This window comes from Cololabis saira, chromosome 2 (assembly GCF_033807715.1).
Source record: "Cololabis saira isolate AMF1-May2022 chromosome 2, fColSai1.1, whole genome shotgun sequence".
NCBI lineage: Eukaryota > Metazoa > Chordata > Actinopteri > Beloniformes > Belonidae > Cololabis > Cololabis saira.
In genome coordinates, this window is record NC_084588.1 from 43841800 (window position 1) to 43897027 (window position 55228).

The following is a 55228-nucleotide window of genomic DNA, read 5'->3' on the forward strand; positions in this document are numbered from 1 at the left end:
GACACTATTTTCCGACAGGGCTGGTTTGACGGCAGTCGCATGTTGCAAATACAATTAATACAAGTCAGTGTAGTTCGGGTTGAACAAAGAGAACACTGTTCCTGCATCACAAAATAAAAAACAAAAAAATAACCTAATTTATGCAAGCCTTTCAAAGACTGTGCAGTTAGAAACTGGGCTGGTACCTGAGAGGTTCAGACTGGAGGCACAAACTGCGTGCAGGGCTGGAGCTGATCACACCGAACAGGTAAGTCACTGCAGCTGCAGCACTTCGTTTTTATTTCTCTAAGATAAGCTCAAGTGCAAGCAAGACTTTGCATGAAAGTACTTTACCTGCTAGTTTTCTTATCCTGAGAGACTCATTCTTATTTTATTATCTTCTAGTTCAAAGATGGGCGGAAGGAAATATGCATTTTTTCTTTTATTATCTGTAGTATTTTTTTCGTGGGAAGTTGGTCACGGAGGCCGGATTTTAGTCGTCCCTTTTGAGGGAAGCCACTGGGTGAACATGGAGATCATCGTCAGAGCTCTGCACTCCCAGGGACACGCGATCGACGTGGTGCGAACCAACATCAGCTGGTACATCAAGGACGACTCTCCTCACTACAAGGCAATCACAGTTCCAGTCCTCAGAACCTTCAATCACGATTTTATTAATCCCATCATCCAAAAGGTAATTGCCACAAAGAGGGACTTTTCCTCTTCCATTAGTAGCTCTTTTATGAACTTTGTGAGTTTGCAGCTTGAAATGTTTAAGTCAATGTCCAACATGCATGGGATTATGTGCGAACTGGTCACTACCATGTTAGAGGATGAAGAACTGATGATTACTTTAAAAACAAACAATTATGACCTGGTTCTCACTGATCCAGCACTGGGAGCAGGTATCATTTTGGCTCATGCTCTTAAACTACCACTTGTCTATAATGTGAGATGGGTTACCAGTGGGGAGGGGCACTTGGCCATAGCCCCTTCTCCCTTATCTTATATCCCAATTACCCGATCAGGACTCACAGATAAAATGACTTTCATGGGAAGAGTCAAAAATGTTATTTTCTATGCCATCTGGGAAACCCAGGACAGGTTTTTTATCCGCCCCCAGTATCAAGCTGTCTGTGAGCGATTTTTTGGATCAGAAGTTAGATACAGACACTTATTACAGGGGGCAGATCTTTGGCTCATGAGAGTGGACTTTGTGTTTGAGTTCCCTCGTCCCACAATGCCGAATGTCGTCTACATAGGAGGCTTTCACTGTAAACCCGCAAAGCCTCTTCCTGAACATCTGGAGGAGTTTGTGCAGAGTTCTGGAGAGCACGGAGTCATCATCATGTCTTTGGGAACATTCGTTAGCGAACTTCCTGATGACATGGCAGATGAGATTGCTGCAACTTTTGCTAAATTACCACAGAAAGTCATCTGGAGGTATAAAGGAAAGAGACCTGCCACCCTGGGCAACAACACTCTGGTGGTGGACTGGATGCCCCAGAATGACCTATTAGGACATCCAAAGATAAAGCTGTTTGTGGCTCACGGAGGAACAAACGGTGTCCAAGAAGCCATTTATCACGGAGTTCCAGTTGTGGGACTACCTGTGTTTTTTGACCAGTTTGACAACCTTCTCCGTCTGCAAGAGAGAGGATCTGCTAAAATTCTCACATTAGCTACAGTGGACAAAGATGACAACTTCCTGAAGGCCATACAGGAAGTGCTGAATGATCCCTCATACAGGATGAACATGCAGAGACTCTCCAGACTGCACAGAGATCAGCCAATGAAGCCGCTGGACACGGCTCTCTTCTGGATAGAGTTCGTCATGAGACACAAAGGTGCTGCTCACCTGAGAACCGAGTCCTACCGACTACCCTGGTACTCCTACTACTCCGTGGATGTAGTTCTGTTCCTGACTGGAGCGCCATTGTTTCTGCTTTTAAACACTGTGATCTTCATCAGGTGTTTATGTAAAGCAATGAGTAAACGGAAGGTGAAACATGAGTAAGGATACATGTGAAAAAGATGGTTAACGGCAATCTTTCTTCTGTCGGGTTTCAACTTTTGTATGTAAAATACTTTACATGTACAGAACATCAACTTTGTCAAACTGTACAAACTGTGTATCTTACCTGATTGTTTTTCATATCACTTCATAAACCTTCATCCCATAGTATAATTTTCCATCGTGTAAGTGTTGTAGGATTACTTTCTCGTTCTTAAATACTCAACCTTTTAATGCTTTATGCATATTTTCATGATAATACTCGGATACTTTCTATAAAATAATCCTTTCCAAGATCTACTTTTACTTATTATGATGTGTGATGCTTCTTACCCCATTGAATATAATAAATCAATTTCCAAATATGTTTATCAGATAGAAATATTTTTGAAAATTGTATTTAAATCCTGTCAATTTGTTACTTGGCATAGTTTGGATTAATTCCACTGTCATCTTCATCTGCATTTTAGAAATGATCAATATTACTTTTACAAGACATTACAAATGACATCTGTAACAGTAATAAGTAACTTGATATTGAACAATTATTATTATTATTATGCATATGTGAACAGAAGAAAAAGCTGAGAGACTTAGAAGTTTTGTTTGTTCTAAAAGGGATTCCAGGAAGTCAGAGATCAGATTTCATTTGTTGAATCTAACCGATTTCATGTGCAAAACTTCATCTTCTTAATCTATTTTTATTTTTCATTAACATCTTTCTTTAAGTGTGTCTTTTTGTTATCTCTGTGGTGAGAGAACAGTATTTCGATTCCTCTGTATGTTCTGACATAGAAAATTGACAATAAAAGCCTTTGAAAATTGGAATCTCATAGTTTTCTCAAGAGAAGTAACTTCATGTCAACAAAATGATATAACTCAACAGTATTATAATATTAAGGAACACTACAAACTTTTCTTTTAATCTACAGATTTTGACCTTAATTACAAAAGCACATTGGAAACTGATTTTGATTTTAATATTGGTTATATTAATTATTATGAACATTGGACCATCTCAACACCCCCCAAACAGAGCTGGTAAGCTTTTGTGTAAAACTGTGCCAATTCAAACCTCATTAATTAAGAAAGATTTTTACAAGAATGTGAAATGCTCTTTCACTGTTTAATGCTTGTCGACCCTCAGTTTCTCCTAATTTATCAAGACTTATGTTAATGCATTTGAATTATTGAAATATTATCAGTTTACCATTTGAAGTAGCTAATTATACAAGTGAAATACAGAATATTACTAAAGCAGTTAAAACCTTCTCAGTCATCAATCCTTTCAAAACAAATCACTTGCAATATCAAAAATATACCACATGATGTCACTATTTCAACACATTCGCCACCACTTGATGTATTTTTTTTATTACTCATCGTAATAAGGATAACTCCAATAATAATAGGCCCCTATAAATACAAAGTAAGAAGTGTCATGTTGATGTTTTAATGGTTATATTCTAATCTCAGGACAACAGTCCTGATGCTGGCAAAGATTATTGGTTGAAATTCAGAGGAGATTCACCTGTGGACTTGTTTTTTAAAGGGATTTTGTTGAAGTACAAATCAAAAGCAATGCCTGATTTTCAATAGTCGGTCTTTAGTAAATAATCATTTATTACTGTTGTTAGTCCCAAGATATTTCACATATTCGTTTGATCGAAGCTTAACAACAACAAATTAGTCCATACACAGTATATGCATATCCTGTATGTTTCAAATGTTTAATTTTCAGTCAACTTTGGACACAGCTACATTCTTTTCATTTATATCTTTGGCAAAATGTCTTTTATACTTTCTACACTTTGATTATTTATTAATAAAGATACGTGACTGTTCATTGATGGGATGTGTTTTTTTTCTTCTTCGGGACGGGGTGGTTGGTGGATGAACAGTTCGCCCAGGGCGCAAAAGTAGCCTCTGGGTTCAAGTGTATTTGCATTAAATTAGATTTTTTTTTCCCTCACCAATACCATGTTGAAAAATGTTTTTCACCTTCATTTAAGTTAACTGTTATAGGCCTAACTAGCAAACGTATTTCCATTAAATTCCATATATTTTGATGGAAAATTCCCAGAAATTTGAGACCCTACATCCATAAGCCCCCTGTTTTAATATAACATGTGAAAAATGACCAATAAATTCTACCACAAAAGCTTAAACACAAACAATAATCATCATATATTTGACAACTTTGCAAAAAACATGATGCTCTATCATGTATAAAAACAGTCATAACAGCACGGTAAGATGACCGTCAGTATTTAACTTCATACATGCGTAATGCACTGGTTAATAATCCACCTAATTATTAAAATGAATTTGAATGATCACTTTGACGACCTGGATCTTCTCCAGATAAAGACATGAAATTGTAAAGCCAGTTTTAGCTTCTTTTCATTACTTTTCAATACTATTTCGATTCAGCTGGTTTTGGATAATTTTAGTTGTTGTTTTGGATTATTTTTTCACTGTTTCAGTCTTATTCGTTGTTAACCATAATAACTCTGGTCCAGAGTGATGTACGTACAGTGGGGAGAACAAGTATTTGATACACTGCCGATTTTGCAGGTTTTCCCACTTGAAAAGCATGTAGAAGTCAGTAATTTTTATCATAGGTACTCTTCAACTGTGAGTGATGGAATCTAAAAAAAAATCCAGAAAATCACATTGTATGATTTTTAAGTAATTAATTTGCATTTTATTGCATGACATAAGTATTTGATCACCTGTCAACCAGTAAGACTTCCGGCTCTCACAGACCTGTTAGTTCTTCTTTAAGAAGCCCTCCTGTTCTCCACTCATTACCTGTATTAACTGCACCTGTTTGAACTCGTTACCTGTATAAAAGACACCTGTCCACACACTCAATCAAACAAACTCCAACCTCTCCACAATGGCCAAGACCAGAGAGCTGTGTAAGGACATCAGGGATAAAATTGTAGACCTGCACAAGGCTGGGATGGGCTACAGGACAATAGGCAAGCAGCTTGGTGAGAAGGCAACAACTGTTGGCACAATTATTAGAAAATGGAAGAAGTTCAAGATGACGGTCAATCTCCCTCGGTCTGGGGCTCCATGCAAAATCTCACCTCGTGGGGCATCAATGATCATGAGGAAGGTGAGGGATCAGCCCAGAACTACACGGCTACACAGGACGACTGCACCGTATTGAGGGGAGGATGGATGGGGCCATGTATCGCGAGATCTTGGCCAACAACCTCCTTCCCTCAGTAAGAGCATTGAAGATGGGTCGTGGCTGGGTCTTCCAGCATGACAACGACTCGAAACACACAGCCAGGGCAACTAAGGAGTGGCTCCGTAAGAAGCATTTCAAGGTCCTGGAGTGGCCTAGCCAGTCTCCAGACCTGAACCCAATAGAAAATCTTTGGAGGGAGCTGAAAGTCCGTATTGCCCAGCGACAGCCCCGAAACCTGAAGGATCTGGAGAAGATCTGTATGGAGGAGTGGGCCAAAATCCCTGCTACAGTGTGTGCAAACCTGGTCAAGAACTACAGGAAACGTCTGATCTCTGTAATTGCAAACAAAGGTTTCTGTACCAAATATTAAGTTCTGTTTTTCTGATGTATCAAATACTTATGTCATGCAATAAAATGCAAATTAATTACTTAAAAATCATACAATGTGATTTTCTGGATTTTTTTTTAGATTCCATCACTCACAGTAGAGTACCTATGATAAAAATTACAGACTTCTACATGCTTTTCAAGTGGGAAAACCTGCAAAATCGGCAGTGTATCAAATACTTGTTCTCCCCACTGTATGTTTTCTTTCAATTCCCGAAGCTGTTGCTCCAGGATCACATTGTTCATGCAAAGAGACTGGTTCTCTTGCCGTTTTCTCTTTGACCTTTCTTCCAGATGTTGTTGTTTTAAAAGTGATTGTTGGGATTTCAAAAGTTGACTTTGGATCTTATCATTAATCTGGGTCAGGGTTTTATGCTCCATTTTTATCCTGTTGTATTCTTCCTATAGTTCTGTCTCATCTCTTAAGCTCAAATTTATAGCCATAATTTGTTTTTCGAGAGCCTTGTTGTTTCTGACCAAGTTCTCCAGCTTCTCTTGCTTCTTCAAACATTTTTCCTCCAAGGTTGTTTGAGTCTGGCGCTTCATGTTCAGATGTTTGACTTGACCTTTCAAGTGTTTGCCCAAGTCTGTTGCAGCATGCTTTTCTGCTTTCAGAAAGTTGTATCTGATCTTTGGGTCATGTGACAGCTCATTGCTTGTTTCTTCCGTTTGGTGAGTGGAAACGCTGTTTGGCTGTTGTGTATCGTCTGTTTCCTCCTCATTTCTCTCCTGTTCCTTGTCCGTTTGTGCAGATCCTGAAATATGTCGACCGTTGAAAGTTGTACGCACAAACATTGTGTTTTTAAAACGATGTTATGTCTCTGAGAGGAGTGTGAGCAGAGGTTGTGCCAACAGTCTGCAGAAATGGAATGATCTGAAACATCAAAGACTCTCTGTGACATCACACCTGACATCACACCTGACATCACACCTGACATCACACCTGACATCACACCTGACATCACACCTGACATCACACCTGACATCATTCCTGACATCACACCTGACATCATACCTGACATCATACCTGACATCACACCACGCCCAGAGTTCTAAGCCTTTAGCTCCGCCCACATTCCGGCCACATTGCAGGCAGAGATCAAAAGAATCCCATCAGGGATAGAAAAATATATTAATAAAATATGTTAGAGTAGACTGTCAAAGAGGACCAGTAGGACGCACATTCACACTCGCGTACTTTGAGAAAATTCACATCTGCTGCAAGATTAAAATTCATATATACAGTATGTCATGGATAAAGGTTTTCACCAATTCATACTAACCACTAATATATATGCAGAATCCTATCACGGATTACAAGTAATGCCAGTGAGGCTGCCTACTTTTAGCTTTTATTATTAGTATCATTATAAAAGAGAAAGAGGCTAAAGAACCAGACACACAAAAGCAAACAAAAAGAAAATTAAATAATTTAGTCAATTCCTAATTAAATAAATACACATCTGTATATAAAAAAGGAAAATAATTTACTAAAACAATTTAAAATGTGGAAATACAAATACACCTATCAGAGGTAAATGAATAGATGGAAATATAGAAATAAAATTAAAAAATATATATAATGACTGAAAGATTTGGCCAGATAAAAAAATAATCAAAGCATCAGTAGCAGTTCATGATGCATATGCATAGTTCATTTGTATGCATTTGCTTATTTATGTCTGATGATATTCTAAAAATATTTACTATATAATACAGTGTAATACAGTATATAATACATTTTAAAGATATATTTTAAAATATAATTCTATGTAGTTTTTGCATCTTTAGTTGTGTGGTGTGTGTGTGTATATATATATATATATATATATATATATATATATATATATATATATATATATATATATATATATATATATATATATATATATATATATATATATATATATATATAGCATTTGTGGGTTTTTCAGTTTTTTCCAGGTGCTTTTGCTTTCTATTTATTGATTTGTTTCTACTTTTCTCACTCCCACTTGCTTTTTTCTAATCTTCTAAATTTGTCAAAGCATAATAAGTTCCTGGGCTGTAGTCAAACTGCAGTCAAAAATGTTCGTGTGAAAAAGTGAATGAATTAATCCTGCAGTTTCTTCTTGCAGCCTTCATGAAAAAAAGGCTGCAAAAGGATCCTCAGCCAGCACTAAAACCCCTGTAGCCAACACAAAAACACCAAAGTTACTGTAAAAGTGCTGCATAGATGACCATTGACAGGATTTAGCTTGACTAGACCAGACATACACTGTACACCATAGTTTAGTGTGGTAGTTATTGTGTGTGTGTGTGTGTGTGTGTGTGTGTGTGTGTGTGTGTGTGTGTGTGTGTGTGTGTGTGTGTGTGTGTGTGTGTGTGTGTGTGTGTGTGTGTGTGTGTGTGTGTGTGTGTGTGTGTGTGTGTCCTTGTTATAATAATAATAAATTAATACATTTTATTGTCCTGCTGATGGAGGCCCAAATCCTCCATTGCAAGATGTTGTTCTTTATAAATAATGTTGTATCACGTGTATCCTTGCACAATGTTGGAACAAGTTGTCAAATTCAGTGATTTTAATCATTATAGCCATTATTTATCCATCCAAATGAATATTACAGATCTGTGATACTTTGGAGCCTTGGTTTTATACACGTATTAATCCAAAGATAAACTGTACACTAAAGACAATTACCACCTTTCATTTGAGTCAGAGGTCAGAAACTGAAAATCACACGACACACAGGACCAACTTTAAACATTACTGTGATTGATCGTGTATTTTCATGGCAGTGTATTCATTTTTACAGCTTTACCGAATAAATCAAACAAACAGAAAACATCAGTTTAATTTTACTATTGCACACAATGGCCTCCAGAGTAACACGTATGCTACGTGTTTAATATATGTTATGTCGTTGGTTTTAACTATGTATTCAATACGTATTAAATATGCTTTTTATTTATGTTTTTTTTAATCTTTTATTGTGTTTGTAAAGCACTTTAAATCACCTTGATGTTGAATTGTGCTATAGAATAAAATATGTCCTGGTGATAAGATGCTTCCAAGCCGAAGACCAGATGATCTGGTTGCAGGTTGAAACTCCAAGAGTTTTTCATGGTTATCCTCACACCTTTAAAGAGTCCTGAAATTATTGTCATCAAACTAACCGTGAAATAAACAAATAAAGAGGAAAAATGCTTGAATCGCAGCAATTTTTCCTCCTCGGCCTGAACACTGTATGTCACAGGTAGTCCGGAGCATTAGTTTTATCATATTAAATCAAATATCATCCCCAAGTAAAAGCGGCTGGAGGAACAGGCCAGCTGTTCCAAGGATGCACACAAGAACAAAAACCCACAGGAAGATCCTATCGATGACCATGGCAACGTACTTCCAGTCATCCTGAACCTGCAGGAGGATCACAGTGAAAACATTTTTACCATCATTGTTTAAATGAAAGCAAGTTCCCTAATAAATTCAGAGGTGGGTAGAGTAGCCAAAAACTGTACTCAAGTAAAAGTACTGTTACTTCAGAATAATATGACTCAAGTAGAAGTAGAAAGTAGTCATCCAAATAATTACTTGAGTAAAAGTAAAAAAGTACTCAAGTACTGAGTAACTGTTGAGTAACGTCTGATTTTTTTTTTTTAACACAACCATTAAAACAGACAAAAGTACAAAATAATCATCTTCAGGGAAATTAAATCAATAAAATAAATTAAAATTAATAAAAAAAATAGCTTAAATTAAAATAATCTTAAAGTAAATTCAAGTACTTTAATAAATAATAAAATAAAAGAATAACAGAACAAAAAAATAAATTAAGCACAAGTAGCACAAAATTTCAAGCCTTTGTACTTTTCTTTTTTAACCAGGCAGAACTAGAACAAACATGAACTCATAGAAACTCTGTGTGTGTTTGAGTCTGTGTATATGTGGCAAAACATGCAAAAACAAACATTTTTCCCAAAGAATCACCCAGTGATGTCATGAGATTGACGCGTACGCGGATAAAAGGGATAAAAGAAAAGTAACAGCTCAATGTAGCCTAATGTAGCGGAGTAAGAGTAACAGTTTCTTCTTCACAAATCTACTCAAGTAAAAGTAAAAAGTATAGTGATTCAAAACTACTCCTAAAAGTACAAAATTTCCCAAAACTTACTCAAGTAAATGTAACGGAGTAAATGTAACTCGTTACTACCCACCTCTGAATAAATTCAACAGTTAACATGACTTCTTCTCACCTCCTTTGCTTCATTCTGTAGTCTCATATTCTCTGCTATGTATTTAACGCTCTCAATGGCCTCCCTGACCTCAGGGGAAAGAGGCAAAAGGGAAACTAGTCCTCCATCGAGAGACTCGGAGCTGGAGCACTGACTTTCCCCTTCAGGCCCGGCAGCGCTGCCTCCGGTCAGGGCCCCCAGGCTGCCCAGTCCCCCGCTCCCTCCTCCAGAGTCGGAGGGTAGTTGGCCAGATCTCTTTTGCCAGCAGCAGTTGCAGCGACCCTCGTAACACAGGAGGCCAGACCCGGCACATTTATTTGTGTCCCCACTCAAGTTTCGGAGATTGGAGAGCTCCGTGTTGTTCAGAAACCGCTGGCGCTTCGTAAGGCTCGATACCCCGCCGGAGGGCAGAGCCCGAGGCTTCTGCGGCTTTTGCAGAGTACCTGACGAATGGAGAGCGCAGGGTCTCAACTGGATCGCCTGAACACTGTCAGTCACGCTCACCTTCTCTGGGTCTTTCTCTGGCCTGGTCATGAACATCACTCTGGGCAGCAGTCCCAGAAACACAGTACGCACCCAGCAGGGCATTGTGTGCGTCTTGGGGGTGCGATAGTGGACGTTCAATACAAAAACGGTGATAACGATAGAGAGGGTGACAAAAATCATGGTGAAGAGAAGGTATTCTCCGATCAGGGGTATAACTAGCGAGGTGGACGGGATGGTCTCTGTTATGACCAGGAGGAACACAGTCAAAGACAGCAGGACGGAGATGCACAGTGTGACTTTCTCACCGCAGTCAGAGGGCAGGTAGAAAACAAGCACTGTGAGGAAGGAGATGAGGAGGCAGGGGATGATCATGTTGATAGTGTAGAAAAGAGGCAAACGCCGGATGTACAAAGAGTAGGTGATATCTGTGTAGATCTCTTCACAACAGTTATACTTGATGTCATGTTTGTAGCCAGGCGCATCGATTATCGTCCACTCGCCGCTTTCCCAGAAGTCCTTGAGGTTGATAGTGGAGCCGATTAACACCAGGTCAATCTTGGCCTTGTCGTAGGTCCAGGAGCCGAACTTCATTGTGCAGTTTTGGTAGTCAAAGGGGAAGTATGTGACGTCAATCTTGCACGAGCTCTTGAATATGGCTGGTGGGATCCAAGTAACGTCACCGTTGTAGCGAAGCAGCGCCTTTGTTTTGTCATCCACCTGAAAATCTCCAACTGCACTGTATAGACAGAGAAGATGAGTATGTGAAAACAGGAGCACAGCTAACGTTGAAGATGAAAAACAGTAGATTAAATTAAAAACTTCCTGTTTTAGAATTTTGTAATGGTTTTCGTATTCTATCTTAGGAGTTGTCAAAGCAAAAATAAGCTATAAATACTGATACAGCAGCATGCCTTTTAAGCAAATGCACAAACATAAATAAAGAAATAAATAAAAGTGAAAATATAAAGATGTTCCAACAGTTTGTTGTTTCTACTCACTTGTTGTACAGGACAATGTCTGGTTTCCATATCCTGTTGGATGGCACTCGGATAAACTCAACGCCTCCAAAATCTTTTGGGTTCCATTTGAGTTTGTAATCGTTCCAGATCTATAATAACCCAAAAAAAAAATTTTCTCAAAAAAATAACAGATTACTAAAAATAAAAAAACAAAACATGTTTATATGTATATTAATTTGAAGTCTGTTAAACTTTTGGCCAGAATGCGGCTGAAAAAGGATCCAGTCAGCAAGATAAAACCGCTGACATCAATTCATTGTGTGGCAAGGAAACTTAGTTGGGCTTGGAGATCTAACTCACACTTTAGCATGTCAGCATTTTAGCATGCCTGTAATGGTACTGAATTGTATTTTAGATAAGAGGAATAGATAACTACTTCAATTTGACAGTATAGCAATATGATGTTTCACGGTCACCGAAATGAGTACAATGAACTCACATTTTAACATAGCTTCGCTAATCAAGACTCTATAAACTCACATTTTGGGAGCCATATGGCAGGCTGTGCACAGTTTGAGGGAAGTTTGGCCACACGGAGAGAGGCTGCTAGCGTGACTAAAACATACCTTTTTAAGTATCTATTTTTCTTAAATGCCTTCATAATAACCAGGCTTAAAACCAGGGGGGACAGAGCCTTCGCTGTGGCAGCCCCCAGACTCTGGAACTCCCTTCCCTTACACATCCGGGCGGCCCAGTCTTTACATATTTTTAAATCTCAGTTAAAGGAGCATGAGGCTCCTTTTAAGAAATTAGACTCATTAACGCCACAATTCGCCACGACGGCCGTCGGGGGTACTGCAGCCAACAGCGAAGCCGGCGCGGGAGAACGTGCATGACGTCACATCCGCAGGACAGCGCGGGAAATTCGGGCCCAGAATTGTAGCACATTTTGCAGCACACAGCCTGTTCAAGTCAATGGAGACATACGCTAGAGGGCTCATTCTTTTTGGTTTGGAACGCTTCATCTGACATTATTACTAGAAAACTCCTGCCTCATGCTCCTTTAAAGACCCACCCTTTTTCCTTTGCTTTTAATTAGTCTCTTTTTATTTATTTTTTATTTTGTCTTATTCAGATTTTGTCTCTTAGCCCTTTTCTAGTCCCCTTTTTTATGTCTTCGCTTTCTGTGAAGCACTTTGGTTGTGGCTCAGCCGTTTGTTTATGTGCTATATAAATAAAATTTGACTTGACTTGACTTGACTGAAAAAAATAAAAAACAAGGAATCCACAGTTGTTTTCTCGTGTTGATTATCTTCCGTGATTAATTTTAATGCATTCTCTTGTAAAATGTCTCTTATAAAAGCCATTAACGATCATCATGTCCTGCAGAGACTACACAGAGCCCATGCTGTAGTGTGTGTGTGTGTGTGTGTGTGTGCGCATTCGTGTGTGTGATTTAATCAATTAGATCATAATTTATAGTGTTTTTAATGGCAATTTTGGCCACTGAGTCTGACCCTGCCCACAGGACCAACAGCTCTCTCTGGGAGACTCGTGAAGTCGTGCAGCAAAGCAACCCCAGAGTGCTGTCAATAGCACAATTCATTACAAAACTATAAATATCTCAAGTCCTTTGTAAAATAGGGAAAAGCAGCACCCTGCTGTTATACTCTGTGGATTTTCTAGAGACACTAAAAAAAAAAAAAATGATGATAGATGAAGATAAATTGAGATAAATTGAGCCTGTACACTTTACACGAAATGGCAATTACACTCCAGACCTTTAGCAGAAATACAACTCTAGCACAGAATAGTCTTTGCTCAGCTTTACTAAATGAGACTGCGAGAGTTATCCCACCTCATTTCCGTCAAACCTGGTCCACTGCACTGTGTGTCATTTAAAAAAGAGGCTCCACCTGAAAGGGAAAAAGCACCAGGCTGTTCCACATGTGCATATGCTTGCCTTCATTTTGTGGAAAACGTTCTTCTGTGTAATTAAAAAATACAAATCAGGCTTAAACCCTCAGGTTCAGTTTGATGAAGAAGCTTAGATATCTCTTTTGCCTAATTAAAATTTATATTATTGACTGTCTAGATTTCTAAACTGCTGTCAAATGAACCAAAACAACATTTGAAAATTGACTGTGAAATCTAAATGCATTTGTTTTCCGCCTTTTTGAGTTGAATCACATGGAACAATTTGTTTAAAAAGCTTCCTTCCATAAATAATTCATGCTGTCAGTCTATCCCTTCAACAGTCATATATGACAGCAGGCTGCAGCCATACTTTATGCCCTTGCTCAAGGTCTATTTTCACAGTCATGGACCATCAACTTACATGTCTCAGCCAAAGATTGGTCTCCATGATCTGATTGAGTTCATCCTAAAAACAGAGTAGATTAGATTATGAAGACATTAGAGGAAAGAAAATCTGATAAATGTTGACATTTTAAGTAAAAACTGGAAGAATACTGTCACAGGCAATCATGCAATTCACGGCTGAGGATGTTTGAGTGCTTTTTGCAGGGTCATAAGTCAGTGTATCCCAGACGTGAAGTTCCAGAGTGGCACACCTGAGTCCTCCGCGCCTGGAGCATAACGGACATGACAGCTAGAGTCAGGAGGCCACAGCACAGCCCTAACTTTGACTCCAACATCTCAGTGGTAAAGCAGAGGGGCGGAAGGACCGAGGAGGGGAGGGGGGACAAGCTGCAGGGGTCAGGTTTATGTGTGATTTAGACCGTGAATGAGCCAATCTCATGACCCAGTGCATAACATTAACCATTTATGTGACCGTTTGCTATCATGGAGAGCTCTGGGGTCTCTGGTAAGACAGGTGGACAGGCAGACCAGTAAGATTAGTTTTACAGACACACCCATGTGGTTTATCTCAAAATCACTTGGGATGCAAAGACATCAGTTGCTACAGATTCAGATAAGATAATCCACTTAAAATGTTGTCCACTGATTTTGTTATATTAACTTATTCAAAACTCTGCAAACTGATTTTGCAATCGTTATGCAGCATGTATAGGACTGTCTCAGAAAATTTGAATATTGTGATAAAGTTCTTTATTTTCTGTAATGCAATTAAAAAAACAAAAATGTCATACATTCTGGATTCATTACAAATCAGCTGAAATATTGCAAGCCTTTTATTATTTTAATATTGCTTATTATGGCTTACAGTTTAAGATTAAGAATCCCAGAATATTCTAATTTTTTGAGATAGGATATTTGAGTTTTCTTAAGCTGTAAGCCATGATCAGCAATATTAAAATAATAAAATGCTTGCAATATTTCAGTTGATTTGTAATGAATCCAGAATGTATGACATTTTTTTTTTTGTAATTGCATTACAGAAAACCACAATATTCTAATTTTCTGAGACAGTCCAGTACAAGCATTTTTTAAGGGTGATTACATAATCAGAAGTGTTGATCAATTGATGATGATTGATGTTAAAGGGATGATCTGACTGTCGGGAAGTGCCGTGTATTTCCACGAGGACAAAGTTATCGACTCAGCTTGACAGGGGGACACTAGTTGTTTATATCCCTTGTTTTCGGTCGAAATGAAGAAGAAAAAACAACTGTTTCTACATTTTGAAATACTGGTAGTCCCCAAGCTTTCTGGGCAAGGAAAAACACTTGAGCGTAAAATTTTTGAAAAAAAAAAAGGTAAAATAATTCAATAAACCTATTTCAAACATGACAAATTGTTTTCTCTGAAAGACCAGCATTTGTTGACAAAACACACATTGCTATTCCCCAGTGGGCCTCATCCCTTATTTTGGGATGATGACTGAAGCAGGCCAGCCGATGAGCTATTGATGGTCTAAATGAACTCATATAGCCATGCTGTAATTGGTGTAAGCCATCCAATAACAGCTGCGTCTGTATCAGGAGCACCAGGTGTCGCTGAGGAAAAAACAGTCATCCATCAGCAGTGGGCTCTGTGCGCTGCTACGTCAAATGATCTATTTATTTATTTATTACGTACACCATCTTGATGCACCAGGACAGACTTCATTTTCTTAGTTAAGAGGAATATGATAAAGTCGTTTTATTAACATCTGTACCACTCCCATAATGATGATAATAAAAAAGTTGTATTCAAATAAATGAATAAATAAATCATAAATTACCCAACGTATTCATAATGTTACAGAAAAAAATAATATTTAGAAACTGTTAAAGGAGTATTTATAATTTCAAGATATAATAACCACCTTAATTTTTTTTAAAGGATTTTCGGTATTAAAGGCATTAAGGTGTTAAATATTACATGACATTACAACTGAGTTACAATTTTCATGAAAAACCTTTCCAGAGAACAAACGCTGACGTTTCTTTCTCTGTGAAGAAAACTATAACATTAAAGTTTGACAGTTTCACATCTGACTTTCTTGCCAAGACATCAGCTGACAACAGTCGTTACTTGACACTTATGATTTAACCTAATAAATCCGGTTTTCTTATTCAACAGAAATACACAAGAGTGACTTGTAATTTTGATCTATTTTGACATGATAGCAAAAAACTGAATTACTGTACACCAAATCTACACCTGCTCCTTCACTGTAAATCATCTTGAAGGGGGTAATGAGAAACTATCTTCATATCTTAATGGGGTTTGATTTGATTTGGTGTGATGCTCAAAAACACAGCAAAAGCAGACCAGAAGTGCTCGGTGGGAGCAGCAGCGACAAAACTGAGAGCCAATCAGACACCTGACATTTCCATCACGTCCTGGCGAGCCAGACATCCACGCTGAGACCGTTCTTGTCTAGCTCCCTGCTCAGCGGGGCTGCAGGTATCTCCAGTGGCATCCCCCGTCTGTCCTTCCTTACACAGAACTTTGTAGAAGTCCAAAAAAAAGCCTGTCTTACGTGAAAGCGACGAACCTGAGTGAAGCAAGCTGGAGTTTTCTTCTCTCTGCACACTCTTTTATATTGATACTCCCCTTTTTCAGGTCATTCTCATTTACCAAAGTGATGTATGTATGGCTGTTGTGACTTATAATAACATAATAAATGCTCACCACTTTGACCAGCTGTGACATGGACACTTCAAACTGCACAATAACGGGATCAGAGACGTTTTCCACTGGTCGTATGTACTGATTGTACTTGGAAAATATCACAGAGAAGAGCTTATGCTCTGCTTCTGAACATGTTCCTCCTGCACCAGAGCAGAACATCAGATATTTATTGCAGTATATTTTGCATGGAAGAACTTTTTTTTTGTATTTAAAGCTGTTTTTTTAATATTCTCAAGCTATTTCTTACGTATCCCCTGAATGATATTGCTGTCTATCATCCCTCCATGTGATATGAAAACAAAGCTAAATCAAACCGCAAAACTAACAGTTTTTATGCTTGTATACTTTATTTACAGCATTACATGTGGTGATTTTATTTAAGTATGCAACTAGAAACATCAAGCCTATTTGTGACAATATAGACAGACTTAATACAGTTTTATGTAAAGCAACAAGTCAGTAAGATGACACATTAAAATAACAGCCCCATTTACTAACCTGATAGAAGATACAGAAGGAACCAACAGCTTGGAAATATGAAGCAAAATCTGCCAATCATCCTGTTTCAGCTGATGGATGCTGGATGAATCCAGGGTCAGCGGCAGCAGAGCTCCACGGAGCAGGAGGAGGCAGAAAGTGGGGAGAGTGAAAGCGTGTCTGCAGCTGCAGACAGAGCCAGAGAGGAGGAGGAGGAGGAGGAAGGAGGCAGAGACACGCTGGGGGGCGCAGCCAGTCACCGACAGCGAGCAGCCACACTCAGAAACATGTAACCTATAGCCTCAGAATAAAACCAGCCAAGGGAGCGCTGATCAGTGGTGGTGATGTTCTAATCAATTACAATAACCCAGTTCACTCAGGATCTCCCAAGAGGCGTCATCCGTGACATGTGACATATATAAAAGTCTTAAGTGTCAATAGTGAGATCATTTGCGGTAAAAAAAAAGTGAATTAAATCTTACTAAATTGCGCTTTATCAGAATCAGAATCAGAATCAGAATACTTTATTATCAATGTACCTGGGTACTGTGAGATTAGAGGTAGCATCACCTCTCCAGTGCAAGATAAATAGCAGTAGTGCAAACAATAAGAAATACAAGAAATATAAGTAATATAAAAAATATAAAAAATATAAAAAATGTTAAGGTGCATTTGAATCGTTTTTTATTTTTATTTTTTTTATTTATTTATTTATTTTTTTTATATATCACTGTTTGAAGCTGACATGGTTTAGTAAGTAAATAAATTGAGAAAAAGTCAAAACATTAATTGTCACGTCTTCACTGGGCTTGGTATAGAAAATATTTAACCATTGACAGTGACCCAGGTGATTTTCACCAGTGTTTTCCTCTCATAAATATTCATTTTACATTAGTATTACATGAGGACGGCTCCATACGGGACCAGGAGCCTCTGTGCCAGTGTGCCTCAAGCGGCCTTCAGCATGACAAATCTTTCATCCTTCATTCTTCTTCATTCTTTTTAGTAACTTTTCCTTTTTATTATTTAAATATTTTTCTTTTCTGAATACATCGGTGAAGATAAAGCTCTTCTCTTTCCCTTCACTCGCTGAGAGTTTGCAGACCTCTTTCTTCTCGTTTGGACAGCAGCATGGCCAGGTGTTTGCCTTCCACAAGAAGAATGGCCAAGTCCAAGTGATTTTCAGCTGACAACCAAACAACTGAAAGCATCCTTAGACAAGGGGATAAATCTCCTCGAGGACCAGGGTTGCAAGTGACAAGAGAGCCGTCACATGAGGATTAATAAAGCCGTGCATCGTATGAGAATACGAATCCTCCGGAAAAGACTGAAGTACACGTACGCGCTTGGCAGAGCCAAAGACAAACATCTTTAATCTTGAGTAACAAACAGCTGCCAAACATCTTACGTTTCGAAGGTTATTCAGCAGATCTATGCATTAGTTGAATCCTAACAGGACTATATTATCTGAAGAGATAAATCCATAAAGATACTGAAATTCTTAGGTAAAAAAACCCCCCAAAGAACAAACATTTAAAGGAATTCGCTATAATGAGACGGTACTACTGCTCATTGATGCAGTTATTGATTTGAAAGTCTACCTACAGTAATGTTGAATGACACCACTAGATTTGTTAGTATTGCTCCAGTTGATAGCGTAATGAAAGATGCTCGTTTTTCTCACTAATAACTTAATTAAAAGGTTATTGAAAAAATGCACTAAATAATCGCTAAAAATGTAAACTGCAGGACTAAACTACAGCAGGTTTGTCTATTAACGCGAACAGTGATGGCAATCTGATGATTTAAAGGAAGATCTCAGAAAATAAACAAACAGTCTGCAAAATCTCTAACGAGCCCAATCAGTACTGTTTATTGAGCAATAAACCTTGCGTGTGAAAGCAACCGGGCACCGCGTTTTCCTCCATTTATTTCCGCGCCCTGCAGTTGACCATCTGTAAATGTTGGCCCTTATCAAAGATCAAGTACAAATGAGTGACCATAAACAACCACATTTTGTTTCCTTTTGTTTCACCTGGACGATTACTTCCAAAAATACTGGACCTTAGTACATTTAAATCATGGTCAGGTCCATAGCTAGCAGTTTCATTGTGTTTTTTTTTCAGCAAATTGCTGTCTTTTATACAATGCATGAAAAAAAATACCTTACCCAGTCCATTTTCATTACAGATACTGACTCTGAGGGGCAGATTTTCTCAGAAGTAAGGCAGATTAGCAAAGTACTTTGGCAAGACACTGACAAAATTAAGACTTGTAGACAATTCATACATTTAATCAGACTAAAAGAGGACATAGATGTGTCTTTATTATAGTTCAGTGAAGTGGTTGCACAAATCAAAAGCTAATCAACATCTAACAGCAGATACACATAACTTTGTAATGTAAGATATATTTCATAAACAGTTCAGCACAATTCAGGGCAGTAAAAGCTGCACTCAGTCCAGTTATGCAAAAAAGACAGCGATGTACTTTCCTCAAAATGCAGGCTACTTAAGCTTGCATGATATTGAATATTAAGATAATTTTATGTCCTCTCTGTGACGGACTGACAACCTGTCCCAGGATGTGTCCCTGCTTTCTACCCCAGGAGAGCTGGGATAAACTCCAGCAGACTCCCATAACCCGTAGTAGGTAGAAAAGGGTAATGCATGGATGGATTTTATTTCCTTTTTCAAAAACTCTATTTGGCCTCCTGTTTTGTTGTTTATAACATTCATTTCAAGCCCTCGTGTCCATGATTCCTGGTCTCTATGCAGGGCTGGATAGCCCTCATAACCATGTTTATCCAAAGAACTTTAATGAAAGCCCTCAAGGTGATCTGTCGCCCTTGATGCTCATCAAATGCGAGGGGTCTCTGAGCTGGGCTGCTGGTTGGGGATAATCTGACTCTGGAAAACAGGCTGGAGGAACAGGCCCAGTGTGCCCACCACGCAGACTATCACGAAGATCCACAGGAACATACGGTCCACCACCATGGCCACATACTTCCAGTCCTCTATCACCTGCAGAAACACACACAAACACACAGAAGTCTGTCCGTATGTCCAGTGTTTTTTTTTTTCATAAAAAGCAAACTTACATGACTGTCTCAGAAAATTAGAATATTGTGATAAAGTCCTTTATTTTCTGTAATGCAAAAATGTCATACATTCTGGATTCATTACAAATCAACTGAAATATTGCAAGCCTTTTATTATTTTAATATTGCTGATCATGGCTTACAGCTTAAGAAAACTCAAATATCCTATCTCAAAAAATTAGAATATTCTGGGAATCTTAATCTTAAACTGTAAACCATAATCAGCAATATTAAAATAACAAAAGGCTTGCAATATTTCAGTTGATTTGTAATGAATCCAGAATGTATGACATTTTTGTTTTTTTAATTGCATTAAAGAAAATAAAGGACTTTATCACAATATTCTAATTTTCTGAGACAGTCCTGTATAAATTGAAGTGCTCATTTTATCAAAATGGAGCAAGAGGAAATATATTAAAACTATATTATTTATATTTATTCCAGAAACACCACTTATACTTGAATATGAACTTTAGAAAAATCATGACATTTCTGTAAATAACCCGTCTCCACATCTCTAAGGACCACATTGTTAAAGCCGTTCTTAAATGTTAGGCTCTTCACTTTCATGTTGATACTGTACATGCCATTTCTTACTTCTTGTTTTATTGGCTTGTTAGAAAGTTGGACTGTTTGGTATTTGTCAGGCCACGGCTACTCTCTAGGGATTTTAACCTTGACTAGCTGTATACGTTGTGTTAAATTAGGCTTATCACCGTTTGGCTCCAGACCCGTAGGTCACTACTAGATTTGTGTTTCCTGCTTCAATAGGATATTTGATGCTGGTTTAAATACAACACTCTTGCACTGAGATCCATTGCCATTTTTGTTTACAAACAGGAAAAAAGATGCTCAAACCAGTACATTTTAAGTAATATCAATACATCCAAAATTACTTTTCTACACTAGAATGTTCTTTTACTTTTCTATTATAGTATACCATATTTTCTGGACTATAAGCCGCTACTTTTTTACTAGGTTTTAAACCATGCGGCTTATACAAAGGTGCGGCTATTCTGTGGATTTTTCTTCCACCGCTCGGGGCGCTCTAACCGGAATTAGAATCAAAACTAAGACAAAATAAATGCAAAGAAGAATACACTACTTCTTCTTTAGCAGATAGAAGTAGGTAGAAGCAGATTTCAAACAGATAAATAGATAAATAAATAACGGTTATTTTCTCTTGGTTCTGACCCGTTTTAATCAGCAAAGTTGCTGCCGTGTTAAAAGACACTGTTAGGAAAGAATCTATTTAGGTACAAACATGTACTTCATTTACAGTTCAAAATCTTTCTGTACATGTAGGAAATATCTAATCTAACAACATAAATATCTGCGGCTTGCATATCTTTTTTTTTAAATAGAGCGGATGCGGCTTGTAAATCTTTTTTTATTTTATTTTTTTTTAAATAGGGCGGGTGCGGCTTATAGTCCAGAAAATACGGTATTTGTTTTATCACCCCAAAAATGTTTGGATGAATCTCTATTATCAAATATATACCCTTCATATTTGCATGACTTTCAAATGTGTAGTAACTCAGTAGTGAATACAAATCTATATTTTAACACCTTAAATGGATTCAACTAGGCATGGGGCGATATACGATATTATCGTATATCGCGATAAAAAACGGCCGCGATAACGTTATCGTGGGGTACTGTAATTATCGCCAAATTTATTTATTTTTTTTTTGTCACACAAGGCTACCAGCCAGGTAGAAGCCAGTATTATTTTTTTCATGTATTTTATTAATATTATTTATTATTATTATTTATTTAATATTTTTTCAGAGAGTAGTACAATCCGTGTGCATTTGACTACTGTGGCACTTTATTTTCACTCAATCTTTGTGTTGGCCATGCAGCTTTTGTTTTGTATACTACAGAGCAGTGCCTTTATTTTATTATTTTTCCAGAGAGCCGTACTAAGTAGCAGGCAGCCAGCCACTGTTAAAGTTTCAGAGAGTAATACAATCAGTGTGCATTTGGCTCTGCTTTGTCACTTTATTTCTATTTGTCACTTATTTCTTTCGACTCTCAGGGAAGTATTTTCTTACAAAAAAAGAAAGTTCAAATAAGTACCGGTACTATAGTTTACACTTTGTAATGCATAACATTTACAGTACACTATTTGTTCTCTACCTCAAGTGTCACTGTGTTGAGAATGATTTGAGAATAAATGTTCTGAAGGAACCAGTGGATCCACGGTTAGTGTTTTTCCTTGCATTTTAAGAATTTTATAAGCGACACGCTAATATCGTAATCGTGATATTTTTGTCCACTAATATCGTGATATGAAATTTTCATATCGTCCCATGCCTAGATTCAACAAGCTCTGAGTGTGTATACATACACTCTGATCGTCATCATCACCCATCATGTGCTCAGCCACGAAGCGCACCCCGCTGACCGCCTCCTGGACGTCAGCAGTCCAGTCGGAGGGGCTTCGGTCCTGGAGGTCCTGGGTGGAATTGAAACCACTGTGAAGGTGATCAGTGGAGCGCGGGTCCCCCTTCCTGCTGCCGTGGCTATATCCCATTGGAAGAGCCACATTTTTGTGTCCTGGAGTGGACAAGGCAGAGTCAGAGGACAGCAGGGCAGAAGACGACAAAGTGAAACAGGTTTTGGGAGAAACTGGGCAATCCAGACCCAGAATGGATTTTCCGGACTGTAGGCACTGCTGCTGACGCGGTTTCTGATGTCCAGGGTAGGTGCGAGGGCGTTTCATGAAGAGTAAGGCGGGCAGTTTCACCAGAAATATCAGCTTGACCCAGGAGGGCATGGTGTGGGTGCTTGGAGAGCGGTGGTGCACATTGAGCACACACACACTAGTGATAATAGAGAAGGTCACCAGCACCATGGTGAACATCAAGTATTTGCCAATGAGGGGCACGTCCAGTGATGTGGGAGGAACAATCTTTGAGATTAAAAGCAGGAACACTGTGAGTGCGAGGAGGACTGAAATGCAGAGGGTCATCTTCTCTCCGCAGTCTGAAGGCAGGTAGAAGACCAGAATGGCCAAAGAGGTTATCAAAATACATGGAATGATGAGGTTTATGGTGTAGAAAAGGGGCTTCCTCTTGATGATGAAGTCATATGTGAGGTCCACATAAGTGGGATCCAGAGGGTTGACCGTCCGTCTGCCTGGTAGTGCCAAGATATCCCATTCCCCACTGGGAGTAAAGTCATCCATGCTGGCCACTTCAGACTTCAGGATCAGGTCAATCTCTGTGTGGTCGTACGTCCATGAGCGGAACTTGAGGGTGCAGTTCTGCTGGTCGAACGGGAAATGCTTGACCTCGATCTTACAGGCGCTTTTATAGATGGCAGGGGGAAGCCAGTTGATGCTGCCGTTGAAAAGGACTATGGCATTGGTGAAGACCGTCACCTCGTAGGTTCCATCGGCACTGAAAGAAAGGAAAGAAATTCTAGAAGTTAGTTAAAGACATTAGTGATGCTCTTATTTTGATGTTTTATTTTGAAAGAGTTTATCTGGTTCCTCTCCTGTTTTCACGTTTTCCACTTCTTTACAATACAGGACTGTCTCAGAAAATTAGAATATTGTGATAAAGTCCTTTATTTTCTGTAATGCAAAAATGTCATACATTCTGGATTCATTACAAATCAACTGAAATATTGCAAGCCTTTTATTATTTTAATATTGCTGATCATGGCTTACAGCTTAAGAAAACTTGTCAGGGTTTGACACTTCCCCCCAGTTTTTGAGTTTTAGTTCTGTCCCTCCTGTTTCCCATTTGCCCTGATTGTGTCTGCACCTGTGTCCCGTCGTGTCTCGTTATCCCCTGTGTATATCTGGTCTTGTCATTCCTTTGTTCCCGTCAGTCCGTACTGTTTCTTCCTCCATGTCTCCTCGCAGTTTTTCCTGATCCTGGTTTTTGTTAATCCTGCTCTGTAGTGCTTTTAGTTCTTTGTTTTTGGTAAATAAACCCTTTTGGTTGAGAACTCCTGCCTCCGGCCTCCTACTCTGCTCTCCTGCGCTTGGGTCCTCAACAACCACATCGCAACAAAACTCAAATGTCCTATCTCAAAAAATTTGAATATTCTGTGAATCTTAATCTGTAAGCCATAATCAGCAATATTAAAATAATAAAAGGCTTGCAACATTTCAGTTGATTTACAATGAATCCAGAATCTATGACATTTTTTTTTTTTTTTTTTTATTGCATTACAGAAAATAAAGAACTTTATCCCAATATTCTAATTTTCTGAGACAGTCATGTACATACCTGTCAAGTTTTGGATTTAAAACTAAGGGAAATTTTCCACCAGCCCAACCCATGTCCAGTATTCCTTACATTTTAAGACAGGTTTACAAGAAATCTAAAATTACTTCCTGTCGACCACTGACAAACTACAATTATGTGCTCAGAACCTGATAGGCCGACCTTTGTTGACACTGAAATCCTGTGGACATTCTTATGTATTCAATTCCTACAATGGAGCCTAAATGAAAACACAAAAGTGAAATAAAGCACATTTATGTATTTTAAATATTTTCAGTTTATATACACATTGTCTTCAAATGAAACATTTAAATTTATCTTTTAATTTGTCATTTTCACTCATGTGGCTCTCTGGTATTCACTGACTGATGACACAGACGCAGGTTTCTGTGCCTCTAGCTGCGCTGGTGCTGCTGACTGACATCTTTCTTCCCCCGTGAGAGACACTAAAATCACAGTTACTCATCTTTCAGAATGGATAACTGAGCCCAATCCTGCTCCTCTTTAGGAAAGTAAATTCACTATCCCATTTTTAGAGATATTTACACAAATTCCTCGCTTTTTTGGCAGAAATGTCTTCTCTCTTCTCTTGGATTTGTTTTTTTCGAGTTTGCTCCCATTGTCACCACTAACCTCGCGAAAACTGCCACCCAGGTTATAGCAGTTCCCGTGAGGCTAGTGACAATTCCGTCTGGAGAGGGACAGGAATGCTTAATAAAAAATATTATATTATAAAACGGTAAATTTACAGGAAAATACTAATACGGGAGGACGGCAGGAAAGAGGGATAAAATACCGTAGTTTCCTGGCCAAAACGGGAGACTTGAAGGGCATGACAGTAATGTCGGAGTGAAGTCACTGACAATGTGAGTCTATAATAATGTGCAATGAATGTGTTTTAAAGCATTAGCATAAGCTGGAATAAGCATGGTTTGAGCTCATGTTTGGGATGGTGTGACTGCTAATATTCATTCATATAGAGTTTATAGGAGGAGTGTTACAGAGATAAAACAGCTAATGATAATACCCAGACGGTTAACATGTATTTGGATGAACAGTATCTTTCATATAGCTACAATTTATTTACTGTAGTTAATTTATAACAGTACACTATAATTAAGAGTTTATGTATTCTTATTTCAGAAACTGCTCTTCTCCTTAGTACTCTGTACCGGAAACCATGTTAATACTTCAGTCATTCAGTAAAAATTACTGAAAAAACATTACATTCAAAAGAACAATTAAAGCCTGTATGTTAAGTAAATATAATGAAATATGTTAGTTTGATTGACATACCCATAGATGGCGATAATTTTATTTTATTTTATTTTTTTATTCACTAAGTTGTTGTTGTTTTTTTTTTTTTTTTTTTTTTTTTTTTAATTTATGATATTTGTGAAGTTATTTCTTGGAAAAAGGGGCAGATCAGATAAGATCTTTCTTCTTTCTGCTCCCTTTTCATTCACAATTTAAGAACATTTGTATTTGTATTGAATTGTTTTATTTTTTTTGAATGAAATAAAGAATAAATGAAATGAAAAATCTGAAATTCATCAGATGACTGGTGTGCTCTCTGACCAGAGCACTTCAGTGGTCAAATAATCTGGAAACCAGATATCAGAGAGCTAAATCCTCAACACTTAAATTGTCTACAATACAATCTGTGTAACTCAGACGGGAGTCAGTGGACGCTCATCTGAAGGGGGAAATCTGCATTTCCAAGCATTTCAGCTGAATGTTGCATCATCACAAAGAAAAAGGAGACACCACAAGAAGACTTACTTGTTGTAAAGGACAATATCCGGGAGCCAAATGTGTTTCGATGGAATACGCAGCTTGTCGATACCTTCGTACTTCGCCGGGTCCCATGACAACCTGTAATCAACCCAGTGCTGTGGAGACAGGAGCACCCGGTCATAAAGTCTTCCAACAATACCAACTCAGATCTAATTTCATGCCTCATTATCAGTAAAATATGTTTTAAGAACAATTACAGAGACAGTTTGTTCCACATTGAGAAAGGAAGAGTGGACATGGTTAAATTCAAGTTCAGAGGGAAGGGCAATTTCCTGAGAGTTTGTGAGAGAACGTCACTCGGAGCTCCACAACACTTACCTGAGTGAGCCAGACGTTTGTGGTCATGATCTGCTCTCGTTCATTCTGAAAAGGTTCACATTGGGAAAAGAGTATTTTTAATTACAGCTTTCAGGCACACATACAATAACTGACCTGGAAGGAACAGCAACGCTGTGGGATGTTTTGATCACACAACTTTGTTCATGCATTGCTTTTTAGACCTGACTGAGCATTACTTAATTCGCTATTTGTTTTTTAATCTCCTTCTTTTTGTTTAGTTTTTTACAAAGTGTTTACCAGTTTTTTACATCTGACAAAAGTCCTTTAGAAGAGAGAAAAATTTAGTTAAAGTTTGGACCAATCATGGCTTATCTTAAAAAGGACTTCCTTACAAAGTGTCTACCACGTGTGAGATTTCTGTTCTGTCTGCCTCACTGAGTGACAAGACTTGACAAATGAGACAAATGTGGAGTAGATACAAACGTATTACTTTCATAACGGTGGCGGTGACATGATAAAATGCCTGGCTGGTGTCCATATAAATGAATCTCACAATGAGACTGAGCTGTAAAATCAATGGTTATGACAGCATGTCAGACTGTATCAAAGAGCTAAGAAATCAGTGCCCACTTGACTTGATACTTATATATATATATATATATATATATATATATATATATATATATATATATATATATATATATACTTTTTTTTTTTTTTTTTTTTTTTTTTTTAATTTCGAATCCAGAAGTTATAGATCATAGAAGGAAATACTCTTTACAGAATGATTTAAAGAAATTTACAAATTTACTTAGGTTCAAAAAACTGTATAAAGATAAAATATTTATGTATATGTGGTTGGTTTCTATTTAAGTGTATATTTTATTGTAAATATTGGTTACATTGACTGTTCTTTTTGTTTTGGTATTGAATAAGGGGGAGGTAAAATAAGACTCGTCTTCATCCTGCTCCTTTTCGGTCATGGGTGTGTAGATTGAAGTGTACAAATGTATTACTGTAATATTGTCAACTATGCACTACCATGCACGAAATAAATAAATAAAATAAAATTAGAAAAAAAAAATACATATGTTTTTGATCACTGGTCATAATATTTTCGAATATAGAAAATGTTTATTTAAAAAAATTAAGTCCTGGAGGAGAATGTAAAATGAAGATGAATAAAGAAATAAAATAAACAAGGAAATACATAATTCAGCAGGATGCGTTTTAGAATAGAGCCGTCATGGGATTGTGAAGGATCTAAATGTGTGGTCACATTCTGCCGTTCAATCATAACATCAGCTTTCAAGGGCGGAAAAAGAAAAAAAGCAGGAGGACACAGGCCAGTAGGCCCATGACATTTATATAGTAGTCCAGTGTGGTTAACATATTGCATTGTCATCACACTGATATAACATACAGTTCCAATAAAGCAATACCAAATGGCAATTATTCCCAACGGACGCAATGCAAACCCATAAAATGAGGCTGAGCCTCCTCTCTTGGACGCCAACTAGGAGGAGCCTTCCCCGTAAATCAGCAGGAAGCCTCGATCACTGTAGCTAAAACAGCTTTATGACCCCTTTTAATCCAATGTGCTGAAGTTTCAATCTGGACGTGACAGAAGCCGAGATCACAGCTGACCAGATCTATTCTCCATTTCATCCATCCATTTCAAACTATGGCCCTGAAGAAGAGGCTGCGTTGTAATTAAGTGCTCTCTCAAAGGTTTGTGGCTCCTCCTCGGGCTTTTTAATCATTCTCTCTCTTTTATCCTGTCTTACTTTTCCTGTCTCTCTCTTTTGTCTCTACCGCACATCATCACGCCATCTCCCAGAGGCACATATGCTTAGCTGCATACATACAGTATAAATGACTATACCTGCATCTCCGTGGTTTAAATACTGTATGTGTCCCTTACCACGCTGATGAGCTGTGCTAGCGATACTTGCAGCTTCACTGTGACTCTCTCCGTCCTGTTGACAGCCGGGCGGATGAGTGGATTGTAGCGATCCTCTCCCAACAGCCGGTTCATCAAACGCTCCTCTGATTCAGCACTACTGCTACCTGGTAAAACAGTTTTGCTCATTTATTTCAATTGCCACTTTGAACGTGCACAACACATTTGCTTCGAGACAGAAATTCACAAAATGACACCCCTTCACTGGTATCTGAAATCATTTGATACACATGCAGTTAGCTTTTTGGTGTAAATACTTTTACGGTGTGTCCCAATACTCCCCCTCGCCCTCGTTTTGATCCCTCCCCTTAGATTTTGCGCGTTCCCGTGAGGGTAGTGGTGTCCCAATTCCTCTTTTCACCTAAGGGGGGTGGGCATAACGAGGGGGAGTGGCTGAGAATAGCCTCTTCACAGAGTGTTTTCAGATGCACCCTAGTTTGATCTAGGGACCATAAAATTACCCAGAATGCTTTTCATCGTCATTTGCAGATTGAATCCACAAAAAAAACATGGCGGAGATTTCTTATTTTTTAGTGAATAAAATCAATATTTTGAGTTAGTTTCTGCATAAAAATGCGTTTTGATTACATTTCCAGCGAGAAATATATATTTTACTTTCATAATATCACTCAGTGAATGTACATAATCCCTTTTTTGTCCGTTGTTCGCGAAGATCGTGCCGGAATAAAGGCTGTTAGGTTACGCCGTAGGTTACGTACCCTATGCCGTAGGCTCTGCGTCGATTTAACGCGGACCCATAAGCTCCGGAGCCGGCAGGCAGAAATCTCCAAATTTTCGGAGCAAATTTCTTAACAGGCGTAGCTACAACTGTTAGATTTCATCTATTAAACCAACATCTTCCTAAATTATTTATTTCAGCCAGCGTAATTCTCAACAGAGCTGCAGGTTTCTCTCCCAGGACGACGGAGCAGGTTGACCCGGCGATCACGTCTGTACTCGGGCTGTGAGCTGCTGCCGGGGCCGGCGGCTCTTCTCATCTCCGAAAACGTCGAGTCAAATTTCTTAACAGGCGTTATTTGGATAAACTGAGCCCAGGTTGGGGATCTTAACGGTTACTTTTACGCCAGAAAAAATATTAAAACTTAATAAAGTGGTGTTGTGCAACTCATAGGTAGCTTGGCTGTTCAGTTATCGAAGGGTTATTAATAAATATTATTCATAATTATTAATAATTAATAAAGTCGACTATTTATCAAATTGAATGACCAATATGATAAATAAAATCCTCGGGGCACCACCCTGTTCCTTAAGCAGGGAAATGATAACTTTTACAGCAGAAAATCAGTCTCAGAAATTAAGGTTTATGCCTAATACAGTAATTGAAGGGTGAGATCCGAACACTAGGCTCTGTCAAACAAATCAATTGTGACCAAAATCTGCATGAAATAACGACAACCACAATAACGACAAATCAATCAGAATTTATTTACATATAGGTGTCAAAAGATGGTAAACGGAACACCCCAATAAATCCTGATGGCACACTACGTAAACAGGGACAGAAATTATACAATGCAAAAGTTCCAGTCATCTGTGTGGGGTGTGACTAGTGTGTGTGTGTGTGTGTGTGTGTGTGTGTGCGTGTGCGTGTGTGTGGGTGTGTGTGTGTGTGTGTGTGTGTGTGTGTGTGAGTGTGTGTGTGTGTGTGTCTGCGTGCGTGTCTGCGTGCGTGTCTGCGTGCGTGTGTGTGTGTGTGTGTGTGTGTGTGTGTGTGTGTGTGGGATCTCAGACTGGCTCGGGAATTTATGACCGAGGGGAGCGTCTGTGTGTGTGTGTGTGCGTGTGGGGGGGGTTAGTACGAGAGGAAGAGAGAGAGATACCGAAGAAAAGTACAATAATAGACACTCTTAAATAATTTCTCACTACCAGAAACCCAAGACCTTCTGATCTTTCCCACACAGAAATGCCCCAATGTGAAACTAAACTTCACACGTGCGCTCTGGTCATCCAACCGGGAAATCTAGAAGGGCCTTGTTTTCGGTTGTCGAGAAGCATGTCATAACGATCCAGCAATGTGGATGCAGCCGTAGACAAATAAGAAGATAAACAAAACACTTAAGTTAATAAACACAACTATGACGGGATCAGCAGTCCAGCTCACAGCGTAAACTAACTTTTAAAGTGTATTACTAAGTTTTCCCTGCCCAGACATCAAAAACAGCCTCTTACGTGAACCTTTGCAGTTGAAGAAAAAAAAAAAGGGTGGTCGGTCAGCGTTCCCTGGGGAACAGCTGGGTGTTTACGCTCAGCAGGCGATCCTGATAAAGCGGCTATCACTCCCTCCTGTGTCCTTGCTGCGGATGAGGGGAAAGGCAGCTGGATGAGGGGACAGCAGCTGGGCACAGCACTTGGCTTCCTTCAACTTCGGATCGGCGTCGCGTTCACGTCGAGTCAATGCAGGGTCCCTAGTTCGGCTTTCTGGGCTCGGAACTGCGTGGGTCGCTCGTGCAGCGCTGCAAAACGGACGCTCCTTCGTTCACGAAGGAGAAAGCCGGCCATTGGCTACAGCAGAGACCTGTGGGTGAGAAGGAGGAAGCAGAAAAAAGAGAGAAGAAGCCGGAGAGAGGGGGGTCTCCTCTTTTATAGCTGCATACAGGAAGTTGATACCCCTTCCTGCAGCTTGGGGTCCTTGTCCAATCAAAGTGTGGTGCCTTATCACCAAGAGGGTCACATATGCAAATCCTGGTGTCCATGGGGTCTTTCCGTTCTCCAGACCACGCTGGAGGTGTCGTAAACTCACCATGAGGCAGGGATCATGAGACTTTAGCTTTGCTTCGGCCCTTTACTGGTCCAAAATAAATGTTCACCCAATCATAAATGTCATGAATTCATAACCATATGGACGGTGGTCCAACATCCCCCCTTAGATTTGATGGCGGGAATGCAGGGTCTGGTTGTCAAATCTACCAACGGTGCAACAGTCCATGTGATGCAGTCCTGGTTGGCAGAGGGGCACAGTACTTAAAAGTTCAGAGGTTAGCATAGCGCTGGAGGCTTTGTCTGGGCAGAGGTGAGGCACGTCTGGGCAGACGGAAATACGCTATGCTATATGAGACTAGGGTATAAAACATAACAATAAACATAAAACATAAAACATATAGAAACGATAAGGGATTCGATTATGCAGTTCAGTGTCATTACTAGCAGAATGAGGTAGATAAAGATAAAAAGAAGGGAGGTTAGTTAGGTTACGGACCCTCGATACGTAACTGCCAAAAGCAGACCAGGCTCAGTGGGTGTTCACTACGTGTTAATCCCTTGGCAGAGCGGTGCTGAGGAAGGAAACGGATCGGAGGGGGTCCGTCCTGTAACAGAACCGACCTCGGGTAACGGAAGAAGAAAGTCTTATTCCCTAACAATTTAATCATTCTGCGATTAATTGCTAGACCCGGAAAAACAAAAACAGAACAAATGAAATAAAATTGTGAGTGTAGGCCTGAGTTTTACTTACACCCCAAGATCCCTGTCCCCCCCCCTTTTTCAGGGGTGGGGGGATTTGCACTTCTGGGTCAGAAGTTGTCAGTCAGCTGCAGACGATTCATGCAGCTCGTTCAGTGCTCTGGCCAACAGGGTATATATGGCACTCCCCCGGCCTGCTGATCTACGACGTCTGCGCCGTCTCTTGGGCTGTACGTCAGCACCGGGGTGGAGCACCTCTCTGTCGCTCTGTGGACAACTGTCAGAATCTACAGTGGGACGTCTCTGTGTTTCCCACGCCAGCTCAGCATACCTGCGGATTCCCCGCATGTTGAGATCTCGCCTCCTGCTGCAGTAAAGAGTTACCTTACATCGCACGCTTTCGTGGAGGTTGTGGAGAAAGAGAGACTTGAAATGACTGTCTTCATCCAAACCTGGAGTGTTGCGTCCCTGGAAAAACGCAGCTCTCAGACGCCAGTAATAATCTTTGGGGGTTTCTGACTCCTGGTGCTTAATCGAAGAAGCCGCCAGAGTAGCTGAAGCCCAGTCGGTTTCAGAAAAGTACTCCTCTAGCAAAGCCTGACGGAGTGCTTCATAGCAGTCTCTGGTTTTAGCTGGAAGGGATCTTATGAAAACACGAACGCTCCTGGCTGTGGTTTTCCAAAGAAGCTTTACCTTCTCGCTAGAGGATGCATGAGGTAAATCTCGGAGGCTATCCTGAACCTCATCGAGATAATTCTCAATATTTGACCCTGGATCATCCGGGTCAAAGTGTTCTATGTCACTGGCCAGGGACTCAAGGTCACGGAGACGCAAGCCTTGTCTATGTGGCGGGCCAGGGTCGTCTGGTCCACCAGAACATTCCTGATACACCTGGTCCCTGTGCCGAGAAGAATAATTAGTTCTTGTCTGTTGTGGAACAGGTAGGTCAAAGTGGGGGTTTAAACCACCTGACACAAGTTTTTGTCCATCAGGGAAAGGTTCCCGGAAATTTGGATTTACGGCCTTCAGATTATGAGGCTGGCCGCATTTCGGGCTCAGCATCTCTTCTTGAACACGCGGAGCAGTGGGCCTGAGGGTGAAGGGGGGGGCACGCTTTAAGTCTGACCCCCCTTTCCTCATTTTGCACCTCGGTGGCTGCACTTTCATTTCATCCCAGGTGATAAGGTCTGGAACGGTGTCAGTAGCGTTTGGGCTACTGGCTGTCCCCCTGGGCTCAGACGGGATAAGCAGGTTAACTGCTGGATCCTTTCTCTGGCCCCCTGCTGGCCGTGGGTCAGTGTGAGATTGGTCACGCCTTTCATCACACTTCTGCAAATTGTTAATGATCGGGACACGGGAGAGTTGATCTACTTTAATTTCTGATTCGAGCCTTGGCTCGCGGTTCACATGCTTGTTTTCAACCCATCGTGGCTCCATTTTCTCGGAGCTTCGAGTGGACCCGTTACAGGAGTCCAGTGACTGCTGACGAAAGTCCAGCGACTGCTGGCGGAGACTAAGCGACTGCTCATAGAGGCTTACTGCCTTCTCCCGGAGGCTAAGTGCGTGCTCACGGAACAGCCATGTCTTTTCATGGCGTTCCTCCACGTGGCTGAACTTATGTGACTGGAGCCGGGTTTTGCAACTAAGCACATCAGAGAAGAATGCTTCTCTGGAAGAATTCTTAATTAAAGAGATCAACTCCCGTGTCCTATCACCAGCGTTACGTTCATAATTATGGACGTTATTCACCTCCTCTGAGGCGCATCGACTAGTTTCTCGGATTCGTGCTTGAGCCTCTCTTAACAGGCTTTTCAAGCGTTCAATCTCTTCCTGCGCATCGCAGTGCGCCAACACTTCCCCCTCGTATTTTTGTCGCCACCTGTGTTTGTTTTCCCCCGCATGGAGTTCTGCCTTACGTTGCCATAGCAACGCCAGTTTACCCGGAACGTTGGCTACACGGGCTTTTTTATACGGTTTCTTGGCGAAGCTAGTGAGCTCTGCTATCCTCCCTTCGCAGGTCTGGAGGTCATAGTTATTTATTATGCTCAGCTCATCTCTGGGTATTTCCATAATGCGTGCAATTACTTCTTGAGTGTCGGTAAAAGTGACGCTGGGGGAAGCCTCGGCCCCCCCTTCATGGTTACCTGGGCTAGTCATCGCGCGTCTGGCCAGGGGACCCGGGACTGAAGGGAACCTGGCGAAAAGCTTCCTATTCAAACGGAACTTGCCTGATGGTCCTTCTAGTCAACCTCTGGTCACCTCTGCTGGCTCTGCGTCCAAATGCGATGAGTTTCCTGCCCTGTGCACCACACGCAGTTCACGAAACGGACACCAGTGTTTCGCTTGCGACTCTGCCAAGAGATTAACACTCAGTAATGAAGTAGATTCACGTTATCACCCAGATTAGGAGGAATGAGACAATAAATGAAGCATGAGAGACTCTGATATGTGCCTGAAAGCAGTTGGGTTCTTGGTTATCATTAAAGGAATCGAGATAACCTTGGAAGCAAAAGAAAAATAAAAGAATCAATAAAGTGGATTAAAATTTAAATGCCACCCAAATTAAAGATTCAATTTAACAAACACAATAGAAATTAATCCGAAAGATTAATAACTCACATGGGGTAATCCCGACAAAATTCTATTAATAGAATTTAAAGAACTTGAAGCAAAACCAACCATTAACTTCAGTGAAGCAGTAGCCTTAGCTTCAGTGAAGGTTGCAGAGGAAAATTAATCAAACAGATTAATAAAAGTAGTGATAGAAATAAACGTTCAAGTTAATAAACTTAAAGAACTTAAAGCGACCAACCCTTAGTGAAGTGAGGTTGCCATTAACAGGTTTTAAAATAACCGTAGGAATCAGATAATGAGAGGGGAAGAAAAATGGAAAAATAAAAATATTTTCTTTCCCGACCAAAATTAATGTTCTGTTATTTCATACAAATTCAGTCACAATGTCGTTATTAGAGCCCCACACGGGCGGACCATTTATGTTGTGCAACTCATAGGTAGCTTGGCTGTTCAGTTATCGAAGGGTTATTAATAAATATTATTCATAATTATTAATAATTAATAAAGTCGACTATTTATCAAATTGAATGACCAATATGATAAATAAAATCCTCGGGGCACCACCCTGTTCCTTAAGCAGGGAAATGATAACTTTTACAGCAGAAAATCAGTCTCAGAAATTAAGGTTTATGCCTAATACAGTAATTGAAGGGTGAGATCCGAACACTAGGCTCTGTCAAACAAATCAATTGTGACCAAAATCTGCATGAAATAACGACAACCACAATAACGACAAATCAATCAGAATTTATTTACATATAGGTGTCAAAAGATGGTAAACGGAACACCCCAATAAATCCTGATGGCACACTACGTAAACAGGGACAGAAATTATACAATGCAAAAGTTCCAGTCATCTGTGTGGGGTGTGACTAGTGTGTGTGTGTGTGTGTGTGTGTGCGTGTGCGTGTGTGTGTGTGGGTGTGTGTGTGTGTGTGTGTGTGTGTGTGTGTGTGAGTGTGTGTGTGTGTGTGTCTGCGTGCGTGTCTGCGTGCGTGTCTGCGTGCGTGTGTGTGTGTGTGTGTGTGTGTGTGTGTGTGTGTGTGGGATCTCAGACTGGCTCGGGAATTTATGACCGAGGGGAGCGTCTGTGTGTGTGTGTGTGCGTGTGGGGGGGGTTAGTACGAGAGGAAGAGAGAGAGATACCGAAGAAAAGTACAATAATAGACACTCTTAAATAATTTCTCACTACCAGAAACCCAAGACCTTCTGATCTTTCCCACACAGAAATGCCCCAATGTGAAACTAAACTTCACACGTGCGCTCTGGTCATCCAACCGGGAAATCTAGAAGGGCCTTGTTTTCGGTTGTCGAGAAGCATGTCATAACGATCCAGCAATGTGGATGCAGCCGTAGACAAATAAGAAGATAAACAAAACACTTAAGTTAATAAACACAACTATGACGGGATCAGCAGTCCAGCTCACAGCGTAAACTAACTTTTAAAGTGTATTACTAAGTTTTCCCTGCCCAGACATCAAAAACAGCCTCTTACGTGAACCTTTGCAGTTGAAGAAAAAAAAAAAGGGTGGTCGGTCAGCGTTCCCTGGGGAACAGCTGGGTGTTTACGCTCAGCAGGCGATCCTGATAAAGCGGCTATCACTCCCTCCTGTGTCCTTGCTGCGGATGAGGGGAAAGGCAGCTGGATGAGGGGACAGCAGCTGGGCACAGCACTTGGCTTCCTTCAACTTCGGATCGGCGTCGCGTTCACGTCGAGTCAATGCAGGGTCCCTAGTTCGGCTTTCTGGGCTCGGAACTGCGTGGGTCGCTCGTGCAGCGCTGCAAAACGGACGCTCCTTCGTTCACGAAGGAGAAAGCCGGCCCTTGGCTACAGCAGAGACCTGTGGGTGAGAAGGAGGAAGCAGAAAAAAGAGAGAAGAAGCCGGAGAGAGGGGGGTCTCCTCTTTTATAGCTGCATACAGGAAGTTGATACCCCTTCCTGCAGCTTGGGGTCCTTGTCCAATCAAAGTGTGGTGCCTTATCACCAAGAGGGTCACATATGCAAATCCTGGTGTCCATGGGGTCTTTCCGTTCTCCAGACCACGCTGGAGGTGTCGTAAACTCACCATGAGGCAGGGATCATGAGACTTTAGCTTTGCTTCGGCCCTTTACTGGTCCAAAATAAATGTTCACCCAATCATAAATGTCATGAATTCATAACCATATGGACGGTGGTCCAACAGTGGCATATTAACAGCACTACAGCTGAAATTAAAACAGCTTTTGACTCTCAGCTTCCTGATCAGGTTAGGGATGAAAACGAGGGGGAGTAGGAGAAATGGGACAGGCACCTGGGCCAAGTGCCCTAGATGTCAAGTGCCCTAAAATTTCCCCCTTCTTTTTTAGGGAGTAGGGAAGAAAAGAAGAGCGAGTGAAGAAAAGAAGGGCGAGTGAAGAAAAGTAGGGGGAGTATTGGGATTGGGCCTTATACAATGCCGTTTCCAGAATGATTTTTAAAAATCAGAAGTGGTAACTAACACCACTTTGTCATTCCTGCAGGTAACCACAGAATGTAAGACGATGCACCAACCTGGACTCAAACGGATACATGACATAATGATAAAACATGAAGATGGCACAAAGGACACATAACAGCACCTTATGAAATTATAAAAATTCAATTAGTATATTTTTGGTTGTTAATTAATCTAGATAAATTCCCAGAGTATCAAATGGTGCTAAGCCCATGGAGTGTCTGAGATTTGCACGGTGTGCCATCAGACTACCCGTACGACGGCCTCAACAACAGCACTCACTGAAGCCAGATTTAAAACACACCTCTTCAATGCACTGATCAAATACATGAGATAATGACTCAAAAACACACAAATATATTCACCTGCATTGCACTGAATTGAAATCAGCCATGCTGGCAGAATTGCAGTGGAAAATATATTAATTTGAGTAGTTGGGTTTGATCAGAAGAGGAACTGTAGAAGAGCCTGTGCTTGCTAAGATTCAAACTGCGCATCATTACCAGCCAAAGGATTCCTGCAGGGAATCCATTTGGTTTGCAGGGTGGGGTGAAGCACAAGTCTGCCCCCCCACAGCTCGGTGCATGCTGCCATGACTGTGCCTTTGTCAGTCCCTTGGCTCGGCTCCCAACCGACTGGACTTCCACGGCACAAATTCAACAGATGGTGTGTTGTCAAAGCTCTGGGAAAACAGAGTCAAACAAGCTCTTCCTCCCCAAAAGGTGAAGGCCACTTGCAAAACAGTCGATCCAGCAAAGCTCATCTGCTGTGAATAAACCCCACACGAACAAATACCACGATGGCACACGTGTGCAGATTTAACTGGAAAAACAAACATCCTCCTGTAAGCGTGTCGTTGACATTACACCGACTGAAAGTGAGGTCAGGTGTGTTAATGTAATGTAATGCTAGAGTGATCCTTTTTGGAGTTGAAAAGGTCATTGTGTTCAGCACTCTGTAAAATAATTTATTCTACAAAAATGTTATACAGCCTGAGAACCGAGGTTAAAACTGTGAGTGCAAAGAGAAGTGGATATGTTTTCCTTTCTTTTGGTCTTTTATAGTCCTCTTCCTGTAATAATCTGAATTAATAAAACTAAAACATTAATCTCTTCTTCTTTTGTTCCAGTGTTCTCTAACTCAATGCCTTATACGGGAAAAGGCAGTATAGTATACAGGACTGTCTCAGAAAATTAGAATATTGTGATTTTCTGTACTGCAATTAAAAAAACAAAAATGTCATACATTCTGGATTCATTACAAATCAACGGAAATATTGCAAGCCTTTTATTATTTTAATATTGCTGATCATCGCTTACAGCTTAATAAAACTCAAATATCCTATCTCAAAAAATTTGAATATTCTGGGAATCTTAATCTTAAACTGTAAGCCATAATCAGCAATATTAAAATAATAAAAGGCTTGCAATATTTCAGTTCATTCGTAATGAATCCAGAATGTATGACATTTTTGTTTTTTGAATTGCATTACAGAAAATAAAGAACTTTATCACAATATTCAAATTTTCTGAGACAGTCCTGTAAACCTTTTCCTTTGTGATTATCAAAATTTTAAAAAATTAGACTTTAATTAAAAAAAAAGACTTTTACACTTTTGTCATTTCATCAATTAGACCCATCCATGTCAGGCAAAACACAAACTCTTTGGTTATAAAATCACATAAAATACAAAGAGATGATTTTAAGAAGGACTGTGTCACCGTGCTGAATATTATAAACCATCACATGAGATATCAATGCTCTTTCCGTCATTACAGGCCACATTTGTTAGCATGAGTGACTCATTGCTCCTAAATTAGGAAATCATTCAATCTCAACTTCAAAATATGTTAAACTTGTGTAATAAATATTTGAGCATGCCTATAACTTTGTGCCTATGTGCGTTTAACTCAAAACCTAACAAATTTTCTGCCATTCAACTTGGCCAGACGAAATGGATGGATGGTGTTTTTTTTCTTTTACCAAATTGATCAGAAAAAATACCATACCATGGCAGACCTGTCTGCACTAATCGATGTAGACAAATAATGTAAAGGAAAGGCAACTTACAGTGAATCAAGGCGAAAAGGCATGCAGGGATGAGTAGAACCCGAGTCATCTTGACGGAATCATCTGGTCCGAGGGAGTTGTCGTCGGAGAGAAGCCCAAAAGCATCCGTGCGCAGCGCTCTTCCCCCGGGACATGCCGGGCTCTGCCAACTCGGGTCGGAAACTTTACCAGCACTTCACTGAGGTTCGCTGCCCCATCACTGGGATGTTTCACAGCCAGCCCGTCCGCCAGCTTCTCCGTGCGTCCACCGCACCGACCTCAAGGCTGATTTATGGTTCCGCGTTACACCAACGCAGAGCCTACGCCGTAGGGTTACGCGTACGGTGCGCGTCGGTGTAACGCGGAACCATAAATTAGGCTTCAGGGCTCTGTGCGCTCCGGTGCCGTGCGGCGTCCAGCCCTGCTGGCGCTGCGCTCTCTGCTCCCTGCAAGTCCTGCAAGTCCTGCAGCCATCATGGGTGCAGATCCCGGGGGGGATGGGGGGGACATGAACAGATGAACAATTGAACAATTGAACAAATGTATTTTCAGACTTAAAGGTTAAATATGTAGAATATTTATTAAAAATATATTTCTAAAAAAATAATACATCCACAGTGCGTTTTGAGTTGTACAGAATGAAAGTATTACTACTTACCCAGGGGGCAAAACCCCATTTTTTGGGAAAACAGACATGGAGCGTTGTAAAAGGTTTGACACCAGAAATGATATCTAGGACCTTCAAGGATCACAACCTGGGTGGACAACCCGGTCAACTAGCTGCTGGAAAGCTACAGGGGGCCAAAAACCCTCTTTTTGGGACATTTTCCAGGCGAAATTATGTATCTGCAAATATTTAGGTACTACAATGGCATTAATAGTCATAGAACTATAAAATTTGGCAGAGAGTATGTTGACACATAGGGGAAGACAGGAAAATAATATTCTGGGCCTTGCTGCAACTCTATTTTAAGATATCACTCTCAACATCCCAAAAAAGACAAAAAAAAGTACTGCTCGCCTAACAAATTCTCATGAAAATCAATATTTTTCAGTACTTTATGGAGAATATCTATGCCTACCATGTATATAGAAAACTTCCTTAATTCATAAGCTTTCATTTGAGTCCAAGATGGCCTTTCTATCTCGAAAGCTGCACTAGCTGTGGCCAAATGTCTGCTCTATATCCCAAATCGAGAATTGTACTGAAACTGAATTTCTAGTCAGTGTTCCACGAGATGAGGTCAAGTGCTATTTCTTCTTCTATCATTTGAATAACATCCTATATTGATACTTAGATATTGATGATAATAAGAAACAAAATTCCTGTCAGCAAAATATTTATTTTCATTTGGCTTTTCATAAATTGAATACAAAATAGCCATTTTCGTGGCCAGAACTAGATTGTGATTTTAAAAAAAGAAAAGAAAAAAAAGTAAACTGACATAATACATGTCCAAATTACAGCAGGTATAACAGGTTTTAGTATCAGTGTCTAGTTTTCTGATTCACTGCTGCTGCCAATGAACTCCAATGTGACTGTGTTTAATCTGTTGCATCTGGTTGTCAGTCCCTGGCAACTGCACCATATGTAGCATGGAACTCCCTTCTTTGCACAGGAACAGTTCTTCTGGCAACCTTTGACACATCCACATGAGATTGTCTTGTTCATTGACACAGGCCAGGCTGGCTTTGTAGAAGAGATGGGAACTGCTTTTCCATTATCCATAGACCATCCAAATTCTGTGCACAAGGGAATTTTTGGCTTGGATATGTGTGCACTCTTGTCAATAAGTGTTGCTAGAGCAGCCCTTTTCAGGTGAAGGAGAAATGCTTCTTCTGTTGGGGGTAGTAGCTTTAAGAGTGTTGATCTGTTGTTCAGGAACTTGTATGCTCTCAGTTTGCCCAGATCTGAATCCTCAAAATGATCGGCTGTGGCTGTATACACAGCTATGGTGAGGTCCCGTGCCTGATTAAGGACGTCATCTGTTATGGCATCGGTTGGGTTCTCAACAAATTCTTCCAGTGCTGGTATGTCCAGAATCATGCTTCTCTTAAACCACGCCTTCTTTCCACTGAAATATGGGTAACTAGTTGTATCTCTGCCACTCAGACTGTGGACAAAGGGCATTGCACAACACTGTGAAGGTCCCAGTGCCACAACCATTTTATGGATAGGCAAGTATGCATTTTGGGCTGTTCTCACCCACGGCTCTGCTAGATCACTAAGATGCGTGGCACCATAGTACAGGCACATGACAATGATGTCAGTGTCATTTGCATGTATGACAACTCTGTCAACTCCTTCATTCTGGACACTGTAGAGGGTGTGGAGTATGATCCTGGTGTCAGCCTCCTGCTGTGTAGACTCCAGAGCAGGAACATGCATAACAGACCCTCCTGTCAGCACTACACTCTTGGTCTCTTCTTTGAAACCACCACCCAGGTAGAGATGAGTTGGGCCAAGAACAGGTTCCAGTTGCTCATTCTCAGACCATTTGTCACAGAGGAAGCTCAGAAGATTTGCTTTGTTAGCTGGGACTGCAAAAAACTCCTTTGGGTCTGGAGCTGTGAACTGCTCACTGACTTCATACACTTTGGCTGGTTTTGATTGGGCATATCTCTTTTCCTGCTCAGCTGATTTAAGGCTGGGTCCACTGTACCTGTCACAACAGAAGTGTATGATCTGAGTGCCAGCAGGCACATCATTCAGCAGCAAGTTTTTGTATCGCTCAGCAATAGTTCCAAATAGTTCATCTTTTTGAAAAGACCAGTGTCTTATGGCACACATAGCATCAACTACTGCTGTCTTTTTGCCATCTTGAAGCAGATTAGGGATGCTGTTCACTTTGGTCTCCTCTTTCAAAATCTTTACTAGGCTTGCCTTGGTACCAGTTCTCATACTGCCATCCTCCTGGAAGAGGGATTGGGGAAAGTCACTGCACTCGTGGTTGCCGATGAAGTCCACAATGTTAAGCTCTCCGCCACTGGCAATGATCTGTGTCATGCGCAGGAGGACAGTAACTTCATTGCTCTTGCCAGATGCAAATGTTTTACCCCCAGACTTCTTGGATTTTGTGTTTTGTGTGTGGAAGGTGTTAAGCTTCACAATACTTGTCTTCTTCTGATCACTGGACAGTGACTCTGATAGAGCCCTCAAACCAAGTGCTTTCACATTTGTCAAGTTGTCCTTGACTGTGGAATCTGCACATTGTCCAGTTGATATGTTGATCAGGCATGGTGTGGCTGTTGTGAATGGGTTGGTCTCTACTGCTGCCATGACCTTGACTACCATCTCAGCATCCCTGGTGACACAAATCTCTGCTGCTCTAGCAACACTCATTGACAAGAGTGCACATATATCCAAGCCAAAAATTCCCTTGTGCACAGAATTTGGATGGTATATGGATAATGGAAAAGCAGTCCAGTGATCAGAAGAAGACAAGTATTGTGAAGCTTAACACCTTCCACACACAAAACACAAAATCCAAGAAGTCTGGGGGTAAAACATTTGCATCTGGCAAGAGCAACGAAGTACTATTTGGAACTATTGCTGAGCGATACAAAAACTTGCTGCTGAATGATGTGCCTGCTGGCACTCAGATCATACACTTCTGTTGTGACAGGTACAGTGGACCGAGCCTTAAATCAGCTAAGCAGGAAAAGAGATATGCTCGATCAAAACCAGCCAAAGTGTATGAAGTCAGTGAGCAGTTCACAGCTCCAGACCCAAAGGAGTTTTTTGCAGTCCCAGCTAACAAAGCAAATCTTCTGAGCTTCCTCTGTGACAAATGGTCTGAGAATGAGCAACTGGAACCTGTTCTTGGCCCAACTCATCTCTACCTGGGTGGTGGTTTCAAAGAAGAGACCAAGGGCCCGATTTACTAAGATCCTAAATAAAGAGTACTAAATTGCGTGTGCACTGAAAAAGTTTGCGCGTGCTGTTGTTGTGTGTTTTGCGGGTGATCAACTAAGATTGCGTGCGCAATTGATAACAGGTGCAAACAGCAGTATTTAAATGAGGTGTTGCGTGTCTTACGGTTTGCGGCGCAAACTTTGCGCCATGGAGAGTCTGGATGGAAAGCAGGATAGTCGCAAGCGCAAAATGAAATTTGACGAGTTGGAGTTAGAGATATTAGTGGACGAGGCAAATTGTTGTGCCGTATTCAGCTCCCCTGCCGTGAAAAGCACCCCCTCGTATATTCAATGATAAGTAGACCAAGAAAAAAAACAACACACTGACACTTCAATATATTTATATATACACACTCACACAAACACATACTTAGGAGTTTATATTATATATATTTACAAATATTATGGAAGACAACACAGTAAGCAGGCTATTAATTAATGACATCAATAACCATTTACCCGATTTTTGTTATCTGTGACTGTGATTGTGGGAAAGTATGACTATTGTGGAATCAATGAGCGCATTTAAACATGAATCATTAACACAAAACTGGACGCTAAACAGAACGTGACACGGAATGAGAATATCATTTTTGTCAGATGAGGGGGTGCTTTTCATGGCAGGGGTGCTGAATACGGCACAACACCGGGGTATGACAACTGCAGAACAAGTATAGGCGCACAATGAGAAACGCTTTTTTCTCCATGAAAACACGTGATTTATTTATTATCACAAATAAAAAAATGAATGTGCCTCCTGTGGCAACCTTTTGCTGAATAATACTCGATTTAACATTCAAATAAAATATTTCTCCTTTTGCATGTGGAGATAAGCACCTTCCTTTCGAACGTATTAAATACAGACGCAATCACAATCCCTGCAAAAACTTTCAGGCTTGGTAAATCTAATTGCGGGTGGTAAATGGAGATATTTGCATTTTCCCCTCCCAGTATTTATTTCTGGCGGGTACGCCCCATATTGATTATTCATCAGGGCAAAAGTACTAAATGAATAGCATGTGCTATTTTGCTCATTTGAGAGGCGCAGTCCTCTTTGCACGCTGTTAGTAGATCAGCTGGCACATTGGTTTGCGGGTGCTGTCAAGTTTGCACACGTTTTTACACACGCAAACCTTTAGTAAATCAGGGCCCAAGAGTGTAGTGCTGACAGGAGGGTCTGTTATGCATGTTCCTGCTCTGGAGTCTACACAGCAGGAGGCTGACACCAGGATCATACTCCACACCCTCTACAGTGTCCAGAATGAAGGAGTTGACAGAGTTGTCATACATGCAAATGACACTGACATCATTGTCATGTGCCTGTACTATGGTGCCACGCATCTTAGTGATCTAGCAGAGCCGTGGGTGAGAACAGCCCAAAATGCATACTTGCCTATCCATAAAATGGTTGTGGCACTGGGACCTTCACAGTGTTGTGCAATGCCCTTTGTCCACAGTCTGAGTGGCAGAGATACAACTAGTTACCCATATTTCAGTGGAAAGAAGGCGTGGTTTAAGAGAAGCATGATTCTGGACATACCAGCACTGGAAGAATTTGGTGAGAACCCAACCGATGCCATAACAGATGACGTCCTTAATCAGGCACGGGACCTCACCATAGCTGTGTATACAGCCACAGCCGATCATTTTGAGGATTCAGATCTGGGCAAACTGAGAGCATACAAGTTCCTGAACAACAGATCAACACTCTTAAAGCTACTACCCCCAACAGAAGAAGCATTTCTCCTTCACCTGAAAAGGGCTGCTCTAGCAACACTTATTGACAAGAGTGCACACATATCCAAGCCAAAAATTCCCTTGTGCACAGAATTTGGATGGTCTATGGATAATGGAAAAGCAGTTCCCATCTCTTCTACAAAGCCAGCCTGGCCTGTGTCAATGAACAAGACAATCTCATGTGGATGTGTCAAAGGTTGCCAGAAGAACTGTTCCTGTGCAAAGAAGGGAGTTCCATGCTACATATGGTGCAGTTGCCAGGGACTGACAACCAGATGCAACAGATTAAACACAGTCACATTGGAGTTCATTGGCAGCAGCAGTGAATCAGAAAACTAGACACTGATACTAAAACCTGTTATACCTGCTGTAATTTGGACATGTATTATGTCAGTTTACTTTTTTTTCTTTTCTTTTTTTAAAATCACAATCTAGTTCTGGCCACGAAAATGGCTATTTTGTATTCAATTTATGAAAAGCCAAATGAAAATAAATATTTTGCTGACAGGAATTTTGTTTCTTATTATCATCAATATCTAAGTATCAATATAGGATGTTATTCAAATGATAGAAGAAGAAATAGCACTTGACCTCATCTCGTGGAACACTGACTAGAAATTCAGTTTCAGTACAATTCTCGATTTGGGATATAGAGCAGACATTTGGCCACAGCTAGTGCAGCTTTCGAGATAGAAAGGCCATCTTGGACTCAAATGAAAGCTTATGAATTAAGGAAGTTTTCTATATACATGGTAGGCATAGATATTCTCCATAAAGTACTGAAAAATATTGATTTTCATGAGAATTTGTTAGGCGAGCAGTACTTTTTTTTGTCTTTTTTGGGATGTTGAGAGTGATATCTTAAAATAGAGTTGCAGCAAGGCCCAGAATATTATTTTCCTGTCTTCCCCTATGTGTCAACATACTCTCTGCCAAATTTTATAGTTCTATGACTATTAATGCCATTGTAGTACCTAAATATTTGCAGATACATAATTTCGCCTGGAAAATGTCCCAAAAAGAGGGTTTTTGGCCCCCTGTAGCTTTCCAGCAGCTAGTTGACCGGGTTGTCCACCCAGGTTGTGATCCTTGAAGGTCCTAGATATCATTTCTGGTGTCAAACCTTTTACAACGCTCCATGTCTGTTTTTCTGCTTGGCCCCCTGGGTAACTCCATACATTTTTTTTTTAGTCTGAATTAATATTTTTTAAAGTTTTGACAGGCTTTTTGACATTTATGTAAATAAATTTGATGTTGGGTCAACTTGTGCTGTGTTTATTGTGCTCTTAGCCATGGGTCCTTTTTTTTTTTTTTTAGAACTGTTTACCACCATAACTGTGTTAAAACATGATCAGTAGTTTAAACAACTTGTTTAGGGCTCCATATTTCATCCATATATCAATTGATCGTGCATAAAGTAATCCCATAGGATAAAAGGAAGATGGTGAGAAGAATTTGAGATGAGTAGACACTACATGCCCAAAACCCTTAAAATTATGATTTACGAATATAACAGTTAAGTAAGCAGTGACACACACTGTTGGCTGTTTAGGACAAATAAACAAGAAAGGTAAGCACAATAAATGATTCCCTGTGCAGTATTTCTTGGCGAGCCTTTACCAATTTATGGCATGGTATGAGTTGCATATTGGCAAAAAATGTATAGTTTAAAATCACGTTGGTGTCCCCCCCAATCCTGACATCGGATCTGCACCCCTGCCTGCAGCCAATCTGGAATCAATTACAATAACTTCACACCACCTTTTTTTTTTTTAACACGTATGAGTTTCTCACATTGTATGCACCAGTGAATATTTTGTTGGCTCAGTTTTTTTGCGAACGTGAACAGGAAGTAATTATATCAAAGTAATTCTTTCAGTATCATCAGCTGTCTATTTATGTCTATTTATCCGACAGCTAAAACACTACCAGGAAAATGCATAGTAAATTGTCTTAAAGAAGTGGCTAAATATATTTTTTTAATTATTATTTTCCAGTTTTTCTTTATCATCATGGGATACGCTCCTCCCTTCACCCCCATGAAAACTGCCTAGTGTATTTAAGTTCACATATTGGTTTTCCACTCTAGGTTTAACTTTTCCTTCAACTAGAAGACATAGCTTGATGATCGAGGTGACTCTACATCATTTGCAGAGCTCTCACTTCTCAGGGGAGGATAATAAATTATTATCTGCGACAGTGAGGTGTGGTCCAGTCAGACCTGCAGCAGTGCAATCCGAGCAGAGCAGATTTACAGTCACCAAACTGCTTTAAGTTTCATTATACTGACCAGAAAATGATCATGCATAAAGAGAATCCACAAAGACTCTCCTGGGGTGGTGAATCCGAACCCCAAGGACATACTCTGCTTCATTGCATGCAGATCAATATGGATTATCTCTTTTTTTCCATTAGGCTCGAGGATACAAGATTATGGTTCCACTACCACTATCCACTGTGTGTTTTACTTTTCTGACTGCAGCGTTCAAAATATTTCACAAAATGACAGCTCTCAAATGCTTGAATCAAGGCACAGATGAATTGGTTTTCTTTTGTCTTGAAGATGTTTCACCTTCCATCCAGACAGTATCCTCAGTTCAAATTGAGAACAGAAAAGGATGTCAACTATTCTTGATTCAAGCCTTTGAAAGTTACCATGACATGGATGAGTGAGTTTACACCACAGACTGATACTGCTGAATATGCATTCAAAGGTTAGAGATGGTCTTATACTTAGGCTCATCAGATCTGAACAGACACATTTTGAATATGGAGTGAAATGCAGAAGTCATAAGTAGTGAAACAAGAACACTCAATTAGGAATGGGCGATATTTTACCGTTCACGATATGCCGTCAAAAAAATTCCCCACGGTAAGAATTTGTCATCTCGCGGGAAAAACGATAAATTCCCGTTGATGACGTTTTTGTGTAAAGCTGATTTGTGGTTCTGCATTAAATCCACGCACAATGTATGTGAAAGAAGGAAGGAAGGAAGGAAGGAAGGAAGGAAGGAAGGAAGGAAGGAAGGAAGGAAGGAAGGAAGGAAGGAAGGAAGGAAGGAAGGAAGGAAGGAAGGAAGGAAGGAAGGAAGGAAGGAAGGAAGGAAGGAAATGAGACAGAAAGAAAGAGAAATGAGCCTGAAAGAAAGAAAGAAAGAAAGAAAGAAAGAAAGAAAGAAAGAAAGAAAGAAAGAAAGAAAGAAAGAAAGAAAGAAAGAAAGAAAGAAAGAAAGAAAGAAAGAAAGAAAGAAAGAAAGAAAGAAAGAAAGATAAATTCCTGTTGATGAGGTTTTTGTGTAACAAACATGGCGGATCTGAGTCATTACAGTTTTGCAGTACTGGTGGACTCATTTAATTGGTTTTTATTAATTCAATTTAATTGGTGTAGTTTAGTAGCATTTACTATTCTTTTAGAGCAGTGTTTTGGGGGCTCCGAAGACTGAATGTGGTGATAGATTTATAGTTACAAAGGTGGAGTTGAATTGGTATTTTTTTTTATCGTCATTTTTATCCTTATCGGGATAAATGCCAATTATTGTGACACATTTTTTAGTCCATACCGCCCATCCCTACACTCAATGAGCCATGAGCCAGTTCATTTGGTAAATGGCTGCCTACCTCATTATGTTAGTGGTGACAATTAACAGAGACACAGTCAATGAAAGGCTCAATATCTACAATGCAATTACTGACTGGAGAACAGGGAGCTTGTTGTAAACTGGAGCCCAAGATCACAATAAGGTCCCATCTCCTTAAACTAATAGAGTATACAAACAAGTTATTAATCCCAAACAATAGCAGACTTATTACTACTTATCGTGAGTACAGTTCACATCCAAATGTCAGAAAAGACATCTCATGATATGTTGCACTGGCTCAATAATATAAATTTACTCATTTAATCCGACATATTTCAGTTCATTGATGTTCAGCAGGCAAACAATGAATGGCCTAACAGCGTTGTGATGTACAGACATTGTTTTTTTTTTTTATTAAGTGCAGGAACATGCAACTCTAAACCATGACAGTGGTCAAACAGCTATGAATATTTGTTTTTCTCATTTTTGGTTGGCTCATCATGAAATTTGGTTCAGACCTTTTGCCTTGCAGTAGGAAGTACCTGTTGTGGCAACAACTTACAAAGACCTCTGTATGATATGTTGCAGCTGAGTGACTATGTGGGCTGAAACTGAGTGCATTAGATTATCATGATTGAAGACCTGAGAGATGATCAAGTTTTAGCAGATTTAATACATAATTTGCTTGCAAGTGGGTCAAACATTCATCAGGAGTATCGGTGCAGAAATGACCCAGAGTTAAAGGATGCATAGTTTATAGTTTATAGTTTTTTTTTTGGATCCCCATTAGCTGCAGCAAAACTGCAGCTATTCTTCCTGGGGTCTGACACATACTGTAATATACAATACAAGACAAAAATTAAAAGGAAACCTAAGGAGGTAGTAGAAGAAAAAGAAAAGAAACATAAAAAAAAGGAAAAGGAAAAAAAAAAGGAAATTCTACTACAAAATATATTGTAGATTTCTGTCAAATCAGACCAGTGCTCCTTTTGACACTCACATTAAAGTTACAGTCATTCCGAAACATTTAGATGTAATGCATTTACAATACAAAAATCATACCTTCTTTAAATAGCATCAACCAATTCAAACAATGTATAGTCATCTACAATGCGTTGAAGTTATAATCACTTATCGTAACTTGAACCCATGACCATTTTTAGTAAACCAATAGCCATTTAATAATAATTAAATAAGTTTTATATGTATTTATTTAAGAGATGTTTCTTTACTAATAATAAAGGATGCATAGTACCCTGAACACCACAACATGATGAAAACTAAACACTACTGTTCTCATAACAGGTCACTGCAGCTGTGTGTGACAAACAGAGCTAAGCTTTTAAAGCATGCCATGGTAAATGATCGTGGCAGGTATTTAATTGACAAGAACCAGACCTTTGACCTTTCAATCCAGAGATACTTGTATTAATGAAAATGGTTGTTCAGCATAAAGGTGAACAACCCTGACAACATTTAAATCTGCACCATCTCAATCCATTGTGGAACATTGTTTTGGTGTCTGTGTATTCTGCCCCTAGTGCAGTGTCTCCCAACCTGGGGTCCGGGCCCCCCCTGGGGGGGCGCCTGAGATCTCTGGGGGGGCGCGAAACTTTGTCTGCTTTGAGGATATGCAGTTGTAAAAATTATATTTGCGCATGTTAAATAAATAAAAAATAATAACACACCTAATGGAATACTGTAATCCAAGTCTGTTTAAACCCACGTAGTATTTTAAAATGACCAAAATATATTTCTAAGTTATTTAGCAGGATAAAAACTTAATAACGTATTATTATATTATTATTCAACATTTAATCCTACTACTACTCCGACAGGTTGAATGAAAGGAAAGGTTGTTAAAGGAAAAATGTTAAAAATGTTTGCGCTCATATTAAAAGAGACATTTTTCAGAAATTATTTTATGTCCTTGCAATTATTTTCTGTGCGTATTTTATACATTGGTGACACAAAATGAAGGTGAGAAAGACAAAGTCATATACAGTGTAAACCAAAGAGAAATGTATCAAATAACATAATTAATGTTAATTTTTTCAATTAAAGACTATTTTGGTGCTAGTACGTACGGGTCGGGGGGCCTGGCTGGTCTTAGACACAAGTAGGGGGGGCTCCAAGAAAAAAGGGTTGGGAACCACTGCTGTAGTCTACAGAACACCTGCCAAACTCCCACTAGTCGATAGCTGCAAAGTGTCTGTATTGAACTCTTGAAAAAATAGATAAATTATAATAGATGGAATACATTTAAGACTTTATCTAAATAAAAGCTACAAAACCTGAACTGTAAAATATATTCCTTTTATTGCCTTCACAAATCAAGCTGAAATGGTGATATGAACTCTGCAAGAGCCACATGACAGGTTGACTATGGGTATGGTGACACGAAGGCCGGTGACTGGTATATATGTGTGTGAGAGATTTCTCCAAGTGCCAGGGTAACATGATGGAAGAAAAATGGCTAATCAAGGAATTGCTGCTGTTGCACTACCATGTTGTACCACTGCAATCCCAACCTGTGAGGGACATATATCAAGCAGGCAGTTCATTACCTGAAGTGCTTGGCTCCTGTACCAGAGAGACTCAGGCTCATGTGAAGATATTGATCACCCACTGTCCCATCGGCCGCAGGAGAATCAATCCATTTCACTTGCTGGTTCACATAAGACATTTACTGTTGTGCTAACCTGTGAATCCACCCAAGAGATTTTTACCTATCCTTTCAAACTGGAAAGTCTAAGAATGCACCGAGGTGGTAACAAATCAAATGTTTCAAACTGCGGGGTGTACGGTATATTTTACAAGGTAAAAAAAATGATTTACGCACATGGCTTTGATTCAGTTCAATAATGCTTTATCGATTTATTTAGTGAATGTTTTTCCAAGCAACAAGAATATTAAATATATCTTACACATTCATACTGTACATCATTATCTGCAATGCACAGAAGAAAAACCAACGGTGTTCAGCCACATTCTTCACTGTGGGGTACTGGTGGCTTGAATGGAAGTCTAGAAGGAACTTTTTTTTTTTTTTTTTTATGGGATTTTTGGGCTTTTGCAACTCCATTAATTAGAGAAGAAGAAACAGAAGGCCAGCGTGAAGAGGGGGAAAACAGAGGGCCAAGAACGATGGGTCAGGACCAAGACCTCCTGCAACGAGGTCGGCTTTATCTCACAAGTCCTTAAGTTATGATCTGTAGCAGACTGCAGGCAGAAAGCAGCTTTCATGCTCCAGACCAGCAGCTTTCTTTGTGCAAACCATTATTTTTCTGTGGTTTCTTTATTGAAAAAAACAACAACTTTGGTTTGTGTTCACTGTTAAGCACTTTGGGCTGCATTTTATTGTTTTATATACATACAGGACTGTCTCAGAAAATTAGAATATTTTGATAAAGTCCTTTATTTTCTGTAATGCAAAAATTCTGGATTCATTACAAATCAACTGAAATATCGCAAGCCTTTTATTATTTTAATATTGCTGATCATGGCTTACAGCTAAAAACTCTAATATCCTATCTCAAAAAATTAGAAAATTCTGGGAATCTTAATCTTAAGCTGTAAACCATAATCAGCAATATTAAAATAATAAAAGGCTTGCAATATTTCAGTTGATCAGTAATGAATCTAGAATGTATGACGTTTTTTTTTTTAATTGCATTTCAGAAAATAAAGAACTTTATCACTATATATATATATATATATATATATATATATATATATATATATATATATATATATATATATATATATATATATATATATATATAATGATTTGATTGGATTTGATTTAGCTGATGTGAGCAAGGACTTGAGTTCCTCGAAAATTATCTGGATCCATTTGTGACCTCTTATACACATTTTGGTCTTAGAATGATCTTCATTGTTATAACTCTTTTGATAAGGGTTAAAAAGGAGAAAGAAAAAACATATTGGGGTTCATGCACTTCAAAGAAATGTATAAGACTTAGATTTAATTACTAACACGATCCATTCGGATGTAGAAAGGACAACAACAAATCATGGGGGACAACATATTGCACCTGGCTCACAGTAAATGTCTGTCAGCAGCTAAGGACTACAGTAGAGACTGGAAGAAACCCCTGACTGCATCAGCTCCACAACATCAGTGATGCTGCAGTTGCAACAATGAGGTTTCTAATTAAGCTGCCAGTTGGAGATACATTTGTGAATCTAAGCCATTACTTTTCAAAGTAACAGAAAACAACCTTGGTAATAGTGATTCTTGATCTCCTCAGTTTAACAACATGTCCGATACTCTGTAGAGATGGTTTTATAACTACTTTTTAGCCTTTTGAGCATCAACAGTTCTTTAGCTGAGAGTCTCAGAAATCACAAGGGAAGATGTCTCTTTGATAAGCTCTTGTATTGTTTTATATATTTGTTATCTTATTTTTAGTATTTATTTGAAAAAAAGTTTGTGTTTTAGTTCATATTTCGGCAGAAATCTAATTTCGGAAGGGTTCAGAAACTTGGAAGCACAACTGTATCCATAATGAAGCACTTTGAAGTATTACCTCACAGAAAGTAATAAATAAACAGCACCTTAACTAAGACTCAATTTAAAATTTGGACCGAGTCCTCATGCTCTAGATGCATATTTTTACCGGACAATTTACTAATTTCTATACACTATACGCTCTTAGATGGCTCATGGTTTGCCAGTCAGTGCAACGGCTCACTGGCAGGCGTTCAGTGTTCTGCACCTCGGCCTGAACCACACACTCAGATACTCTGCTTGACTGAATACAAAAAAATACAGCTTAATATGAAATATTAAGGTCACTTTTCATTTTTGGCAGTACATTTCACAACCATCACTCGGATTAAATTTTAATAATAATAATCGGTATCATAATTTAGAAAAATCAACTTTTTGATATTATCTACAAAAACTAAACACTTCATTGAAGTTTTGGCTTTTGGTAATCCTGCTATAATTATTTACACTGGTGTTCACAGCTGTACCTCATTACAAAGTACAGCATGCATATCAGAAGCCATTAGTGTATAGAGTGAAACTCTGCAAAATCCCCCACAATAAGATCAGACTACGTCTGACACATATTCACATTTGGTGCATATCTTATGGTTATTTTTCTCCAAAAGAAACAAATAGATAATGACACCAAAAGGCCAGTAAAGAGGATTATCTCAGCGGTCCATCTGTTTCATCCTACTTAGCGGCCAGCCATGGAAAGTCCCAGGAGAGGAGAAATTAGCCCGTCATTGATGTATTCAGTTTTTCAGTGATAGATGGGAAGATGAAACTTCTCCTGAGTTCTGAGTCCCATGTTTCATCTGCAGTGAGAGGGAAGAAGATTTATCATTTTATGTGACAGGTGCAGATAGAAAAGAACTTAGACTGACCCCTCACTGAATATATTCTGCGGTGCATTTTTTATTTATTTTTTTACAGCTCATGGGGAGGCTTTAAACTATACCTGTCTTGAGGTGCATCCCCACAAATCCCAGCTGCATAAAAAGCTGGCCTTCTAACCTTCTGTAGATCTATGATTTAGAGGTGTCCACAATGAGCCTATCTGCCCAATTTTTTTGCCATCCAAGTGTTTTCAAAAAGGACTGAAAGTTGAAAATCTGGTTTTGTTACATGTCAAAGTTTATTAACTAAGAAGGTGACATGCCAGCAATGAGCAAAGGAGCCGCCAAACTATGCCGGTTGTTTAAATGATGTGAATTGCATTTTGTTAAATAGTGGTGTGGAGTCAAAATAACAGTAATATTAATACTTCACGTTTTGCCTGTGGGCATTTGCCTGTGCACAGTTTAAATGACAAAAGGTCTCAATAGCCCTCCGGTATTAAAAGAAGTGTAAAATTGAAAGCATTTGTCATTGTGAGGTCTTTTCCATGGGGACTATTTACTGACATGCTTCCCAACAATTCTAGCTGACTGGAATCAATTCTTTCTGCCTGAGATTAGATCTTAATCTGCTTTGAGAGGTGTATCTGAGAGCTTCATCAAGCACCCTATCCAAGCGGAACCATGCAAATTGTGTCTACATCTAAGTCTTTTGTTTCAGCCTCAAGGAAAAATTACACGTTAGGGATGGATGGCAAAAAGAATCCTTGTAAAAATGAGTATATTACATTTTGAGAAATAACACTATTTACATATTTAATGTTATTATAAATGATCAGAAGGGTGGTTATTGGATGCTTTCCAAAAGGTTAAATCCACCAGAAATGTACAGGACTGTCTCAGAAAATTAGAATATTGTGATAAAGTCCTTTATTTTCTGTAATGCAAAAATGTCATACATTCTGGATTCATTACAAATCAACTGAATTATTGCAAGCCTTTTATTATTTTAATATTGCTGATCATGGCTTACAGCTTAAGAAAACTCAAATATCCTATCTCAAAAAAGTAGAATATTCTGGGAATCTTAATCTTAAACTGTATAATCAGCCATAATCAGCAATATTAAAATAATAAAAGGCTTGCAATATTTCAGCTGATTTGTAATGAATCCAGAATGTATGACATTTTTGTTTTTTTAATTGCATTACAGAAAATAAAGAACTTTATCACAATATTCTAATTTTCTGAGACAGTCCTGTAGAAAGATTTTAAGAAATATGGTCAATTTTCTTTTATCCTTCACTTGTATTTGTCCATAAAATAAGCTCATTGAGACAAAAAAGTCCCAGCAGATCACCTTTATGACATCTTTACACTCCAAACCATATACTGATTACCTTGAAAGCCTGAAATGATCTTTCCCTGCAACACATTTGAGACTTATTGACCTAGCAATTATTGAGATCTGCACACAGAAATCTCCTAAATGTTTCCGTGTTTAACTGCGTCCATTTTATGGGACTTCTTGTCCACAGAATTCAGGCTTTCACATGCAAAACTTTCCATGTTACTGTCCTTTTCAGATAATACAACATGCTATATTTTAATCAAACGTTTCAAATTCATTGTGGTGTTCATACTACATGAGATGACTGATTAGTTTGTGGGCATACCAAAGTACACAAACCAACAGCAACTCAGTCATCAGGTGTCCAAACTATATTTTATGAAGAAAACACATGGCAGCAATGGCATGTGAATGATGCAAACCCACACATGGAACAGGAATTGTTCATATGAAAATGGACTGAGACTAAAATGAATAGCACAAACTGTGCTGTGATTTGTTTAGAGCTACTACAATAAAGAGTGTGAGTGACTGTCGTCCCTGTTCTGAGTAGACGTCCACTTGTCTCATCGAGCTAAATGTCTCTGCAGGCAAGAAAAATCGCTGATGAAAACTTAACAAATAAGC

The 55228-nt window shown here is 39.5% G+C and overlaps 3 protein-coding genes across 4 annotated transcripts; 1 reads left to right on the forward strand and 2 right to left on the reverse strand.

Annotated features, from left to right (window-relative positions):
- The first annotated feature begins 405 nt into the window (after positions 1–405).
- LOC133464296 (UDP-glucuronosyltransferase 2A2-like) lies at positions 406–2447 on the forward strand. The gene has a single exon (XM_061746248.1). It carries the CDS (start codon positions 509–511, stop codon positions 1994–1996), a length of 1488 nt encoding a protein of 495 aa, XP_061602232.1. The 5' UTR covers positions 406–508; the 3' UTR covers positions 1997–2447.
- A 6228-nt stretch (positions 2448–8675) lies between these two features.
- On the reverse strand, positions 8676–16881 carry chrna3 (cholinergic receptor, nicotinic, alpha 3). Its single transcript, XM_061746250.1, has 6 exons — positions 16784–16881; positions 16286–16425; positions 13581–13625; positions 11282–11391; positions 9819–11019; positions 8676–8982 (listed from the first exon to the last, which is right to left on the reverse strand). The coding sequence occupies exons 1-6, from the start codon at positions 16842–16844 to the stop codon at positions 8854–8856; spliced, it is 1686 nt and encodes a 561-aa protein (XP_061602234.1). The 5' UTR covers positions 16845–16881; the 3' UTR covers positions 8676–8853.
- A 1659-nt stretch (positions 16882–18540) lies between these two features.
- On the reverse strand, positions 18541–38881 carry chrnb4 (cholinergic receptor, nicotinic, beta 4 (neuronal)). Of its 2 annotated transcripts, XM_061746243.1 has the most exons (6): positions 38684–38881; positions 28107–28252; positions 26222–26266; positions 25889–25998; positions 22216–23269; positions 18541–19785 (listed from the first exon to the last, which is right to left on the reverse strand). In XM_061746243.1, exons 1-6 carry the CDS (start codon positions 38730–38732, stop codon positions 19621–19623), a joined length of 1569 nt encoding a protein of 522 aa, XP_061602227.1. In that variant the 5' UTR covers positions 38733–38881; the 3' UTR covers positions 18541–19620. The 2 variants fall into 2 exon arrangements, with proteins under 2 accessions (XP_061602227.1, XP_061602226.1); XM_061746242.1 differs by lacking the exons at positions 28107–28252; positions 38684–38881 and having other exon boundaries at positions 22216–22424; positions 22512–23269; positions 26222–26275.
- Positions 38882–55228: the final 16347 nt, after the last annotated feature.

What these genes read in the sequence shown, in the direction of transcription:
- chrna3 (XM_061746250.1), bottom strand. Translation starts at nt 16,844, where the DNA reads ATGATTGGCAGATTTTGCTTCATATTTCCAAGCTGTTGGTTCCTTCTG. An exon ending in GACATTGTCCTGTACAACAA is followed by an intron (nt 11,020 to 11,281) that starts GTGAGTAGAAAC and finishes CTGTCTATACAG; the next exon opens with TGCAGTTGGAGATTTTCAGG. An exon ending in TACAGAATGAAGCAAAGGAG is followed by an intron (nt 8,983 to 9,818) that starts GTGAGAAGAAGT and finishes ATCCTCCTGCAG; the next exon opens with GTTCAGGATGACTGGAAGTA.
- chrnb4 (XM_061746243.1), bottom strand. Translation starts at nt 38,732, where the DNA reads ATGACTCGGGTTCTACTCATCCCTGCATGCCTTTTCGCCTTGATTCAC. An exon ending in CCTTTTCGCCTTGATTCACT is followed by an intron (nt 28,253 to 38,683) that starts GTAAGTTGCCTT and finishes CTGTTTTACCAG; the next exon opens with GTAGCAGTAGTGCTGAATCA. An exon ending in GATATTGTCCTTTACAACAA is followed by an intron (nt 23,270 to 25,888) that starts GTAAGTCTTCTT and finishes CCTTTCTTTCAG; the next exon opens with TGCCGATGGAACCTACGAGG.
- LOC133464296 (XM_061746248.1), top strand. Translation starts at nt 509, where the DNA reads ATGGAGATCATCGTCAGAGCTCTGCACTCCCAGGGACACGCGATCGAC.